This window comes from Strongylocentrotus purpuratus, unplaced genomic scaffold (assembly GCF_000002235.5).
Source record: "Strongylocentrotus purpuratus isolate Spur 01 unplaced genomic scaffold, Spur_5.0 spur5_scaffold_21, whole genome shotgun sequence".
In the NCBI taxonomy this organism is placed as follows: Eukaryota; Metazoa; Echinodermata; class Echinoidea; order Camarodonta; family Strongylocentrotidae; genus Strongylocentrotus; species Strongylocentrotus purpuratus.
In genome coordinates this window covers 40,437,015-40,508,555 of record NW_022145607.1, presented here as the reverse complement: position 1 = coordinate 40,508,555, position 71,541 = coordinate 40,437,015, and the positions used below count along the sequence as shown (strand labels likewise).

Sequence of the window (71,541 nt, the reverse complement as noted above, 5' to 3'; positions counted from 1 at the left end):
TGATGTTACATGCCATATTTAGAATATTGAGACATTAATCTTTTAAGAGCCATGCTTTCCAGGGAACCTTTTTGTATCTAATGTTCTTCCACACTTGCATAATACAATCAAAATGCTCACAAATTATTGTTCACCTCTTCCCAGAACTCAACCTTTTCTTTAATGTACCGAAACTTTAAACGTGCAGCGAGAAGGCGACTGTCTTGTTTAACTCGCCTTTGAAGACGTGAATGCTACTTGGTGAGCAGGGAAATCCAACCCCAAAAAGACAACCACTCTAAACGAAAGCAAAAAAAAATCAGAGAAGCAAACTGAAGTTTCTTTGAAATCTGACTAAATATGAGAAAGTTATGAATGTTTGAAAGTTGTAATCACCATAGGTGTGGGCACTTCAAATTGGCTGCATAAGCGGTAATAATATGATGTAATGACGGTCGGACTACTTCCCCATCTGTTCCAACATATAAAATGACTAAAATTAAGAATTTAAAAAAAAATTCATTGCTCAGGAGGGTCTATTCTGTTTAGAGGACCTATAATATCTATAATATATTTTGAGTAGTGTCCCAAGGTAGAAGGAACATGAATTAATGATATTTGTGTACACGGCATCAACGGATTACAAGGGTTGGATTGCCCTTTAACACTCCGCCTTCTCGTCTTGCTTGGCGAAATTTAACAAGTCGCCTTCTCGCTATACAAACTAGGTGCCGTGTCAGGTTTAACAACTCGCCAATATTGATCGTTGTCCCGGTTGAAATCGAGTCTAAAGTTATGAAATTATAAATAATAAACCCTTTATGTTGTATAGCTCCCTCTCCGCAAGGTCAAGATACCAATTTATTTATGAAACAATGTTTCTTGACTAAAATCGACCGATTAGCTATTCCCGTTTGGAAATTATATATCACAACTACATATTCTGAGATTTTCATGGTCGCAGCTACCATTGTACGGCCGTAGACGCTATTTGAAATTTATCAAAATTTACCGGGAGCACCGGTAAATTTTTATATTCAATTTTTCTCAAAAACAGAAGTGTTTTAGGGGTTGATTTTTTTAGTGCTTATAATACATCCACAGGGGCATCCAAATATATCAAAATTGTAAAGATTCAATATCCACCCAATTTCCAAAATTTCCCAAAACTTTGTATTACCTTTAATGCCATAAACAAGTTATCTTTGTTGCATTCTCGTCTTATACATGGAGCCATGGCGAATTTAAACATGGCTAGTAACTCCATGGTTTAAACAAGTCACCTTCTAACCTTCTTGGCCTTAACAAGGCACATTGTCGAGTCAATCAAGTCGCCTTCTCGCTACCCGTTTAAACAGTGGCGAAGCGTGGGCTCAGTCATGCTGGGGGGGGGGGGGGGGGGGAACCAGTCTTAGGTCTATAGATCAGTGTTAATCAAACATATTTTTTGTAGTCATCACACCCTTTAAGGAGTTAAAAAGTACTGCTTCGCCCCAATCCAAAAATCATAAAAGAGGATTTTGTTTCCTATCCCTCGTACACGTATGGGCTCATATTCGCATGAGGGAAATTATCCGGACCCCCCAAATGACACTTTTATTATCTCAGAATATCATTTAGTCATCAGTACACACTAGATTAACTGTGAAATTATATATTGGGTCATCTTGTTGCCAGGAATCATCCCAATTTACTAATTGAGCGAACGGTGAAACGAATGAGGGAGACAAACCCTTTGTTGTGGTCTAAATTTCATTTCGATACTAAAATACAACAAATAAGGTTATATTCCGGTGCCATGTTGCCCGAATAATGACGATATTGGGGCGCTATCAAATGAAATAATAGTTCAAGTAATAATGATAGTGATGATGATGTTAATCATAATAGAGAATGCCCCTTCCTCGTTTGGGAATCTCATTGTTTTACATGTCTTGTCTCATCAAATAAAATCTTTCATTAAAGACATATCACGTTGTCATGCGGTACCGAATTACATTATTTGAAAAGCATTTTCGATCAATCTATCTCCTTATATCTTCTCACGTTCTTTTTCCCCTTTTCTTTATCTCTACTTTCGTTGTCACCTCTTATTTGTTGTTTTGCCATTCGATTAGGGGGGGGGGGCACGTGTCCTGTGCCCCACCCCGAAACTCCGTAGATGTCTGTATGTGAGAGTAATACTATAAAGGTGTAAAACTTTAAAGGAGCTGAGTAAGTTCTTGATATTGCAGTAGGGTGTCCTGAGAGATGTTTTTGTTGAGATAGCAACGGGGCACAAGTACACCATGGTAATGTCCATGCGTGTAAACAATGTTCATATGTTCTATTAGTCGACTGATTTAATATTCTTCGAACTACACCATCCAGAAGATGCCAGCGTTGCAACTGATGGAAGACACATTCAACTGGAAAGCGCCCGAAATTATAAAAACATTCATCGATGGAGAGGGAGAGACAGGGAGAAAGAGAGAGAGAGAGAGAGAGAGGGTGGGGAGGTGGTGGTAGTAACCAAGATGGGGAGGGAGAGAGAAAAGGTGAGTTGGTTTGTATGTGGAAGTGTGTTAGGGGGAGAGAGAGAGAGAAGAAAGAAAGAAAGAAAATGAAAGAGTCGAGAGAGATAGATAGAGAGAGAGAGAGAGAGAGAGGGGGGCATGTGCGTGGTTGTGTGTGCGTGGTAGGAGAGAGATGGAGAGAGAGAGAGAGAGAGAGAGAGATTGAGTGCAAGTTCAAATGAGGAAATGTCCCAAGCCGATAAATTGCATGGCTACATGAAATCACATTCACGAAGAATTTAGTTTAAGCCACGGTTTAAAGTCTTTCTGCACTAGTTTGGCCAAGGAATTAGACCAACCCTGTGTGGTCACTGATATATGATTATCTCATCAATCAGCTCTCAATTAACATAAGAAAAAGGGGACCATGGTGGATCAACGGGTACCGCTAATAGGTATTGTTGGCTATATAGAGGGCGCAAGTAGCTGCAAGTAGTGCAGTCCCGCTTAAAACATGGATTAAACCTACATCGTCTTAATTTCAGCGAGTTATAAACCATTAGCTAAACTAAATTTCCTTTGTAAAAGAGGAGGATTGAGGCCTCTAAGTTTTTCTACAAAAAATAATTACAAATAAATATTTCATTTTCGTACTTGTAATTTTAGCAATCGAACAAAACAACAATTGCAGATAATATTACAAATGTATCCGGTTTGGACACGGTATTGCAGTTTCCCTTCCAATCGGTTTAATGTCCAGTATTTCAACGTCCATGTGTATGTTGGTAAGCCTATCCCTTTGAGAATAGTACATAGCAATAAATTACAAACAACGACAACACAAACGACGACGACAACGAAAAAAACAATCAAACAAATACAATATAAAAACAAACAAACAAACACAAATTTTCAATCCCAATATCATGTTTTCTGTCGAAGTGGAGACAAAAAAATTGTGAAACATTTGTTTTTTTTCTATTCCCCTTCAAAATATTAACAACATTTACTCGATTTTCATTCAACTTTAGAACATGATTACAATTTGATACTTTAAACTTGCGACCAATGTCAGAAAAAGAAGAATGTTCAACGTCTCCAATTTTCCATTTTCAAAACCCTCTCTTTTCTCCAATGACAGAATCCCCCTCCTGCCAGCCATGAAAGGAAATTCGACTGTATGAAGCTTATTACCTTGGAAACGCAGTTATCGGCGATGGAAAGGTCGTGTATTTCAGATGGCAAGGCGCTGCAAATTGATTTTTAGAATTAAAGTTCAATTTGTTCGTAGGCGCAGAGCATTAAATTCTGTTACTCCTTTCTGTTCCCAAACTGAGCTTGCTTTTCATTGTATTGGGTTAATACAGAAATATAATCCACTTTTAAGGGGAGAATAACTTAAACCCTAGAAAGGCCAATTCTTCTTTTTCAAACAAAGATATTCTGATGTTTGGTAATCCTACACACACAAAAACTGAATAACATGCAATTATCTTTCTCGTCCTTTCTATGTAACTATATCCCTCAAAAAAGTTTGGAAACTCAACTTTGATCGGCCATTATATTTTCCTTGTCATGGCATAATCATGGCTGTATTTAGTTTTACTAGAGATTGTCCTTTGGCAACATGTTAACCTGCACTTGCTACTCTCCATCCAGGTGTTAAATGGGTACCCGGTAGGATGCGAACGTCATTGTTGGTCAAACAGTTTTTGAGCGTCAAGTAATGCCTGGCTGGAATGCTCCCCAGGGAGTGGATATTGTGCACAGTGTGTGCGGGCAAACACTGAATCCAATGATCGGGGTAATAGTATATTTGTAAAGCGCTTAGAGACATTTGTATTAAGCGCTGTATAAAAGCTAAATAGTATTATTATTATTGTGTTTAATAATAATAATAATAATAATTACATTTATAGGGCGCTTTATACAGACGTTTCTAAATGATACCATATTTGGTATTATTCACAGGCACGGAATGAGCAGTAGCTCAGAATAAAGAGCAGGGTCAAAAGCGAAAAGTTGCAAAATGCACTGGAAAGGACTGGTATTGTTATGCATAGCTTTATTCTTTCTTTAATATAGGCCTAAAAGAGTGTGACTTTTGTAAATGACTGATGGGCTATTGTTCCTAATTATTTATCAACTCATGCACTGTGGTCAGGGGCGGCGATCCCAGAGGGACGGGGGGACACATCCCCCTTAATTTCTTTAGGGGGATCGAACCCCCCCCCCCCCTCCCCCGGAAAATTAGAAAGAGTGAAGAAAAAAATGTGTAGCAAATACTGACTAAAGGCTGCCACACACTTTTAGGCTCTGGAGGGCCCTAGAGTGCAGCGTTAAGACTAATAAAAATGCAAAAATCTTCTCGCTCGGTCTATACGCTCCCTCGCATAACATCCATATTGCTCCGTTTAGTCTCATTTCACAACAATATCAATGATAGTTTAAAGATAAGGAAAATGTTCTTGTATTTTATATTTAGCAAAGCAATCTCACATACAAATTCACTACCAAGTGTCGTCTAATCCACCGATTGTCGTCTGCTATAAACGTCCAGCGAGCGAAAATGAGACAACCGGAGCAATATGCTTCAAAATGCACAAGTAAATATTGTAGTAAAACATTTCGTCCCCCCGGTCATGAAAATAAATCGCCGCCTCTGTTTGGGTAACATATCGGGCAAGATTCGCTTATGTTTGGTCATCACCTTTCCGAAGCATCATGCCTAGGTTAAAAAAAATTAATGTTGAATAGGCCCGGACAATTTGGGAACTCGAAGCTGAAGTTTCCCCAAACGCGTTTCTTTTTTGAAGGGACTTAGTAATATTATTCAGATAAGAGAAAATTGCGCAAGGTAGTAACTTCAATGCTAAATGTACAATTAAAGATAATCCGAAAGTTTGAATGAAAACGGACCATTATTAGTGATAAAAATTGGGAAAAACTAATCTGATCGCTTCGTTAATTCTCCCAACTATATTGTTACAATCTAATTACATTTTAGGTGAATTTAGATCGTCACAAAGCAATGAATTGGCTCCATATAACATTCCAGACATTCAAGTGTTGAAAGATTTTTAAAAGTCTGTTTTATGTCTTAGTTTCATGGGGAAACGGTTGGAAAAATTCAAAATGGTTGGGAGAATTTACTGTTAATCACTGTTATAGGGTATTGCATATGCACAGTGACTTTCAAAGAAAACCATAGACATCTTTGTGGTTTGAGAAGTTTTCCAGGATGTTTTGCATTGTAGAGGGTTAGTACATTTAATACAAGGAATATAATAAGTAACATTTCATACACAAATTACACAGTTGTTTCATCAACCTATAACAATGTCACCGAGTCACTTTAAGAAAGATGAATTCATGTGGAATGAGGTGAATTGCATGTTTGTTTGATTGATTAATGATTGATTTAATAGCGCAGTGGGTATATGTTGCTCCTGCATGGAAGATCATCTGAAAACACAGAAGCCCTACATACTTCAAAGGAAGAAGAATGCACAGCCAAACAAGGGCACTGCATTTTGTTACTTTAATGTTTGATCTTGCCCCTTATTTTGATGTACTGAACATTCCATGACTGAAAAACATTACAAATGGTGTATTTCAAAGAGGAGTAAAGACATTTTCTAATGATACTATGAAACATAGCGACCGTTTTGCCACGATAAGAGAGATACAATCGATCATACTTGAGTCTCCTAACCTTTTATGAGGGATTTATGTATCTTATGATATCTTTAGCGCCTTGAGCACTCTGTGTCAGGGATAGTGGTGGTAATATATTATTTTCAATATCAAATCATTATATTATTATTAGTAGTAGTAGTAGTAGCAGTAGTAATAGTAGTAGTAGCATTAATGTTATTGTTTACATTCTATTTATCATTAATGTGATTATTGTTATTCTTTATTATCATTAATAAGCTTAAACTATTAGCTTAAAATAAGAAAGATTGTCACTCAATTAATCTTGTAGGCGAGGCAATACTTCATACCACATATTAATTACCATATACAAAAAGGGATATCGGGAAAAAATAATGGCTGCTATACTCAAAGAAATAGGAATCAATAGAAGAACTATGAGATAATGACAGGATGAGATGGTAAATAGAGTGTGCTGAGGCGGGTGTCATAAAAAAAATGTATTCTTTCTATTTTGGTTTTGATGAAAATCAATGAAACTGATACTGATACTATAAAAAAAAAATACTTTATCACCGTTATGAAAAGCCGCCCACGGGTATCGTCATGCGCCCAAAAGTCATTATCAGAAACATTAAGTACCCGTAGCTTTTGCTACAGTGCAAACATGCAAACATAGACAAGGTAACGTAATAAATTTATAGTTTCATCTTGAATTATATACATTTTCAGGGTCAAACATGTAGATCTATTTCCTTCTCGGACAAAATCAAATGCAAGTGAATGTCAATATGATTTACGAGGCAAAATTCATTAGAAGCAGAGGCTTGTAGTAGGACAATAGTTGCACAATTCATCAATTTTTTAACATCTATTTGAATTTATACTTCCGTTGTGCATTGAAAATTCCGATTACCTTTCGCAGTCCAGTGTAATAAATAATTTATGACTATCGGTCAAACAAGGTGTTCTAAAATTTCAGCTGTTACATTATGCATAATAGTATTGTTGTGTTCTCAATTAATTGTTGGTACAAAGATTTTTGTAGCCTTGAAGAAACCAGTTTACTAAAATACCAAATTGTTATGCATAACTTTTAAACACATGTAATACCGGTGACACGACATTTGCTCCTGCGACAATTGCTCCGGGCTTTATTTCGTCTAAGATGTAGGGTTAGGGTTAGGGTTTCAATAAGGTTTTATGTTAGGTTTAGGGTTAGGTTTAGGGTAGGGTATAGTGTTGAATCCAGGGTTGAAGTTAGCCATTCGATTAGTGTATGAAATTTACAGCGGAGCAATTGTCGCCGGAGCAAATGTCATGGAATCGTAATACCAGGTTTGCGTTCAAATTGATGTTACACAGTGATACAAGATTTAAAGCAGACTTATTTTATATACCCCTATAACTGGGTATGTACAATGATAAGTATAGTTCACACAATAATAGGAATGAATAAATGCGATACAAATTATTTGAATTTATGGGCCCACTACATTAATGATACAATCTAGAGTTAAAAGCCGGTTATTAAATTACATAAGTATTCACGAAAAGAAGTCTACATGGTCTCCACACTCCAAATTGTGGCTAAAACAAAGGACGTAAGAAATAAACATAAGAAATATGTAATGGGCATATAATAAAATATATTAGAAATGAACCACGTATAGACTGAACTGGACGGAGCATACCCTTCACGACACTGTCGTAGTTTGCAGGCACAAACCCTGGTCAGTCGTAAAAGAGAGTCTGCAATATAAGACTACCATAGGCCACTTATATCACATCAACTGAATAAACACACCGACAGCCCAACACACAAGCAAGGTAAAACACTTGCATAATCATTTCTAAGTTTATTCCGAAAGTATTTCTCGTACTAATTTTTGCTATGTTCATGATGCTTGACTAGTTTGTATGCCATGTATATTTGTTCATACAATGTATTTGTTTTTGTGTGTGTTTGCACTTCAGAACCTGAAGAAGGCCTCACAAGCCGAAAGCTCGTAATAAAATTGGAAAGTACAGCTACGTCTCACGTTCCTAGACCATTTTCTTCACGCCTATATATAATAGGTAATGATAACTAGATCATTAAAAGAAAACACAATTGATTTTACTTACATGATAAACAAATGAGATGCTGAAGGACCTCCACTAGCTGTCTAATTCCTCTATCCTATCCACATGATGTTTCGTGTATTAGCCAAGAATGGTTCATAGTCATATAGCATCTATCTTGACGTTATATGACATGTCACAATGACACCCTTGCCACAGAGGAAATGAAAAGGAACGAATAGAAGTGATTCTGGTCTTTTAAAGCGGGATTGCACTACGTGTAGCTACTTGCGCCCTATTATAGCCAACAATGTCTAAGCGGCATCCGTGGTCCCCCATCGTCCTCTTTTAATTGAGAGCTGATTTGATGAGATAACCACCTGCCAGTGACCACGCAGGGAGGTATATTCCCTCATGACCAAACCCGTTTAAAGACAAGGTGTAAAGGGGCAGAATTGGTAGTTAAGTAATTAGACTGATAGAACAAAGACTATTGAGCATGGGTGTCGATCTGTAACTGATACCTTTTCATCAGGGGGATGATCTATTCATTCACCCCCCCCCCCCCTGATAAATAGGTATTACGTAAGGATCGACACCCATACTATTGAGGGAGAGAGAGAGAGAGAGAGAGAGAGAGAGAGAGAGAGAGAATGAGTGGAGAAAGAGAGAAAGAATGAGAGTGATGTTGAATATGAATGATTTAATTATTTGCTGGTTAAATGCGATCTGAATGAGACAATAATATAAATAAAATTGATTCCCTGGCATTTCGAGAAACTAGATAGGTACAAAATAAAAAACAACACCGCTATCATTACTACTACAATTTATTTACTTCGTATTCTCTAGCCAGGGCACCTCTATCAGAAATGTTAAACATGTTATAGTAAGGGGTTCTGTAAGCTTAAGTACGATCTAAAGCTCTCTTGCTAACACAATTTGAGTTGAAAATCTTTTCGAGTGTATGTACCTTCCTAGTTGTTTAAACAAAATATGAATTCAGGAGGTTGAAAGACCATGTCAATTTCTCGTCATGCGATTTCATTGTGAAGAAACTGTGTGGATATACCTGGGTAAGGTTGATTATGCAAAATGCAAATGCAAACGTTGAGCGAAATATTGGCCGGCACGATTTTCAAATTTCAGCACACTAAATTTCAACTGATTTCAAATTTGGCCCCCCCCCCCTCAAGAAATCCTTGATACGCGCCTGGTTTATGACACCATGTGACCTCCTATGTCTGAGTTAGATTATGCAGGCAGTTTTATTGCAAGTGATAGGATGTGATCAAATTATATGATCCCATGCAATTGGCTGACACTAAATGGAGATATTATCACTCAGGTAAAAAAATAAAAATAAGCCTTTTTTTTTTTCAATTGGTAACATGTCTCATTCGCCGTTTTTCTTCCATTTCGTTCCACCTCAGGCTTTTTATTAGTTACATATTTTAATTCTCAATAACTCCTACTAGAGGAATTTTTAATAGTATTGTCATTTATATTATTATTATATATTTACATTATTATTATACATGGTAACGCGATTTACTACTGTGAGCTTTTCAGAAGCTGGTTTAGGGATTATAATCTAGGTACAATTAAAACACACATGCTGCAACTACTTCTCATCACACTTCGAATATGACGTCATTTAAAGAGCAATTCTTTTCAGGAGACACTACTACTGCCATATTCTTCCAAATTGGCATAAAAAAGTGAGAAATCTCACAAAACATTTGTTTCACCTCTACCAGAAAAAAATCCTTCTCTTTAAATTGATGAATGTTACAACTTTCCGGAAATGATAAACAATATCCTCTATACATAGATATTAGTTCCATCGTACTACCCGCACATTTACTCGTACATAATATGTACCGGTAAATGACCATGATGTTTTGCAACTTTCCATTGTACCAGTCCAGTATCATTAAAGTGAAGGTTGCAAAGATTATTAGTAATATATTTTATTTTTGCATACTCATGTGAAAGAAAACATCATATGATTTGAGTAGGTTTGATTTTCAAAACTCTCATATTTGAACTATAATTACAAACAGTGATCGCTTAAACCTGGTAATTCTTGTCCCATTGGAAAAGTCCCATGTGAAATAAACATTTCATAGATAAAAGAATGCGGTAGTAATATCATTTAGCAAGATATTTACCTGCACTTGCTACTCTCCACCCAGGTGTTAAATGGGTACCCGGTAGGATGCGAAAGTTCATGTGGTTGGATGAGCAAGTGTGCGCTTGTAAAATGGCGACTGGCTGGAATGCTCCCCAGGGAGTGGAAAATATGCATGCATTGTGTGCGGGTGAGCCTGAATCCGATGACCGGGGTAACACTATATCTGTAAAACGCTTTGGTACATCGTTGTATCGATGTATTGGGCGCTATTTAAAAGCGGAATATTATTATTAAGAAGGTCAGAGATAAAATATCAAAAAAATAAGATTGCCAGAGGTAATTTTTTTTATCTGTGATAATTGTACCTTTGACATTATTATTAGGGTGATCACACTGCCTGTGTACACAGTCTGCCCCACGAACACACACACACACACACACACACACAACAGCAGTCAGTTGGCAGAAATAGCAATTTTTGTAAATTTATTTAAAACAAAACTAAACAATATTTTTAAATTTTTATTTCACATATATTTCAAGCATACCTTTAACTACAATTCTGTGTAGTTTCATTGTTATAGGCATGTGGGATATATGTTAAATTATTTAATTAGAATATTGTCTTTTCAGCAATGTCTGACATGGCCCGCTGATCGCCCATTGACTCGCGCTGCTATTCTGCGTGGTGAAAATGCACCTCAATGTATAAAATTTCCCTACAAAAATGCAATATCCTCATGTGTTTCACTCATTAAATCAATTTGTTATTTACACTCTTGGTAGCCACAACTGTACTGGGATCACCAAACTTTTTGTTACTCTAAAATTCAGTCCCTGTGTAATGTTATGGCATGTTGAATGGTTTCTCGGAAAATCGTCATAAATCCTCAAATCTGACATCTTTTAAATAGCCAAATATACTGTGATGTAGCTGAAAGTCGACAAATTCTTATCATATGATCGGTTTTTCTGAATAATTTGTGAAACATATGAGGAAATAGCTGTGACGGTGATTAATTATTTTCACAACTTTTTCATATCTGCAGATTCGCAAAAATGGCAAAAATGACTTATGTTGTTGGCTTCAGAATCCGTTTTTTAAACGGTAATAGATATATGAATTTTTCTTTTTTGTATTTTTTACCACAAAGATGATATTTTAGTGTCTGATAATTTAATGTATTATTTGTTTTCAAGAAAGTGATGAATTAAGTTGTCAACTTTGTCGAATTTTGCCATTTTTGCCAATTTGACCATTTCTGGCAGGTTTTTCGGTAATTTTGCGATATAAAAAAAAATGGTATAAAATCACAACGCATTGACCGATTTCAATTCCGTTTTTTGTTTTTTGAAGCATTCATAAAGCTTGATCATTTGCAACCATCAAATAACATGTGTTTGTTGTAATTATTTTTGGTGTGCTATACCTATTAATTATTTCTCACTTCTTAAAGATAACATTGAGTTCTGGTCATGCGATTGCATTGTAAAAGAAAAGGTGTGGAATGGATCAGAAAAAGTTGATCATGTAGCATGTAAGTATTGGTGTGTACTGCAAGGTTCTGGAGTCATCAAAATCATAATAAATTTGGCCGAGTCTTGGTAAAGTAACAAGCACTGTACACAGAAAGATGTATATGGAACTTCACAAATGGTGTCGGTGCTACTTACCTTGCTTTCCTTATCTTTCTATACTCATTACTCAGCCAGTATACATTTTCTTCCAAAATTGTTTGGCAAATGACATTTATTTGTAATCTTTAACATTCAGTGTAAGTTTCGTTTGATTCTATGAGAATTCATTTTCTTTTTTTACCATGCAGAACTCAAGTTTATCTTTAATATACACAAAACAAAGATAAATGTACTATTGTATTTTCATTTCTCAATATCATGCCGATACTAAATCAGTTGTTTTTATTACGATAACTTCGTATAATATTCTCTAAATCATTGTTAATGTTATGAAGCTATGTTAAGAAATTAAGGTTGTATGTTACATCCTGTTTGAATTAGTTCACAGAAACACTTAACTAAAACTGTACCTTAGAACAGCGAGATCATATTGAATTTTGTCCCCGGGCTTTTGAAATATATTCTGTGAATGTCTAATGTGGCAGTTAGTGAACATAGGTCACGCTGACAATTCGATTCGATTCGGTGTACATGTAGTTTCATACTTGCAAATTCAATTAACACAAAACAATGAAAACGAAAATAAACAAAAGTAACGTAAGAACAGGCTAGTAATTAATGGATTAGTGCATCCATGGGCATAGAGCATTGAGTGTCATACCCATTAAAGTGACTCGATAACATTGCCTCAGATTCTGAAACAAAATCCTGGATTTAGCTCATGCTGCAATCATAATTATAAACCTTTAGGTCAGTCAGGAACCCCATCACTTTTACAAGCCGATCGCCTAGCTGTTGGAAATTGAAATCAAATTTTGCGTTTTCCTAACGGTTTTTATAACACTACAGTCTATTGGGGGAAATGAATATGGTACAACCGGTCACTCTAAGATTGTTTTACTTCTTAGCGGCACTTCATGATCATTTTGAAGCACAAGTTTTATTAGGGTTCAATATTACACCATATCACAGACACTGATAACACGTAGGGCCATGCATCTCGGATGTAGCATTGTTAAACGATACTAGCATCAATAGGGGGGGGGGGGGGGAGGGGTCACTTCTTTACAAAGTGCATGACCACTGATTACGGGATCTTTATAACTCTTAAAACCAGATACACATAAACACAACTCCTTATTAATCTATAACAATAATAAAGGAAAGCAGCTATAATACTCCAATGGTTTAGTGTACAAATTCAGCTGTTAAGGCCCGGTCACACAGCCTTTCGCGTCTGTATCGCGGGTAAAATTTCGCGATTTTTTTTTACCCAAGGTTGCCCGTGGTGGAAAATGTGCAAAATTGGCTTACCCGCGGTTTACCCGTGGTATGCCCGCGGAACAGACGCCGGCGACTGTTCCGCGTCCTTATCGCGGGTGAAGCGCGGCGGTACCGCGGCCTACCACGCTTACACGCGGTACACACGCTAATGCACGTGATAACAACGCGGTACAGACGCGGAACAAACGTGCTATGACCGTGCTCCACCCGCGATTACCCGCTAAAATTTCGCGTCCAATTCCGCGTGTAACCACGTCTTAACCGCGGCCGTAGCACGTCCTAGCACGTTCGTTCCGCGTCTGTACCGCGTCTTTACCGCGTGTGTACCACGTGTACCACGTGTACCGCCCGCGATTACCCGCGGTTTAAATTTTTGGGCAGCCCAAAACTTTTTCGCGAGGTCAACCGCGTGTGAATTTCTTACCGCGTGTAACGACGGGTAAAGTACGGCTGTATCGCGTCTTTATCGCGACCTCAAAGCGTCCAACAGCGTCTGCTTCACGGGCAGAAATTTTTGGCCGTGATTCGGCCGCGATACGCCCGTGGAGGGCTGTGTGACCGGGCCTTTAGGCCATACAGAGATGCAAACCATTGTAGACAGGCGAAATATATTGTGACTTAAAATACCTCTATTAAAAAGTAAATAAATCGATCTTCAAAAAGTGTCACAGCCTGAGAAATTGCGATATTTACTGCATTATGTACACTTTATCAAATAACTAGTATAATAATGTATATTTGTTTATATGTCGATAGTATCGAGGAATTATATATAGTGGTCGGCGCTATCTTTTCTACCCATAAGTCGGCGCCGGTTTAGTCTACCTAATCCAGGGTCAAGGGTACGTATCATCGATACCATCTAGCTATAATCGGCTTGACGACACCATGCATGAACTGTTGTTTACCCATAATGTCCTCAGCAATGTATTTTACCCATGAGTCGATCCAGATTTGGGCCTGGACGGGTTTAACGATACATAATTAGTATGCAGATTGTCACCCATGTCATGTATGCATCGTCAGCAATGTTATCTATACATCACTGGGCAATCACAGAGTATAGTTCCATTGATGGACTTGTTTTAGTGGATAAACGGGAGGGCATTGCCCCTTGTGCCCCGTAATTTACTACTTTAGAATAGTCGAATACGAATTGACTCTTTTAATATAGTCCAACTCTTTTCTCTGAACGATTTCTTCATGGACATGTAAACAATAGTATTCCAAAAGCTGTTCAAAGATGCCATGATAACACACTAAGTGCCTACCCAGGGAGGGTAAGGTATTCCCGTTAAGGCAACGTAGCATACGGAAATTGAATGATGGAGCCCAGGAAAGGAAAAATGCAAAAGTGATTATGAAAGGCATCTTGAGTGACCTCAGAAGACTGAAGATGATTTGAATCGTTGAACCTCCGGGTTCCAGTGCGTTGTTCACAGGGTGTGCATGTTGGGCACATCTGGGATGTCCTTCCGGAGTCATTGCAGCTGCAACAGGTGCAACCTTGGCACGGCGTATTTGGCCACTCGCCTTCAACGATATACAGATGATTCTGCAATACATTAAGAAGACAATATTAGCAGGTAGCCATACCCCTAAGATCATAATCACCAAAACGTACGGAGCAAAATCGATATTTGAGAAGTCAGCCATACAGAAGGCTATGGTACCGGGCGAATAGATGATATCCCACGAGGATGGTGAAACACCGATGCCGATTACAATAATTCCCGTTAACGAAACACAGGCGATTAGAATCTGAACTTGGGCTTTTCGAGGGATGATCCAGGCGGGATACCGGAGCAGTTTGGTGATGGACAAGAACCGATCAACATGGAGGAGGACGAGGATGCAGACAGAACTGGTCGGAGCCACAATGTTCAGTATGCCCGTGGTGATACATAGAGGACGAACGAACTCCGTTTCGTCAACGACATCGAATACGACGGTGATTAATGTAATAATGCCTACTACAAGGTCAATTAGACTCAGTGCTAAGTGGAAGATCTTGCTAACTTCGTTGATATCTGACAGTTTTGGTAGGACCATCAGGTTCAGAGTGTTCCCAAGAATTATAAGCAAAGAAATCGCGACTTTTAGAAGGATTGCCAAAATGCTGATCGAATGTTCCCTCCGCGAATCCTCCGTGGTGTTTATTCTATTCAGTCCTTCCATCCTACTCCATGTGTGCTAGAGCTGTTCCAATGAATATCAAAGATGAATTCAACAATAAATTCATTTTGTCAAAGTGAAAACCAGGAGCAGCGTCGTTCACGTAATCACTCTCTTCCAACCAATTTTACTCATTCAACTGGACATCTCCGGTTCACCCTCTGTCATTCTGAGACCAAGAGCGAATTGACAGAACTAAACAAATGATTCCCTCAATCAAATATGAGCTTTTGCGCAGATCTGGGTCATTTCCAATTAATAAACAATACCCATCACGTGTATCATTTTTTGAAGTTTCATTTCATTCCAGAATTATCCATTTTTTTCATCCCGTATACTTTTAACGCCGTGGAAAAGAAAGAACACGATTCGATTCATTCGAAAAGATACGACCGGACATAATACGGGTCAATTACTCTGCAAATTTTAATATCTAAAGACTTTCAAACAGTGAATTCATGGCAACCAGATCGCTTGATTGTAATTAAATGAAATGTCTGTCACGCCAGGACGCTAGAACGATCAAATTATAACGTTTAGGGGAGATTAATGCAAACAAATAACAATCGGTGAGCTGCCTTTAACCATGGTGACACATGACACCTTTTCTTGCTTCCAATCTTGGGATTTCTGGAGGAAGCTCTTCTTCCAGTCTTATATCGGAAATGTATAAAATATTGACACCGACTTGGTCTGAACTGTCATAGCAGCTTGAATATTTATTTATTTTATTTAATTATTTATGTATGTTCACAATTTCACAATTCATTGAAGTTAAAATCACATGAAAAATTAATATAATATAACAAATCATTTTCAATTTTACAATCCTTTTGAATTAACTTCACGTGAAAAAGAATATAACATTGTTTTATCAAAGACAAGTTGCAATTAATATACAGTTTGAAGAATGAACACACAAAGGTGATGAAACATAAGCAAATAGAGCTTGAATCGTTACAACACCTTTCAAATATATGATATATGACAAATAAAATTCCTAAAGTTTTGTAGTGAACTATTTACACTATTTACAAAGTTAAAAAAAGAAAGGAAAAAAGAATTCCGTTAAGCCTAGTAACAAAATTATGTTAGATTTATTTAGAACTGATATATAGATTATAATGTAAGTAATATCTTACATCTGTGAAATGATAATACATTTGAGTGCTCTTTTAAAGCAGTTTGTTGATTTTATATTTCGAATATCATTAGGTAAAGAATTCCACACATCTGGACCTCTGTGTCTGACTGATTTCTGGGCTAACGTAGTGTGAGGATTGACCACATGTAAATTTGATGACTGCCTTGTTGAATACGAATGTGCCATGTTATTAGGTTGGAACATTGAAGATAATGACGTAGGTAATAATTAGATATTAAAACGGAACATAAATATGGCAATTTGGAGGAAGTTAATATCATCAACCCTTAAAGCATTTCAGTTTAACAAATAGTGGGGTAGCATGGTCACGATAACCAGCTCGGGTACATATGCGTACAGCTTTCTTTTGCAGAAGAAGAATATTATTAGTCACACACTTGGATGTTGCCCACAAAATATTACATTAAGAGATGTGTGGTAAAATTAGACTATTATAAAGCATAAGTAATATTCTATCAGAAACAAAACATTTTATTCTATACAGTACGCCAATATTTCTGGAGATTGGTGTAACAATGTGTTTTACATGGTCGCTCCAGTCAAGTTTTTCATTGATATAGGCACCAAGAAATTTCGTACATGTCTTTCTCTCTAAAGAAATATCATCTAGTTTAACATTAAGAGCAAGGTTGTCATTATATTTTCTACCTCTAAAATGAATATAATTTGTTTTAAGACCATTGATATAAATATATTTGGAGGAAATAACTCTGTCGTAGCAGAAGTTCATTAAAAAAAAAAATCACAAATTTGTTAACAAACGTAGCCCCAAACATGAGAACCTCTATAGTACAAGAGCCGGGGCACTCTGCCCCCACTTTTTCAAGTACCCCAAAGGTGCTTTTATATGTACTGACGAAATCTGCTCTCTTTTACTTCAGATAAGTGCCACTTTTACTTTCTAATAAGTCCCCCTTCTCCCTTCTTATAAGTGCCCCTTTTCACCTTTGATAAGTGCCCCTAATAAAACATGATAAGGTTAAACTTTTTACTTGGACAAGTGCCCCTTAGACTTTGTAATAACTGCCCCTTTCCCCCCCCTTTTCACCTCTGATAAGTGCCCCTTGTCCTTTTTAATAAGTGCCCGTTCCATTCTCATAAGGACCCATTTTCTTTTTGTAATAAGTTTCCCTTTCTCTGTCTTATAAATGCCCATTTTCACCTCTGATAAGTGCCCCAATCGAAATCTGACTAAGAACGAATTGTGTCCCTTTGCGAAAATAATCGTGCTCGTTTTCAACGCTACTAAATGTCCCTTCTCTAGATAAGTAATTTTGATATAAGAGGTGTGCCCCCATCACACAAAAAGTTTGCCCATTTAAACTACCATGACATATTCTACTCAATTACGTAAAGAGACCTTCATCCAGCCTGTCATCTCTTAACCTCTAGAATACCAAGCTAAACAATTGCCCTTTGTTTAAAGCCCCTCTAAAGTGTTGGGAGCTCAAAATTAGCCAAAAATTTGATGGCAAAATTTCACTAAAATTGTGTTACAATGTGACAGAGGATATAATTGAAAACACACTTCTGCAAAGATTTCCCCTTAGACATGTGTTTGAAGACAAATATTGATAAACGTATACTTAATTCGGGTTGTTTGTTGTACGCAAAAAACCTACATTAATAATAATAATAATAATAATAGTACATTTATAAAGCGCAGAAACTATCCAACATTAGGTATATATTCTACTGCGCTACAAGAGTATAGTTCCGTTGATGGACTTGTTTTAGTGGATAAACGGGAGGGCATTGTCCCCTTGTGCCCCGTGATTTACTACTTTAGAATAGTCGAATACGAATGGACTCTTTTAATATAGTCCAACTCTTTTCTCTGAACGATTTCTTCATGGACATGTAAACAATAGTATTCCAAAAGCTGTTCAAAGATGCCATGATGACACACAAAGTGCCTACCCAGGGAGGGTAAGGTATACCCGTTAAGGCAACGTAGCATACGGAAATTGAAAAAGGAGCCCAGGAAAGGAAAAATGCAAAATAGATTATGAGAGGCATCTTGAGTGACCTCAAAAGACTGAAGATGATTTGAATCGTTGAACCTCCGGGTTCCAGTGCGTTGTTCACAGGGTAGTTCTCAGGGTGTGCATGTTGGGCACATCTGGGATGGCCTTCCGGAGCCGTTGCAACTGCAACAGGTGCAACCTTGGCACGGCGTATTTGGCCACTCGCCTTCAACGATATACAGATGATTCTGCAATACATTACGAAGACAATATCAGCAGGCAGCCATACCACCAAGAGCATTATCGCCGCAAAGTACGGAGCAAAATCGACATTTGAGAAGTCAGCCATACAGATGGCTATGGTACCAGGCGAATAGATGATATCCCATGAGGATGGTGAAACACCGATGCCGATTACAACAATTCCCGTTAACGAAACACAGGCGATTAGAATCTGAGCTTGTGCTTTTCGATGGGTGATCCAGGCGGGATACCGGAGCGGTTTGGTGATGGACAGGAATCGATCAATATGGAGGAGAACGAGGATGCAGACAGAACTGGTCGGAGCCACAATGTTCAGTATACCCGTGGTGATACATAGAGGACGAACGAACTCCATTCCGTCAACGACATCGAAGACGACGGTGATTAATGAAACAATGCCTACTACAAGGTCCATTAGACTCAGTGACAAGTGGAAGATTTTGCTAACTTCGTTGATATCTGACAGTTTTGGTAGGACCATCAGGTTCAGAGTGTTCCCAAGAATGATAAGCAAAGAAATCGCGACTTTTAGAAGGATTGCCAAAATGCTGATCGAATGTTCCTCCCGCGAATCCTCCGTGGTGTTTATTGTATTCAGTCCTTCCATCCTACTCCATGTGTGCTAGAGCTGTACCAATGAATATCAAAGATGTATTCAACACTAAATTCATTTTGTTAAAGTGACAACCAGGAGCGGACTCGTTCACGTAATCACTCTCTTCCAAACCAATTTTACTCAGTCAACTGGCCACCTCCGGTTCACCCTCTGTCATTCTGAGACCAAGAGCGAATTGACAAAACTAAACAAATGATTCCCTCAATCACATATGAGCTTTTGCGCAGATCTGGGTCATTTCCAATTAATAAACATTACCCATCACGTGTATCATTGTTTGCAGTTCCATTTAATTCTAGAATTATCCATTTTTTTCATCCCGTATACTTTTAATGCCGTGGAAAAGAAAGAGCACGATTCTATTCATTCGAAAAGATACGACCGGACATAATACGGGTCAATTACTCTGCAAACTTTAATATCTAAAGACTTTCAAACAGTGAATTCATGGCAACCAGATCGCTTGATTGTAATTAGATGAAATGTCTGTCACGAAAGGGTGCTAGAACGATCAAATTATAACGTTTAGGGGAGATTAATGCAAACAAATAACAATCGGTGAGCTGCCTTTAACCATGGTGACACATGACATCTTTTATTGCCTCCACTCTTGGGTTTTCTGGAGGAAGCTCTTCTCCCAGTCTTAATTTGGAATGTATAAAATAATGACACCGACTTGGTTTGAACTGTCATAGCAGCTTGAACATATTTTGAGGAAGTAAGTCTGTCGTAGCAGGAGTTCATTAAAAAAAAAATCAATCACGGATTTGTTAACAAACGTTGCCCCAAACATGAGAACCTTTATAGTACAAGAGCCGGGGCACTCTGCCTCCACTTTTTCAAATAGCCCCAAGGTGCTTTATATGTACTGACGAAATCTGCTCTGTTTTACTTCAGATAAGTGTACATTTCACTTTTTGATAATTCCTCCTTCTCCCTTCTTATAAGTGCCCCTTTATTACCGCTGATAAGTGCCCCTAATAAAACCTGATAAGGTTCACCTTTTTTTACTTGGACATGTGCCCCTTAGAATTTGTAATAACTGCCCCTTTCCACCTCTTATTAGTGCTCCATTTTACCTTTGATGGGTGCCCTTTGTCACCTCTGATAAGTGCCCCTTTTCCTTTTTAATAAGTGCCTGTTCCCTTCTCATAAGGACCCATTTTCTTTTTGTAATAAGTTTCCCTTTCCTTGTCTTATAAATGCCCATTTTCACCTCTGATAAATGCCCCAATCAAAATCTGATATTTCATGAGAACGAATTGTGTCCCTTTTCGAATACAATCGTGCTCGATTTCAACGCCACTAAATGTCCCTCCTCTAGACAAGTAATTTTTATATAAGAAGTGTGCCCCAATCACAGAAAAAGTTTGCCCCTTTAAACTACCATGACATATTCTACTCAATTACGTAAAGAGAATTTCTTCCAACCTGTCATCTTTTAACCTCTATGCCCGTATGAACTTTATAGAATACCAAGCTAAACAATTGCCCTTAGTTTAAAGCCCCTCTAAAGTGTTGGGAGCCCAATATTTGCCCCCAAAACGATGGCAAAATTTCACTTAAATTGTATCACAATGTGAAAGAGGATGTAATTGAAAACACGCTTCTGTAAAGAGTTCCCCCTAAGAAATGTGTTTGAAGACAAATGTTGATGAACGTATACTTAATTCGGGTTTTCTGTTTTGTACGCAGAAACAGGCACGTAGCCACGGGGGGGGGGGGGGGCACGTGCTCCCCACAAATTTCCAAGATCGGTTGAACTTTTTAGACCCCTCCCCAGGACGTCGATCGTTAACATGAATGTGCCCCCCCCCCCCAAAAAAAAAAAAAAAAAAATACCCCAAAGGTGCTTTATATGTACTGACGAAATCTGCTTTCTTTTACTTCAGATAAGTGCCACTTTTACTTTCTAATAAGTCCCCCTTCTCCCTTCTTCACCTCTGATAAGTGCCCCTAATAAAACCTGATAAGGTTCACCTTTTTTTAGTTGTACAGGTGCCCCTTAGACTTTGTTATAACTGCCCCTTCTGCCCCTTTTAACCTCTGATAAGTGCCCCTAATAAAACCTGATGAGGTTCACCTTATTTACTTGGACATGTGCCCCTTAGACTTTGCAATAACTGCCACTTTCACCTCTTAATAGTGCTCCATTTTACATTTGATGGGTGCTCTTTGTCACCTCTGATAAGTGCCCCTTTTTCTTTTTAATAAGTGCCCGTTCACTTCTCATAAGGACCCATTTTCTTTTTGTAATAAGTTTCCCTTTCTCTGTCTTATAAATGCCCATTTTCACCTCTGATAAGTGCCCCTTTTCCTTTTTAATAAGTGCCGTTCACTTCTCATAAGGACCCATTTTCTTTTTGTAATAAGTTTCCCTTTCTCTGTCTTATAAATGCCCATTTTCACCTCTGATAAGTGCCCCAATCGAAATCTGATATTTCAGAACCAATTGTGTCCCTTTTCGAATACAATCGTGCTCGATTTCAAAGCTACTCAACGACCCTTCTCTAGATAAGTAATTTTAAAATAGGAAATGTGCCCCCATCACAAAAAAGTTTGCCCCTTTAAACTACCATGACATATTCTACTCAATTACGTAAAGTGACTTTCATCCAACCTGTCATCTCTTAACTTCTATGAATTTTATAGAATGCCAAGCTAAACAATTGCCCTTTGTTTAAAGCCCCTCTAAAGTGTTGGGAGCCCAAAATTCGCCCAAAATTTGACGGCAAAATTTCACTTAAATTGTATCACAATGCGAAGGAGGATACAATTGAAAACACACTTCTGCAAAGATTTCCCCTAAAAAATGTGTTTGTAGACAAATATTGATGAAAGTATACTTAATTCGGGTTTTCTGTTGTACGCAGAAAACCTACATTCACAGAGTATAGTTCCATTGATGGACTTGTTTTAGTGGATAAACGGGAGGGCATTGTCCCCTTGTGCCCCGTGATTTACTACTTTAGAATAGTCGAATACGAATGGACTCTTTTAATAAGGTCCAACTCTTTTCTCTGAACGATTTCTTCATGGACATGTAAACAATAGTATTCCAAAAGCTGTTCAAAGATGCCATGATGACACACAAAGTGCCTACCCAGGGAGGGTAAGGTATACCCGTTAAGGCAACGTAGCATACGGAAATTGAAGATGGAGCCCAGGAAAGGAAAAATGCAAAAGTGATTATGAAAGGCATCTTGAGTGACCTCAGAAGACTGAAGATGATTTGAATCGTTGAACCTCCGGGTTCCAGTGCGTTGTTCACAGGGTGTGCATGTTGGGCACATCTGGGATGTCCTTCCGGAGCCATTGCAGCTGCAACAGGTGCAACCTTGGCACGGCGTATTTGGCCACTCGCCTTCAACGATATACAGATGATTCTGCAATACATTACGAAGATGATACCAGCAGGCAGCCATACCCCCAAGAGCATTATCGCCGCAAAGTACGGAGCAAAATCGATATTTGTGAAGTCAGCCATACAGACGGCTATGGTACCTGGTGAATAAATGATATCCCACGAGGATGGTGAAACACCGATGCCGATTACAACAATTCCCGTTAACGAAACACAGGCGATAAGAATCTGAACTTGGGCTTTTCGAGGGGTGATCCAGGCGGGATACCGGAGCGGTTTGGTGATGGACAGGAATCGATCAACATGGAGGAGAACGAGGATGCAGACAGAACTGGTCGGAGCCACAATGTTCAGTATGCCCGTGGTGATGCATAGAGGACGAACGAACTCCATTCCGTCAACGACATCGAAGACGACGGTGATTAATGTAACAATGCCTACTACAAGGTCCATGAGACTCAGAGCCAAGTGGAAGATTTTGCTAACTTCGTTGATATCTGACAGCTTTGGTAGGACCATCAGGTTCAGAGTGTTCCCAAGAATGATAAGCAAAGAAATCGCGACTTTTAGAAGGATTGCCAAAATGCTGATCGAATGTTCCTCCCGCGAATCCTCCGTGGTGTTTATTGTATTCAGTCCTTCCATCCTACTCCATGTGTGCTAGAGCTGTTCCAATGAATATCAAAGATGTATTCAACACTAAATTCATTTTGTTAAAGTGACAACCAGGAGCGGACTCGTTCACGTAATCACTCTCTTCCATACCAATTTTACTCAGTCAACTGGACATCTCCGGTTGACCCTCTGTCATTCTGAGACCAAGAGCGATTTGACAGAACCAAACAAATGATTTCCTCGATCACATATGAGCTTTTGAGCAGATCTGGGTCATTTCCAATTAATAAACAATAGCCATCACGTGTATCATTGTTTGCAGTTTCATTTCATTCCAGAATTATCCATTCTTTTTTTCATCCCGTATACTTTTAACATCGTGGAAAAAAACACGATTCGATTCATTCGAAAAGATACGACCGGACATAATACGGGTCAATTACTCTGCAAACTTTACTATCTAAAGCCTTTTAAGCATTGATGCAACCAGATCGCTTGATTGTAATTAGATGAAATGTCTGTCACGCCAGGGTGCTAGAACGGTCAAATTATAACGTTTAGGGGAGATTAATGCAAACAAAGAACAATCGGTGAGCTGCCTATAACCATGGCGACACATGCCATCTTTTATTGCCTCCACTCTTGGGTTTCTGGACTTCCAGTCTATATTCGGAATGTATAAAATAATGACACCGACTTGGTCTGAACTGTCATAGCAGCTTGAATATATTCGGAGGAAGTAACTCTGTCGTAGGAGAAGTTCATTATTATTTTTTTTTTTTAATTAAAAAAAAAAAAAATCACGAATTTGTCAACAAACGTAGCCCCAAACATGAGAACCTCTAAAGTACAAGAGCCGGGGCACTCTGCCCCCACTTTTTCAAGTACCCCAAAGGTGCTTTTATATGTACTGACGAAATCTGCTCTCTTTTACTTCTCATAAGTCCCCCTACTCCCTTCTTATAAGTGCACCTTTTCACCTCTGATAAGTGCCCCTAATAAAACCTGAAAAGGTTCACCTTATTTACTTGGACATGTGCCCCTTAGACTTTGCAATAACTGCCCCTTTCCACCTCTTAATAGTGCTCCATTTTACATTTGATGGGTGCTCTTTGTCACCTCTGATAAGTGCCCCTTTTTCTTTTTAATAAGTGCCCGTTCACTTCTCATAAGGACCCATTTTCTTTTTGTAATAAGTTTCCCTTTCTCTGTCTTATAAATGCCCCTTTTCACCTCTGATAAGTGCCCCAATCGAAATCTGATAGTTCAGAACGAATTGTGTCCCTTTTCGAATATAATCGTGCTCGATTTCAACGCTACTAAATGTCCCTTCTCTAGATAAGTAATTTTAATATAAGAAGTATGCCCCCATCACAAAAAATTTGCCCCTTTAAACTACCATGACATATTCTACTCAATTACGTAAAGAGACCTTCATCCAACCTGTCATCTCTTAACCTCTAAGAACTTTATAGAATACAAAGCTAAACATTTGCCCTTTGTCTAAAGCCCCTCTAAAGTGTTGGGAGCCCAAAATTCGCCAAAAAAATTAGGCAAAATTTCACTTAAATTGTATCACAATGTGAAAGAGGATGTAATTGAAGACACACTTCTGCAAAGATTTCCCCCTAAGAAATGTGTTTGAAGACAAATATTGATGAACGTATACTTAATTCGGGTTTTCTGTTGTACGCAAAAAACCTACATTTTGTATTCTTTCATGAATATTTGACTTCAAACGCATTTGTTTCGAAAATCCTTACAGAAATGTGTATTAAATAAACAGTTGGGTTCTTGTTTAACACCCACTATGCCTTCAAAAATCATGGTTATTGCTCTAGCTTATTCTTATTTATGACATTTATAGTGCCCTTTAGAGACATAAAAGATAATTTTAGGCCCAAAAATAAAGTCCGATTATACCAATTCAGCTCCACTTTTACAAAAATACGTTGGCCGGTAATAACAATACACGATCCGGCCGTTTGTTTGCGTATTATTACCGACACGAAAAAGCAAATAAAAAGCGAGCATTGGCTGAAATAAAACGTATGAGGCGTTATCTCGTTTTTTCATCGGCTGGTTCAAAGCTATCGAATTTTTGTGGGGCTCCACCAATATTAGAAATGGTTAAATTAATGGTTATTTCAGCCATCTCTTAACCGATTTTGATCAAACACAGATGATTTTGTTATTTAAATTGCATGCTCTTTCAAATTTGACACTCAGTTTACCATTATCTCACATCAAAATTATTGTGTGTAGTGCCTTTATGCCAAAACTCAACTATTCTCAACTAGTGAAATTTTGCAATCGATTTGTTGGGGCTCCCAACACTTTAGAGGGGCTTTAGGAATATAAAGGTTCAAACAATGAATGGGTTTTCAAAATCAAGGCAAGACAATGGTTTGTGCCTGCAAACTGGATAGATAAAGCCTCTTACAGTTGTGATACTGGGAATGATTGTGTAAGCTATCACTGACATAACACAACGACAATTATAGAAATGGAGATTGTACTGGATAATGATGATGATACCACTCCCTTCATTTACCTAGTAAGACCAGTACCCCCTATAACACCAGTGCTCCCTCCTCCTCTCTTCATGCATGGCTGGATCCATGCTACACCATTGTTATATATATTATTCGACCACCCCCTTTTTATAATAATGACAATTACAATTATAATAATAATGGTAATAATAATTTTAAAAGGTAATAATTATGTTTTTTTTTTATAGCGCACATGTCCACCACGAAAAGAGCTCAATGTATCAATATCAGCCCGGTTCCGCTAGGTTCGCAGCATTCAATGAATTCTTTGCTACCGGTACCCATATATAATTTCCCCTGGGTGGAGTGTGGCAAATATAGAGTAATGTCTTGCCAAAGGAAGTATGTAAAGTTCCATGAACCGCGAACCACGTAAGGCACAGTCTGAAGACGTATCCACTGCACCGGCCACGACACCTTTACACACCCTCTCATGTTCAGAGAGCAGCGGTAAGTTCCATTATATTTGGACCGAAGATATTGTATGTTGCAGGTAACGCGGGAGGAAACGGCGTCATGATGTCAAATGTTTGAGTAGAAATGTCAAATTGAAGTGATTGGAATTAACGAAAGGATGTAAGGCACGATCTTGTCATAGCAAAGTGGTTCAACAATTAACCTAAATATAGATTCGACGGTGGAGAGGAGAAATCCTGAAATGATCGAGTGCAATATTTGGATTGTATATGTAATGGTGTATTCAGAACTTAGGAATAAAAGAAAGGGAGAGAGAGAGAGAGAGAGAGAGAGAGAGAGAGATGAAACGAGAACATCATATCCATTTATGGTAGCAACTTGTGCATTCTGCCAAACGGAAACGCCTAAATGTGAAAAGCATCTTTTGTTCCATTTTAAGAGATTGGTTTAGTTTCGATCAAAAAGCGTTTTTCATCTTTAGCTGTCAGTGGATCGTTTGCTTTGAACTCGTTATCAAACGATTATGTCAATTCGAATTATTCTTTTTCAGCACAGCGAATACAGGAGATACGGTTACAAAAGGTGGAAACTGAATGAGGTTTAAACTTGGGCACGCTGATCATACCGAGTCTGCATGTTGCATTGGTTAGAAGGAAAGGGATTTGTGTTCAGTATCAGGAAAACTTTATTGACGACGGTTGAATTGTTGTTCATCAACAGGAGTTATCAACTGAATTTAAACCGCCATAAACTGATTTGAGAGATATTCAAATTGACGACATGAAGAAACCAACCGTACGTAGAAGAATGAATGGAGTTGACAAAAGTAATGCGATCTTTGGTTTCTCGTCTTCTCGTGGGGAAAGTTCTTACCCCGAAAGGATGGAATTGTCGAATGTAATTACGAACGGCACGGGACATTCGAAGTTACGCCATATTTGTATACCTGAAGTTGCGGTATTTCTCCTCATTATCCTAGCATCTAGCGAACATTCTGAACTTGGTTGTCCTACCAAAGCTGTCAGTAATCAAAGAAGTTAGCAAGTTCTTTCACTTGGCACCTAGTATAACGGATCTTAAAGTGGACATCACTCTAGTAATCACAGCAATCCACAATGTCTGTCGCGGAAACTCACTCATATTATAATCAATTAGGACACATAATCAAATAAGAATAAGTAGTCAAATATTATGATATAGTGAAATTCAAATGTTTATTATGGGATTAGAATATACCCTATTCTCACTCACTTTGCAGGTTTGGGTTATAAGCACATTCTCATAACGGACAACTTGATAGGTAACAGGATTTTATCCTCTACAAATGCGAGTGAGTGTAACGAGCGGCCTTAGGGGGATATTGCTCTTAGTAGCTATAAATTAGCGGCACGTTGAATGATGAGAGGAAAACGGACACTTATCGAAAGGTATAAGACACCTTTTAGAAAAGAAAAGAAGCACTTTTCATAGTTCAAGAGGGTTATTATCAGAGATAACAACGGGGCGCTTCTTATACCTGAAAAGAGGCACTCACCAGGGATGAAAAAGGCACTTATGAGAATAGTAAAAGGGCATTTGTCGACGGAAATGGGGCACATGTGAAAATAAAAGCTGCGCTTATTGGAGTTAAAAAGGGGTAGTTATTAAAAGGGGGAAGGGCATCAGAGGTGAAAAAGGGCATTTTTGAAATGGGGATAGGTCCCTTATCAAAAAGGAAGAGGGGCACTTATCATTGTTAAAAAGGAAATCATCAGAGGTGAAAAGGGGCACTTATCGCACATGAAAAGGGATACTTATGAGAATAAAAAAGGGGAACTTGTTAGAAAGGAAAAAGGGCACATGTGAAAATAAAAGCTGCGCTTATTAGAGTTAAAAAGGGGTAGTTATTAAAAGGGGAATGGGCACTTCTTACAAAGCAAAAGGAGCACTTGTTAGAGTAAAAGGGGCACCTCTAAAACTTAAATAGGGTAATTATCAGAGGTGAAGGGGGCACTTGTCAAAAGTGAAAAAGAAACACTTTTCGTACCAGAAAAGGGCCACTTACTAGAAATAAGGGCACTTATGAGAATGAAAGATGGACACTTATTGCAAAGGAAAATGGGAACTTGTAGAAGGAAAAGTGGTACGTGTCGAAATAAAAGGGGCACTTATCATAGGTGAAAATTAATAGACGCTCTTTTCCCATTGTAAAAAGGGGCACTTTTGGGGTACTTGAAAAAGTGTGGGGGCACTGTGCCCCCCCCCCCAGAGCGCCGCCTCTGACAGAGAGTCCTAGTATATCGTCTTCCTATGGCGATACATACTATCATAAAGTTTAAAGTTCATATCTCACGTGGTTCTTGAGAAATCGCGTTAACGAGAAAAGCGGTGGGGGCGTACGGACAACCAAAAATTATGATGCTTCCCAGGACCACCTTCGTTGGGCAGAGGCATAATAAAAAGAAACTAGATTTGTAATACTTGTTTGGAACAAGTATAGGCGGGCTGGTCCAACTAAAATTTGAGACAAAACAAAGGGCACATTTGACATAGCTTGTTGTCTCAGCTACAACATACTCGAAGTTCAGCGTAAACGAAGCTTAAACGACAGAGATATTGCTCGCGAAAGACGGGAATGTAGAATCGAGTTTTGAAAAAAAAAATCATGTCCCATAGAGAATACACGCAAAATGTGAAAAATTGACATTCCTCCTTTAATCGCAAAAATACGCCATGATGCTTTTGTCGAAATGAAAAATTGTGAATCAAAATTTGTAGAGAATTGTCTTAGCTACACCATATCGAAATTTGGAAGAAAATCGAGCAATATTTACAGAGATACAATCGATTTTCCATATATATGCTGACGCCATAATATGCAAATTCGTATTTTGAGTTCGAAGGCCATTATGATGATGTCACGATACACTTAATGGCCATATGAGACATGAAATCATATCTCTGATTCATACTCAATCAAAATATGAAAAAAAATTAGGGTCACCTTGCATCCTAAAGAGCTACAAGGGATTTTGCATAGGCATGTTTTTGCCCATATATGCTATGTATTACAAGAGCTCGCGCGCACGGAAATTTATGTTTAACGGTCGATCATTCCGTCATTAATAGTCATAAAGAGATAAACATGCTATCAATTTTTTTGTAAAAATATGTGGAATATCATGAAAGAAAAAAATGGCGATTCTATGTTGTGCAATAGTTTTACGCGCGAAAACGCGCACGCATGCTTGTGTGCGCGATTTTTTTATAAAATGCTTAGAATGGCCTAAAACGTATGCAAAATGATTTTGAGACGATTTTGAGCATTTCAAAATTTTGCGCGCGCATTGAAGCGCGGACGTACGCGCACGCGCGCGTTATTTGACCTGCAATTGACCGGACGGATATTGACCTTGATCATGATAAATATGAATGAGAAATAACCTTTGGTTATGAAGATATGATCATGTGTTGATTTTCGTAAAATGTTTACAAAATGGCGCCTAGATGACGTCATGAGTAAAGGTCAATGTTGAAAACGTTATTATGCTTTGTACATATGCCTATACATATGTGTGCCAAATTTGAAAGCATTTGATTGAGCCATTTTAAAGTAATCGTGCTTACAAAAAAGTGGTTCGAAATAAGAAAAATAAAGAATAATAAATAAATAAATAAATAAAGGCAATTCTAACGAAATTATAAGGTGGTCTGTACGTTATACAGCCCACCTGATAATAAATAAAGGCAATTCTAACGAAATTATAAGGTAGTCTGTACGTTATACAGCCCACCTGATTATATTTGCATTGTGTGAAACAAAATCAAATTCTGGTCAGCAATTGAAACGCTGCAATATGGATCATGAAAAGGCCTACAAAATAAGATGTTGTATTGCCCTTTGCGACCGACCCAAAAATCTTGAAATCTACGATCGGCGTTTTAATTTTTTTTTTTTTAACCGCTTTTTAGAGAAAAATATAAATTTAAAAAAAAATTGTATTAAAGCAAAAAATTGAGAATTATCAGCCCAAAAAGGGGAAAAAAGAAGAAGATTTTCGACTGACCCATGTTTTGGCACCTAAAGGGAAATACAACATCTTCTTTCAAAGGCCCAATGGGTCAGTTTTAACAGTCGGATGGGGGTTAGATATTTGAAGAAAAAAAAAATGTTCATTCCGTAGCAGGCAATTCCTAAATTACTAGGACCAAATACTACTCCCACTTTTATTTCATTTTGTAAACTTCATCAGGGGCTGTGTAATTCAAATATGCCAAATTGTGTTTAATGAGGTAGGGGGGGGGGGGAGGGGCAGTCTCCGGTGCCCCCTATATCAACTTGTTATCTCTCGCTCTTTTTTTCTCTCGTTTCTCCGTTACATCTCAATTAATCTCTCTATCATATTTTGCACTGTGCACCTTTTGTTTCTTCAACTTACAGCACCAATCAATTATGCTAAAATCATGCATTAACATTTCAAAGCAATATGCCCCTACGTAACGAAGAAAGAAACATTTCTACCCTAGAATAAATGGATTTCTAAATGATTGTAAGAATTAAATTGCATTCTGATGGAAATCTTCTGATAAAATCAGGGGTGATAGTGAGCACTGACAAAAAAAATGGTTGTTTTCTTCCTCAACCATCCCCACCCCCACCCTTAAGTAGAACAAATATTTTTTTTTAAAAGGATTTCGGGGAAAAAAATCGGGGGGGGGGGGGGATCGGGAAAAGTGAAGAAAAACAATAATCAGGAAACCGATTTAAATCGGGCAATTATCAGGCCTGTCAAATTATTCTGTTTCCTTTTGAATCTCAACCTCATTATATATGGACAGCAATCTTGATGAAATTTAGTGAATATTTTGTATAAAAAGAAATGAAAATTATCATCATTCAAGGACAGGAAATAGGAAGAATAGGGAAAGGCAACATCAAAAGGATTACTACTACATTATGACTAATGACATCAAATATTCATATGTAGTTTTGTAGCTGATAACAACTTATTTAATATTTACAATTGGTTTATATCTTACAATGATAAGCAATATGTCTCATCTTTTTGTTTTCAGTAGCTATATTGCACCTTCATTAATTACACACTAGACAAGAGGTTTCTTTAAAAATACAAACACAAACTGAATAAATGTTATCGAGATGATTTATGATCATCTCCCCCCAAATTCCACTCAAACGCTACTTTACCCAGTCCTAAAAAAATAGATATATATATATCTTCGTTTGCTTTGGTTACACCCATTCTATTTTGAAATGTTATTCATACAACAATGCACTTGGTGTTTCTGCCTCCTGCAAAACTAAATCGATCCACTCTAGATTAGGATTATCTTATTGAGGCCTGAAGATTAGGATTACCTTGTTGAGGCCCGACCCCATCTTTCCATAGACTTAACCCATGAATCATGATCATCTATTATGTTCAAATCAGTCACCTATAATTTGTGGTATTGGCATTGGAACTGTCCTTCTTTGTCCAAACACACATATATTGATAATATTTACTCGCTACAGGCCAGGAGACCGACAATACTGGTTGGTGTCATGAGAAAATGTTCACAAGGTTCACAAAACCTGACATCCAATTCATTGATCCAATTTGTGCACCACTTCAAAGCAAAACAAGACGAAACAAAGGATGATCAAAATGATGAACACATTGCTATCATGACTGTAATACTTCTTAGTTGTAAACTGGTTAACTGAATGCTGCATCAACTTCTCCAGAACAGCTTTAATAAAAAGAATTGAGCTCCATCCATCAATTTAAGTACACCACTTGCCTTCAAATGTTTGGTTGAAATAAAAGCTGTAGACCGTTTAATAATAAAATAAAGCTTATATACATACACTGAAATGTATTTGGCACTGATAATTCTGTCTCCATAATTTGAACAATCATTACAGCAACTGTACAGGGAATTCATCTCAAGCAGGTTGACAACAAATTAAAGGATAGATCATATGTTGTCTATTTGACTGGCAAAGTGAGTGAAAAAGATACAACATGTGTCCATGGCCTTTATTCTATAACATGCCTAGGTTAGTCAGCATACAGATCTATATTGAAGCAATATGCCTTCCTTGTCACCTTCCTGTAATAAAGCAATGCACACTACCACTTTCCAAAACCACAATCTCAAAACCTTTTCATTTCTGGGCAATGAGGGGGACATACCTGAAAATAGAAAGGCTGAATATTGATGAACCCATGTGATGATATTATTTTGGATGTGTGCCTCGGTAGAGAAAAAGTAACACAAAAGGATCTTAGCCAAACACATTGTTGTGTAATGTTATCAAACTCAATGCAAACATCGTTGTCATGTACTTGTGACAAATTACTACGTTCACTTGTTATGTTTATGAATAATTGTATTTCAACAGTCAGAATAGGAATCACATACATTATGTGCCGCCATGTCTGCTGACCTAGCAACAACAAATATGTTCGATTCTAGCTATTAAAATTGAATGTACTAAATGGTTTATTTGCTGAAATTTCTTGTTTAAGCTCACATTAAAAAAAGAAAAAACCTGATTTCCTTATCTACATGACTCCTTTGATTAAATTCATATACAAAAGTGCTGGTAAATACCCTAAATATTGAAGATTTGAGAACCTATAGAAATAGAAGAAAAAAAAGAGGTAGAAAATTGTTGTCATGGAGTTTGCGTAGAGTTTTTGATGTACATAAGTACTTGTATTTGGACAAGAAAAAAGAAAAAATAGTTAAGACAGTTTGCAGTACATGGATCATCTTTGTTCAAATATTTTCTGGTTTGTGTTCAATATTTTGGCAAAAGATAAGACATTTTGAAATCTTTCCTCTCTTTAAGGTACAGGTGAATAATTTAATACCTTTTTACATACATGTACATATTACTTTGAATAGGCCAACCTTAGGATTGTCGTAATGAAAATCAACAAGGAATCTTACACCAGTTTGCTTCTTTAAGATGCAAAGCAGTGACCATTTAAGCATCCTCATTTTACCCTTTTGACAGCACCAAATGTTTGAACTTGTACCACTGAGAAAAATTCATAAGAAGAGTTCTTACTTATGGTGACTCTTTTCACTGAAAATGATAAAATATTCAGTTCTTGTATAGCGCACATCACATTATATAACTTCCAAAGAGCTTTGGAAATTATTACCCTAGCTTTAGCTCCGGCAGCCGTTATCAGCGCACAGTGCATTTCAAGGAATAATCCTACCAGAAACCCATTTACCATGAGATCTAACTTTACAATTCATAAACTTGTTTGGAGTCTTCAACAGAAAGACCAGCTTTTCTTGGTCAAAGGATATACAGTTTTGGGCACTCATTAACAGGTATGGTAGTCAAAGGGTGACTCATCCTTTGTCCGATAAAGGCCATTTAGAGGAACAGTCTTTCAATCCTTCTAAACAAAGACATTGCCTTTTTGAACATCCCCTGGCGTGTCAGTCCGATACAACATTGTAGCCTATTCCTTCTTGATAATATAACACATTGTCTATCTGAACACTCTGTGGCATGTTCAGGGTCTCTACCACACAGATCTTGGAATGTGAAGGTCCGAAGCGGTCGAGACCTGGTCCGAAGTAGTCGGGACCTGGTCCTTCAGCTCATTGCTCATGCTTTCTCTTGGTCTTCTTGGGGTTCCTGGACCTGCTCTTGGCCTTGCAAAGGGGACAGATCGGAGCGTTTCTGTGGATCTGCTGGTGACATGACAGACAGTTCTGTAAAGAAAAGAATAGAAAATAAGATAGGCAACGAGCATTATTTCACCTGTGAAATCATTGTACATATCATATTCTAATCTCTGGTTCTCTTGCTTTTATCATATCCATTTCATTTACTGGTCCTACATAAATCTACCAATTTGAGAAGGGGAATGGTCCATTTTCTTTTTGAATGTGCAATTATCCTAAACTTATCCATCTTTAGTTTTTCATTTCGAATGGGTAGCTCTAGTGCAATATAAACCCCCCCCCCCCCCCCCCCCACATTCTCATGACATTGTGGTTATCTGTGGATTATCATATACATGTTGATAGATCCTGGACAACCAACATCCTGTCTTCAAACAATAACTGCTTCATAGAATGACTTCATACAAATAGTAGAATTAAAGTACCGTAAGCTGATTTGAAAAGAAATTTAGACAAAGAGGGTACAACAAAGTTATGAACTTTGTAGACTTGAGATAATATTGGAATGTTACTGTGTGTGTGACATAAAAAAGAATAAGGTTATTTTTTATGGTATATGAAATATCAAATTACGATTTCTTTTTAAAAAAATATAAAAAATCCAAAGATTGTACTCAAAGATGTGTACTCCTGATATACCTGTCAGGAGTGTCATATGTGACCCGGCACCACAAAACCACCAAAAAGTCGCAAAAATTATTTTCCTGATTTCATCTGATTATGAAAGAAGAAGTTCTCCTCATTAAAATGGTATATTACTTGTCCAAATTGAAGCTTCCTAACCCTTTCAATTTAGTGAATGAAAAGAGCTGGTGAGGGAGGTTACTGGTATTAAATTGTGAGAAAGAGAGCTTTAAAGTTTGGGGCTATTCAAGCATGCGGAGCAAGCAAACCACAGGGAAATCAATAGAAGGGTGAATCAAAAGGCCATAGCAACCACTATGAAGAGATTTTCAGATTAGGCTGAAATTTGGCCTGATGGTCAAACATAGTCTGTTCATTATGTTTCTGAGGTTTCAATGTGTGGACTTAATTCTTTCAAAAGTTATTATGTTGTAAATGTATAGAGTTGTAATTGGACAGATTAAGTGAACTGCAACATAGTGCCGAGACACCTGCACTAGACAATGCCTATTCATGGTGGACCCGGAGTCTTTTTGTTCCCCCTTACATAACACTGCTTGTCACCTATCTTGTTTTGTATACATCTGGGCAATTATTTGTAACCACATTATCAGGAATTCTCTCGTCGCTGTCTTGCCCGAAGTGTTCAGTAAGCAAAGCTGTAAGGTTGGCCTGATCCCCCGCAGCTAGCCCCCGCATCATCGCTTCGTTGACCGCCCGAGCTACCCGGGCATCTGCGTTGGTGCACCCCGGTACCATCCCACGGCTCTGCTCACGTACAAAACCTGGCATTGTAACGACGTTGTAGACTTTTTCGCAACTTGTCACTCTCAAATGTATAACATATAATAATGTTCTTAGGTCTACTCTTGATCAACACATTCTGGATATGTGATGTACAATCAAGCTACTCGAAGTCGTTAACGGAGAATATAAGACGAACGCAAATCTGGAACTCGGATGTGAAAGCGGATACAAACAAAATGGCGCGCCGCACTGATTGCTATAACGGACCAATCACAGCCCGCGTAGCACGACCCGTTAGCAACGACCGACCATTTCCGGACTACGATAATTTCGCTCGGGAAAAGTGATCAAATTTTGGAAGAGACCGAAGGCTGTGCGAAAAAAACTGGTCTAGAAAAACCGTTTAAAACACATCTTCTACTATGTTTTAGACTTCCAAATTTTGACACTAGGTACAGAAAAGACCACTCTTTCAGAAAATGCAAAAAAACAAAAATCTATTTTTTTCACCTAAATTGACATTTTAGCTGATTACGGAGAATCGCTGGTTGCGACTTTTTGTTGGTTTTGTGGTGCCGGGTCACATATTTGAGTATTTTGTTGGTATAAAACAAAAAGGATAATTGTCCTGTTTAACCTAAGTCCTATTCAGACAGGACACAGAAAAATTTGCTTTTTTAAACAACCCCTCTTAAAACCACCACAGCTAAAAAAACAGAATGAAAGGGAAAAAAAACTAAAATATACAAAGGCCCCATTGTAAATGTTACTGTATGTGCATTACAATATACATGTACATAGTTTTGATGAGTTTTATGTACAAACTAAATTATTCATACCCCTTGTATATTTGATTGTTTTTGTATCTCAAGAATGAAAGGTGGACAGGTTTAAATGGAAAGTCCACCCCCAAAATAAGTTTGTTTCGATAGAGGCAGAATAATAAGAAAATCAGGTGAGTGAAAGTTTGAGCAAATTCTGAATGAAAATAAGAAAGTTATGAATTATTGAAGTTGTGATCAATCAAATACAAATTGGCAACTCTGTGACTTATTATACGAGCTCTCCTTCATTTGCTTTGTGCATAATATTCCATAAAATCATGTTTTCTTTGTTATTGATGACGGAATATATATTTGTTCCTTGCAGGGGGAGTATAGAAACATATTTGCAATTATTATATTTAGGGTGCATGTATGGTTGAAATTTTTCTTGAGGGAAAATGAAAATTTTAGATTTTTTTTAGTACTGAGCAAATGGAAGTTGAGCTCGCATGATACGTCATAGAGTTGCCAATTTGTGTTTGATTGATCACAACTTCAAAAATCCCAACTTCCTTATTTTTAATCGGAATTTGCTCAAACTTTCACTGACTTGTTTCTCTCATTTTTCTACTCCTATTAAAACTAACTTAATTTCAGGGTGGACTTCCCCTTTAATTAAGGCTTTTGTTGAATACTTTTAGATGTAAGCTTTAAAATCACACACTCTAATGAAACATAAATCATGAAAAATACATTTTTTCACATACTTTAAAAATGACAAAACATGGTATTAAAGGGTATGAATAATTTTGTTGTTAACTCCATGTTATTTACGTGGAGGGAGCGTACAGCATCCTGTCTGAACAAGGTGAACCACTCTTCATTGTTGATTGTTACCGGGCATGGTGGCTCAGTGGTTAGGGCGCCCGCCTCATGAACTGGAGGTCGTGGGTTCGAACCCCGGCCAAGTCATACCAAAGATTTATAAAAATGGGACCTTCTGCCTTCTAGCTAGGCGCTCAGCATGCTAGATTGGAGAAGAGTAGTAATAACATATTATGTTATGCAGGGCCCGCTGGAAGAGCAGTTTCATAACAGAAGTGGCTACCCTGGGTAAATAAAACGTTATTTTTATTACTATTATAAGCCACACCTACCTTCATAGGTGGTGGTTGTTGTTTGAAGGGCGGAGGAGGAGGAGGACCATTCATCTCCTTACTGTGACTGGTACCAGGCATCTGGAAGGGTGGGGGAGGTTCCAGTGGGAGGGGCAGGGTGCATGTAGGGATCAGGGGCGAGGGAGGGTCCCTCTTCTCTATATCATGCCATTCCGCTCTTCTCTTCCTCAGAAGGCTGCAATTGAACAACAAAAGTGAAATTTCATAGAATTAAATCTACTTTAGAAACCACCTATACATGGAGAGTTCTTAGGGAGATATGTACATGTAATTGTCAGTGATGTTTACATACTTTTTTGTGTCTCAAGAAGTATTTCCCAATGTAACCTACATTACAAAAGGAACCTATTCATTTATATATTACATACATTAAAAAAAAATGGCTATTAACTCAACTCTTCTTGTTTTCCTCCAAAGAGCTTTATATACTTTTGAAATAAATATCTGGTGAGGCAGAATAATCCATATTGATCCTTTCTATAGGCTTACAAAATGTACTATGTAAAAAAGAATAAAAGGTTCTTTCATTGATCAACTAAACCTGTTGAATTCTAAGATATAACCCAATCAAAATGCATGTTAAATGAAAAAGAATCTGTCTACAATTACAAAAAAAACCTAATAAGGACATGGGAAAAAACAATGAAGGTTATAACAGTTTCCTGGTGCTTTTTGTAGTCTATAATTTATGATGGGGAGGGGGATGTGCCCCCATCCCCCTCAATGATCATCTCATATCCACTTACTCTGGATCGAGCCTCCTGTCTTCCTCAGTGAGCTCCGGGATGCGATCCAATCCAATGGACATCCTCTGAGCATTGATCTGCTCCTTGAGACACACATACTCCTGGTACATCTTCCACGCTGCTTCAAACGCTTTGTTCCTATCTCCTTCTGTATTCTTGATCACACTCTCAATCTGTCAACAAAAACATACAGAAATCATCATACAGGGGGGCGTTTCACAAAACTTGTCATCAGTGACAAATGACGTTTTTGTTATAAGCTACTGAAATCCTCGCTTCTGATTGATTATCAGCAGATTTGTCACTGAATTTTGTCATTTGTCATTGAAAAGAGGCTTTGTGAAACACCCCCCCAGAAATCAATATATGACAAGAGGTTTGCAGATCTTACGCTCACCTGAGCCAATGAAAGTAGGGGCTTTGCAAGAAGGGACCTAGCTTCCATCCCCTTTGCACAGGGAACATAGGATTTATTGGACGAGTAGGGCAATTTAGGGGTGCTGCTCCCAGGTCCCCTGCAGCTAGAAGCAGGTATCCCATTCAAACAAATTTAGGTCTTCTCCACATGTTTGGCCAGAATCCATCCCAATATTTTGGTATGAAATCATATCTACACTTCATGATCAATCAGAATAAGAAACAAGTGAAACGCTCTCGGCGGTCTCGTCTGCATAACCCAATTCCGTAGGTTGAAAAATTGAGGTTGGGACATCGTTTACAGGCAGGGTGGCCCATTAGCAGGCCCCCCCCCCCCCAAAATGAAATCCACTTAATATAATCAGCATTTTAAGGTGAATATTGACAAAGAATCATCAGAAGAATTATTTACTTTAATTTGCACCAAGATTGATAACTTAAATGAAATATGAGCAAATAACAAAAATTGATTTTATTAATTCTCATATTAAAGGTAATACAAAGTTTTGGGAAATTTTGAAAATTGGATGGATAATTCTTCTTTCTAATTTTGATATATTTGGATGCCTTTGTGGATGTATTATAAGCACTAGAAAATGTAGCCCCTAAAACACTTATGCTTTCAACAAAAATTGAATACAAACATTTACTGGTGCTCCTAGTATATTTTGATAAATTTCAAATATCGCCTACGGCCGTACAATGGAAGCTGCGACCATGAAAATCTCAGAATATGTAGTTGTGATATATAATTTCCAAACGGGAATAGCTAATCGGTCGATTGTAGTCAAGAAATATTGTTTTATAGCTTAATTAATATCTTGACCTTGAGAGGGAGGTATACAACATAAAGAGTTTATTATTTACAATTAAATAACTTTAGACTCGATTTCAACTGTGACAACAATCACTAAATATTGTAGGATCGAATGTGCTTCCAATATATGTTCATTTTTACCAAATAAATAACCCCATACCAAAATTTTGTAGTACCTTTAAGTTGTGTAAACATAATTCAAGTCTACTGTAAAGTTATGCTTGACTTTACAAATGACTTGAATATGAAGAGCTAAATGGGATTCTCACATCCTTTTAATTGCATAAGCTAAAGTTGAAATATGCAGATGTAGATTAACCTTATCATTATTAACATAACATTGTAATGCAAAGTGTATTTTTGGCTACAATTTAATTGAGAGTCACACTTTGTTAAAATGTCAGGAAAAACTTTGGGCATCCCAATTGGCTCTTCCTATTCAAATCATTTGTAAAGTCATTTGTAACTTTACGCACAGCTTTATGAAAGACCCCCTGGTTTTAAAAAAATATGGAAAAGAGAGAGAGAAAAAAAAAACTTTAAAAAAATGCTGCAAGTAAGTGGAATTCCTCATTTTCCCAGAGAAAAGAAAAAAAAGCTCTTATAAAGAGTGAACAGGACAATCCTCCTCCATTAAAACAAAATATTTTTACTTTTACCCTGTGGTTCAATGGGACGTCCCTCTAGACCGACAGCCCACAAGGCCATTAATGTCAGCATTATAAAACCCTTCGGACAGGGAAATATAATGTTGGTATCATGGGTTGTCGGTTTTGTGGACTCACACAGTGCGTTACTCACCGTGTTGATGTCTGAATGTATCTGCCTTAGCTCCTCCACATGTGCCAAGCGCTCCTGGTTGAGCAGCTCCATCTCATGTCGGTACTCTTTCAGTCGATCCTCCTCCTTCTCAGCCTCCTGCATGTCAACCAGGAGCCGTCCCTTCATCTTCTCCAGGTGAACCGTCTGAGACCTGGAGACCAAGAGATTAACAGATATAAAAACAATCATTATTAAGTCAATCCTCCTCCTTCTTAGCCTCCTGCATGTCAACCAGGAGCCGACCCTTCATCTTCTCCAGGTGAACCTTCTGAGACCTGGAGACCAAGAGATTAACAGATATAAAAACAATCATTATTAAGTCAATCCTCCTCCTTCTCAGCCTCCTGCATGTCAACCAGGAGCCGACCCTTCATCTTCTCCAGGTGAACCGTCTGAGACCTGGAGACCAAGAGATTAACAGATATAAAAACAATCATCATTAAGTCAATCCTCCTTCTTCTCAGCCTCCTGCATGTCAACCAGGAGCTGACACTTCATCTTCTCCAGGTGAACCGTCTGAGACCTGGAGACCAAGAGATTAACAGATATACAAACAATCATTATTAAGTCAATCCTCCTCCTTCTCAGCCTCCTGCATGTCAACCAGGAGCCGACCTTTCATTTTCTCCAGGTGAACCGTCTGAGACCTGGAGAACAAGTTTGTTCTTCTTTTTTATTACTCTTGATCAATAAAATACTTTTTTATCAATATAAAAGAATAAGTAAATTATATACCGGTAATGAAATGAGAACTCTATGTTACCATATTTAATAGTAACAGTACATTGTATATGGTTCATTTATTGAAAATTTGTATCTCAGCCAAAAGGCTGATTGTAAAAGAATTTTTTCACTAATGTTTTTACATGTTCATGATGAATTAATACACTAAATAATATGACAGTACAGAAAACATGAATTAACATACCTTTAAAAAAAATGTATATATACATGTATGTTACCCATTTACATAGATCAATGCCTAATCTATGCCTAACCTTTTATGTTTGAATTGAATTGATTAAACTTGCATATATTCTAACATTGAAATCGTACCGATAGGAGGAAACTCTGAAATGAGTTTTATCAATCTACATTGATGAGCTATTGTTTTTGTACTTTTATAGTATAAGTTTCTTATCATAAAATTCTAGCATAAAATATCTATGTACAAGTCAATGATGTTCATGAACTCAATTCAAAATAGTTTTTAAAGATAATAACCTACTGTTCAAATCAAGTTTAAGTTCAAGTTCGACTTTATTTAATTCCAGAAATACAAATCAGAAATAAGGCACGGATGCAAATCATTAAACATGGTATCAAGGGTACCATAAAAGATTACTGAAATGCAGTCTTGTCAAGTCCCTTTATGAACAAAATTAAAAGTGCTAGAAAGCATGAAAGGAGTAAACTATATTTAAACATTTACCGTACTTACCTGAAGATGCCCCCCCCCCCCCCAAAAAAAAAAAAAACTAGATGGAATTTTGACTGCGCGCAGTCGAAAATGATGCCTCCGCCATAGAGCAATTTAAACAAGTTTGGAGTTTAAATCTCCAGTGGTTCTTGAGATATCATGATAACAATCTCAATGTATGGAATTTCATGTTGACCTCTGTGACCCTTGACCTTTGACCTACGTGCTCCAAAATCTAATCAGATTGTCTTCCTATGGTGATACACACTATCATTAAATTTGAAGTTTAAATCTCCAGTGGTTCTTGAGATATTATGATAACAATCTCAATGTATGGAATTTCATAAGTTGACCTCTGTGACCCTTGACCTTTGACCTACGTGCTCCAAAATCTAGTCAGATCGTCTTCCTATGGTGATACATACTATCCTTAATTTTGAAGTTTTTACATCTCCAGTGGTTCTTGAGATATCATGATAACAATCTCAATGTATGGAATTTCATAAGTTGACCTCTATGACCCTTGACCTTTGACCTACATGCTCCAAAATGTAATCAGATTGTTTTCCTATAGTGATACACCCTATCACTAAGTTTGAAGTTTAAATCTCCAGTGGTTCTTGAGATATCATGATAACAATCTCAATGTATGGAATTTCATAAGTTGACCTCTGTGACCCTTGACCTTTGACATACGTGCTCCAAAATCTAATCAGATCGTCTTCCTATGGTGATACATACTATCCTTAAGTTTGAAGTTTAAATCTCAAATGGTTCTTGAGATATCGCGCTAACAAACTCAATACAAGGAATTTCATAAGTTGACCTCTGTGACCTGTGACCTTTGACCTACGTACTCCAAAATCTAATCAGATCGTCTTCCTATGGTGATAAATACTATTCCCGAGTCTTAAGTTTAAATCTTAAATGGTTCTTGAGATATTGTGATAACGGTCAAACGGGACGGACGGACGGACGGACGGACGGACGGACGGACGTACGGACGGACGGACGTACGGACGGACGGACGGACGTACGGACGGACAACCCGAAAACATGATGCCTCCGGCACCACCTTCGGTGGCGGAGGCATAAAAAAAAGAACAATCAATAAATTAATAATTAAAAGATGTAATAACACATCTAATAATTTTTTTTTAAAGAGAGACCAGACAACCCTTAGCAAATTTTGGAAACAAACATTACAGCTTTAGACTAAAATCAGAAAAAGGAAGAATTTCTTTGATTTTCTCTTAAAACTATATTATAAAAAACAATTTGTGTGTTTCCATTTTGAAGAAATTCCATATAACTGGTACTTTGTGTATAAAAGTGAAAGAGACAAAAATTTGATTAACAAGTTACAAACCATAAATGAATTTTTTTTTTTGCATTTCTGGTGTTTTAATGATGCACCGAACTACTCAAAGTGAGCATATTTGAGGTTTAATAAAACATTTTTTATGTTTGAAGAGCATATTATTTTTTACTAATTTGACTTAGTATATATTCTTACTATCTATTTTGAAGGAAAATATAAGGGAAGTAATTAAGTTGGAAAATGTTAAGAAAGTTCAGTTCTTGAAATAATGGTTAAAAGTGCACAAGGTAATTTGACTTAGTACAAATTCTTACTATCTTTTTGAAGTGAATATAAGGGCGTAATTTGGTTCTCAAGAAAAGGCCTTCTGACTAGTTGATTGGGCTTGAAAACTTAAAAGGCCCAGTCCAACATATTGCTTCCCATACTTTACTGGCAACAAGAAATACTGGTACATATGTATTTAACATGTATACCCGATGATAAGATGATATTGATAACACTATTCCTTTAGCTTGGAAGTTGGAGTAGATGATACTCCCATGTTATGTTCCTAATTCTAAGATACAATGTACATATACAACAAATATGTAATATATGTAACATACAGGATACAAAATGGGATACAAAATAAGCAAATAACTTGCTGATTTCAGAATAATGTATTATGTATTCAATTCAAATGACTGCTGAATTTATGGACAATTTCTTATATCAGTTCAATGACAAACAACCCTTCTTGTGAATTAGAATATGCTATACCGGTAATTACAGTGTCTATACAATTTAAACATTCATACAGTGAATATTTTTTTTAAATTTGAACTGGAAAATTAGTGAATCAATGAAGGTTAAATTTCACTATACAAACATGTATTTTGATGAAAATATCTTCAGATCAACAGATCCTATTAGAGAAGTACATTTTATGTGTAGCGATTGCACACATCATGATGCACATGTTGATATCTTTTATGGGAAAAATAGAATTACAGAGCTATTAATTCATTTGAAATAGAGAAGGTAAAAACACACCAAACTTTGGCCAAAGCCTGTTCATTATCAAAGGAGGTGTAGCATGGCAAATACTGGTTATTCAAACGCCATCTATGACTTCTTTAGGACAACTGTACGTGAACGAATGGACTTGATTAACGGTCAGCATGCGCTAGCATTCGCGAAACAGACCGAAGTTCTCCCCATGCTTCGGTTTTGCGTATGCTGCACACACATGAATACTGCGGTCGCATCGTCCGTAGTCATATTATACCTGATTGGCCCCCGAGTCAGGCCATGGGAAAGACACAGTCTCTTTCACATAGTCCCTTTAAGAGAAAACCTGTTGACTACATAATAGGACCCTTTCAACAACGACAACAAAGCACCCCCCCCCCCCCCCCCCCAAAAAAAAAAAAAAAAAATAGAACAAAAGAAAGTTCAATAAGGAAGAAGGCATAATGGAAATTGCTACAATATGTGTATCTTAAAGAGATGATTTATACAATTATAGGATGAATTAAGGAACACAAAACTTTACAACATCAAGAGCAAATAAGTTGAAATGACTTTAGCTATTTTTCGTTGTTGCAACTTTAAGATGTTTGCTCATTTTGAAATGTCATCCAAACCAGATTAATTCTTACTTTTCAAACACTCACACCTCTCTAACCATGCATTTCATATGAAAAATCAACATGTCTATTAAAAAGAATAAGGAAATCTATCCTTTCTCAGTAGTACCAAACCTTTCAATTTTACTTGATTTTATGAGAAAAAAAGTAATTTATTCTTACTCATGGTTAGTTAACATTTGTTTTAAAAAAATTGTTTGATGTCAAAGTGAGAAAAGATCCTGTACAAAATTTCAAATTTTCTCAAAAGATATGATGGTACATGTACAAACTACAATATTCTGTTTGTAATATATTTAGAATGCTTGTTACCGTACATCATCAAAACATCAATACCAATTAAAGAGATCTTATGGTTTTAGATTCCTTGGTGGAATAATATGGGGATAAATGTAAGCTTTTAGTAGTCCTATATGGCATGTCACATCAGAACACAACACTGAGCCCAAGCAACAAATAAAGTCATCCTACCTGAGAACATTTTCCAATAAATGAATGCTCATTCTGCTTTCTTCCACACAGTCACTCAACGAAGCAAGAATATTATCTCCCAAACTCCTTTCTCACAAAAATTTCAAAGAGCTGGGCAACGAGGACCCAAAGCTCCACATAAAAGTAGTTGGATGATGGAGCGAGACGATGCCCAGTCACTGTGCCGATAAGCTAGGGATGATGAGGAGGAGGAGGGAGACAGAGGGATGCGGTTCTCCAGATCCCAATTGTAAGATACCATCCAAGGTGTTTAAGCTCTGTGCTTCTTGTTCAAGAGCGACGGCTTAAAATGAGCAGCCTGGGTCGATGTGATCACTTAAGTCTAATCGAAGCTATTGAGTGGAGCTAGCTGAGATGGCCGGACTGAGATGGCCTGATTGTTGACTAAGTGGTGGAGTCTTTTGTGTGCACGTGTCCTGTCTGCCAGACCGTGAACATGGCAGTGGCTGGCTGGCTCAGACACACATAGGGGAGGGGCCTATCAAAGGAAACAAATTTGGCTGGCTGGCTGGCTGGCTGGCTAGATGGAGGCCAAGTACTGTACATAAACTTCGTTTTTTGCTCTCCCTTTCCCAATCTCCCCATCTCTCTCTATCTCTGTCCCTCCTCTCTCTATCTCTCCCTCCTCTCTCTATCTCTCGCTCCTCTCTCTATTACTCCCTCCTCTCTCTATCTCTCCCCATCTCTCTCTATCTCTCCCTCCTCTCTCTTTTCCTCTCTTGTCCTGGCTCTTCTCTCTCTCTCTCTCTCTCTCTGGTGGTAATTTCTTCACAGAGAGTTTTGTCGTGAAGTAATTACATGTACATTAACTACTTATAGAGATTTGGTATTTGGTAAACAAATTACAGTCACTCAAATACAACTGTGGCAAGAAAGCGAGTTTGTACGTATATCTGTGTAAATGTTAAAGACAGAAACAACTTATATGGTCATATTCTAAGTTATCAAAATGGAAATAAATGCATTTCAATCTGAAATCTACTCTTCAAACCATTAAAAATAAACATCAAGACCTGTACTTTAACCCTTAGCAACTAACCCGCCCATCCATTTCCGTCCGTTTTCAACGCCCTGTAGTATACTTCTATGGGGTCTACCGTGATATTTGTTACACATGTACATGCATAATCCTTACAATGTCTACATGTTTCATATTGTTCAAAACAATGCCAAAATGAGAGCAGTATTTCAACATCTTCCAGTGAGTACATGTAATAGGCCATTTTTACAAAATCTCTAGTTGCTAATGGGTTTAAACCTATATATATACCACAGAGCTTTGTTTAAACAAGAGAGTAGCATATCAAACGGATAGAAACACAATTGCACTTGCAAACTGAAAAAAAATATGATAGTCTGATGCAATGTCAATCAGATGAAAGAGAACTATCAGTGTAAAGCCTACTAAAAACTATCTAATAGGTATTGAGACTGAGAGAACGGAGATCAGAGTAGAGAGTTTTAGGCCTACCGGTATGCATTTTTTAAAAAATTAGCAGAATATAAAAAAAATGAATAGGGTAAACAATCAACAAATGTAAATGGGCCAAGAGACATTGAGAGAAAAAACAACATGTAACCATGCATGAGAATGAGAGGTCAGACAAAAATCGATTCTTTAGAACCTGTGGCATACCAATATTTCAACTAAACATATTTCAGCTACGTTGGTTAAAAATACCATGCATCGGTCCAGGAGAATAATGAAATAAGTTAAATATACAAAGAATGAGAGAGAAAGAGACAGAGATTCAGAAAGAAATAAAAAATAAAAAGGAGAGGAAGCAAAGGCTACTAAAGCCCCCCCCCCCCCCCCCATACATATGCAACACTGCTACCCTGGATTTTTTCCAAAGGAATAAATAAAAACAAATAACAGTTCTTCACCTTCTGACACCACTACCCTGGTTGAAAATAACAATAAAATAAGAAAAACCATAAAAACAGATAGACAAATGAGAGAGAGAGAGAGATAGAGAGAGAAAAAGAGAGAAAGAAAGAGTATTGGAGCAGAGGACACCAAAGAATGACAGAGTGTGGGGATTTGTTGCACAGCTAGATAATGCTTGGTGGTGGGTAGCTAGCCGCAGGCCTGAATAATTGATGGAGGTGTTAACTGCTTGATTTGGGGCATTTAATCCATCCCAGCTCAGTGATTTGGGAACCGAACCTCCTGTTGCCCTGCATTAACCTGTTGGCTACCGGGTAGTATCAGGTTCTCACAAGATGGATCAAGCTATCTTTCACATCGTTCAATGCTTTCACTCTTTTGTCTTTGTTTTAAATTCCTCAGAACAGTTCTGGTTTACCTATCATCATGCTTCAATATATTTCTTATAATGTCATTTTATTTTCAATTTATAATCGTTATAATTATCATTTGTCATACCATGCTTCAAATTTCAAAATATTTGTAACGCTTCAATAATTTGTTATGATTTTGACATATTTGTCATATTTTGTATCTGTTTTCAAAACAAAGTATTCATATACTATTGCTAGCACGTTCATTATGCCTTGTCTGAGAGCCATAATGGCATTAACTCATATGTAACTCATTTTACATCGAGAAGTAACATGGAGAGAGAGAGAGAGAGAGAGAAAGAGAGGGGAGGGCGAGACAAAGACGAAAATAGGGACAGATCAAGAGAGAGAAAGAGAAAGAGAGAGAGAGAGAGAGAGAGGGGGGGGGGAGAGTGGGGAAGAGGAAGCAAAAGAAATGAAAAGGTATAGATAGAGATAGAAAAAGAGAAAAAATAGTAATAACATAGAGATGACTTTGAAAGTGGTGTTTATGATATAGCATACATGATGTAACCAATCTTGACTGTCCTACTTGAGAAGGGGAAGGAGAGTAGAGACCCCTATTTGATGAACAAGTCAGACATTGAAATCAAGCTATTAATTAGGTTGTCTAATAATCATGCTAGACTCTGGTGAGAAAATCAAACAGATGAAAAGGAAGGATTAACACTTGGATGAAAGAGGGATGAAAGAGGGGATCAATTAATAGGGGTGCAGGTGTGATAATCTACTTGACTCCCAAACAAAGAGGGGTAAAAAGAAGGGTTCTATATCCCCTTTCAGGATCTATTTGTTGTATTGAGGATAATCAGGATTTGGGGTGATGAAATACTAGTACAAACTCACACATGTACAGTTATGCCTGTATGATTGCCAATGTATTTTTGAACATTTTTTTATGACAAATAGCTTCCTGGCCTGGTCAATTAAGATTGTTTAGGACATGTTCATGCAGATACAATTGATGCAATTTGACAAATAAACTTACATGTACATAAAAGTAATAGATGTTATCCTTTGTTGTTATCCTATCCTCTTCTTTTTTAACCTTCATTATGTTATTCCTTGTTTTTCTTTCTATCATTTTCTCTTTCTGTCTTTCCTTACTTTATTCTTTGTTTTTTCTTCTTTCATCTCTCTGTCTATCTTTCTATCTATCTGTCTGTTCTTTGTGTTTTTCTTATATAATCTTATCTCATGTTATTCTTTGTTTTTATCATTCTATCATGTTCTCTTTCTATCTTTCCTTAAGTTATTCCTTGTTTTTCCTCCTATCATTTCCTAGCTTTCCTCATGTTATTCCTTGTTTTTCTTTCTATCATCTCCTCATCTATCTTTCCCTTTACTATTCATTCTGTTTATGCTCAGCCTATCTTCTTCCTACTTATCGCTCCGTTTGTTATTCTTTGTTTTCTGTCTATCATCTTCTTGTTCTATATTTCCTTATGATATTCTTTATCTTTACCTTTCTATCATCTTCGCTTTCTATCTTTCCTTGTATCATTCTTTGTTTTATCCTATTGTGTTGCTCTTTCTGTCTTTCCTCATGTTGTTCTTTGTGTTTATCATTCTATCATTTTTTTTCTCTATCTTTCCTTATATCATTCTTTGTTTTCAATTGTTATTATTTGTCCTTTCTCTGTTTCATAAATTTCCTGCCAAAACACATTTACATCCAGTTGACAAACACTTCCTGGCACGGTTTGCTTTCACATTGCACATTAGAGAGGTCTAGAAGACCACATTACAAAGTGGTCTTCTGGATCGGTCCAGAGGTACGTTTCTTGGCACGCTTGTGCTTTCACACTCACCTTTAGACAGCTTTGTATATCTTTTCCTTTTCTTTTGCTTTCCGCGTATCTCCCCTGGAGATACGCTCTTCTAACGCTCCCTATATTTCTAATTTTCTCCTATTTTCTCACGTCACAATGGTCCAACTTTTGAGCTTTGTGACGTTTCTCTATCTCTTTTTCTCTTCCTTCGCGTACTCTCACGCGCCTTTGCATCTTGACTACCAAGCGTCGCCTATATATTTTTGATTTTGTATATTGTTGTTCATGCATGAATCACTTCGATAAAGGGCTATCCCCGAAACGTCAGTGGAATACTCACTTCTCCGGTGTTTTTATTTATCTACCTTGTGTCCTATATATATATATATATATATATATATATATTACTCGTCTTGATTAAAACAAAAGATGATTTTTTTTTTTTTTACCAAGTAAAGGGAAAGAAAAATATTACTGGTAATTTAATTCAAATTTTGTACTGTTTGTGCCTTTATCTGTAAACTGATTCAAGATACTGCATTATTGTAATCCATTTGGCATTAATTTCACATTAAGTGGATAATAATATGTTGCAAATACTATAATAGTCTCAGATGGTATCATGACTTGATAATTAAAGTTCTCTTGTTCAACTAGCGAGTGACAGGTGCAATGAGCATTCAGGCATGGGGTAGATTAGGCTCACTGAAGCAAGGTACTTTCCCTTGCAGCGGGAAGCCATACTCTCTCAATCAAAACACTCCTATGGTTACAAAAATACAACACAGAGAAGGGGGAAAATACCCGATTACAAACTGAATTAAAACACTTTTTCGATCCCCTTCTCCTCTTTAGAGTTACTCATAGCACTTCACTGACTATGATTATAATGGAAGCGCATAGAACCCTGACTCCCCTGGGAGCGGCTACGTTATACGCTACCGATTAGAGACCGGCACTGATTTGTAGTCTTCCGGTTCTCGCCCCTCGTTTTCGATTACACAAGATGCCGTTGTGGGAATTGGACAAGTGTTAAGTGGGCCTTTCGCATGGAGGGTGTTTTTGTAACACTGGGTAGTCGGTTGATAGAGTCAATATAACTCTTGAACATGTACCCTACACATGTAAGTGTCTCCTGTTATGAAATTAATCTTCACATACATGTATTCTTTTTCCATCATCAATCATTTTCATCCTCCGTTTTTCTTTCTACCCTTTAGTAGTTTTTATATTTATATTATTCTATTGTTCTTCTTGGTCATCTCTATTGCATTTCCCCTCCTTAAAAGCATGATACAATGAAACATGTTGAACGTGGGAGGGAATTGTTAGAGTATTTTGACATCATTTTCATCCCCAAGAATGCTGCAGATCCTCAAAAAAACCACTAAAACTGTATCATTACTAGGGAAAACAAATGTAAAAATTGAAACCCTTGTCGAACCCTGGCCGCGTCATACCAAAAGATGTTAAAAGATGGGAGTTGTTGCTACCTTGTTTCAACAATAAGGGATAGAGCAACGTCGATCTGGCGCTGCTCAGTGGCTGCCGGGCTCACGATCAATTGGGCAAAACAAATTTCTGTTTCGGTTTAATAAAATTTGGAGTGGACCATTAAAGTTTATTATTATAATTATTATTATTAAAACTAATTTGCATGGAATCACCCTTTTTATCATTCAGTGCAAAGTAAAAACAAAACTTAAGAAAATGAGGACTTTTATCGATGGCGAATATTGGGCTGTCACTTTCTTATCACTGTGTGTACATCGTCTCTGTATTTTGTGGAATAGGTCGTTTAGAGGCTTTGTTGTTTCCTTCAAAATACAAAGATTATCCTGCCTGAAAAATTGTGTCATAGAGGAACTAGGTGCCAGGCTTAGGTCCCAGGAGTGTCATGGATACAATCCCATTTCATGCATCTCTATCTTCCTGCTTCCGCGCAGCCTCTCCCAGCGGGGCCACACCAAAATGGCAAACCAGAATGCCAACGGCAAAAGTGCAGTTTGGTGGTGCTCTTCTCTTGCCTCACTTCTTGTCATGTGGTGGGTGTACTGTAGAGATGATGTTAAATGGAGAGGAGTTGATGCCCTGTAATCGAAAAGAAATAATTGCCTCACCACTCCTATTACATCCTCCAACAATTTAGCATTGGGCAGAGGGGTAACGGAAAACCATCCCTCGACAGATCGTGTTCAACTCGTAGAACTAAACTTGTTTGGTTATTCAAAAGGCATTCAGCGATGTTGATGCTCCCGCTAGGAGAGCCATTTATTTTTCTGCATCCAGGCAAGGCAACTCTACGAGGGAGTAATTTAAGACATTTGCACAGAAATGCCAGATAATTAACATCTTGATTGAAAATGTGTATCTGGGGAAGGCGAGATGTTATCTTGTCGATGGCGGAACGATTTCATTTACGCAGTGTTGTTCCTTGTCGGTTTGTGTGGTTGTGGCAGGCCATTAGATCTTAATGCCGAAGGCAAGAATACAATGGGCGAGCAAGTGAACTATTCCATCAAATGGCCCGTGTTTGTCCAAAAACGGTGCGAAGAAATGTCCCAAGGGAACGATCATATGCAAAATGGAAGACATAAAAGAAACGTTTGAGAAGGAGATAAAGAAGAGAAGTAGTACCCTTGATGGATGGGTCTCATTTGCCAGTAAAAATGAAATATATCAAATATACATCTTAGAGACTTGAAGGGAGAGTGAGCGAAGAAGATCTGGTTAAATACCAGAACAAAGTGGATAAGGGGAAAACGAGAGTTACTTGTGGCCGGGAAGTGTCGGTCGTTTGCATCTAGGTTAACAGGATCTGTAAGACAATGCGTAAGAAGTTAATTTCTTCCTCGGGCAAAGCGGATTTCGAAAACAAGACTTTGGTTTGATGCGCTGAAACTGACACTAAAGAGACAAGCAGCGACAGTGTTTGAGGTGGATCCAAAAGAGCTTGGCGGAAAAGACAGGTAACGAGAGAAAAACAAGAAGAAAGTTTTGATCGGCAAAAAGGAAAAAAATACAGAGTATCAAGATTACTTGGAAAAGAAAAATAAGGGAGAGAAAGGTTTCATCCCGACTTAAAAGGAATGAACAATATCTTAGTTGGAGGTCACACAAGAATAGGGTTAGGTCATTGGTCTCTCTAGGAACTGAACAAAAGAATCACACAACAGGACAATCAAGAATGAGGAGATTTGGATGACACAGAGATGTGTTTTTAGGGTGTATAACAGCAGAGGAGCAACATGAAAGCAGTTGTGAGCATGCAGTTTTTTCATTACAAGATGAAAGAATTTTTTGAGAAGTTAAATCCATATGACAATTCTTAAAAGTATAGCCTTGTTCAGATATATTACGGTAAACTGCTGGATTATTTTTTTCATCTTCTCTTCTATCTTTCCGTTATCTATTCTTAATCATTTTCTCTTTCTGTCTGTCCTTATGTTGTTCTTTTTTCTTCTTTTATCGTCTCTTATGTTGTTGTTTGTTTTTCCTTCTATCACCTTCTCTTGTGTTATTCAATGTTTTTATTATTCTATTATTTTTGCTTCCTATCTTTCCTTATAGGCTATCCTACGTTTCGTCCTTCTATATCACCTTCTCTAATGTTATTGTTTCATTCTATCACTTTCTCTTCTTGTCTTTCCTTTTGTTACTCTTTGTTTTCCCTTCTGTTACTTCTTACGTTATTCTTTGTTTATTATTCTATCTTTTGTGAAGTTATTCTTTGTTTTCCTTCTATGATTTTTTTCTTTCAGTTTTTTGTATGTCAATCATTTTTTTCTCCATCTTTCATCTTCTCTTCTATCTTTCCATTATCTATTCTTTATCATTTTCTCTTTCTGTCTTTCCTTATGTTATTCTTTGTTTTCTTCTATGATCTCTTATGTTATGTTTTTTTGTTATCATTCTATCTTTCTTTGTTATTCTTTGTTTCTTCCTTTTATCACCTTTTTCTTATGTTATTCTTTGTTTCTTTCTTATATCACCTTCTCTTATGTTATATTTTGCTTTTATCATTCTATCATTTTCTCTCCATCTTTCCTTATATTATTCTCTGTGTTTATTCTTGTACTGTAATCTCTTTCTCTCTTTCATTACTTTCCAGCCACTCACAGGTTTATACACAAGTACACAGTCCGTTTTTGCAACTTTCAAGGAAAAAATTTCAATCAAAGTCATAGTAATAGCTAAGGCTGTGCACAATAGTGTAATGAGGTACCCGAGTACACTCCTATGCTTACAAGCGAATACTCGAGTATTCGGACGCCATGTTTTTTTTGGATTTTTTTTTTGATTTTTTTTGTTGAATTTTTTTGATTTTTTTGATTTTTTTTTTTGATTTTTTTTTGTTGCCACCACCATACATACCATTGGAGCAGTATCCCAGTTCTGTCGCCGAAAACGCATGCAATTTTACTTCGAGTTGCAGTTGAAGGCGCCGATTTAATAATAATAATAACAGTGAACAATGCTGTTTTAAAAACCAAAGATGGCAGAATAATCCATTTTCCTCCAAGTCCAAGCAGAAATCCAGACATTTGGTCCCAGTTTCTGAGTGGTGAGTTTGACAGTGCTTGAGTTGGGAAACATTTTTACCGACGGCACCATGCCAGCGGCCGCCGCTCACCCAGGCACGGGTAAGCGTCGGCCTGGACATTTTTTTTTTTTTTTTTGTGGCCGAATAATCGGGTACGAGAAATCGTACCCGAGTAGGTGTCAACCGTGCGGGTACTCGAGCATTCGACTACCCTTCACAGCCTTAGTAATAGCTAGTAAAATTATTTATTATGACCAAAGAGATGAAATATATTGATAAGAAGAAATATGCAGCAATATTTTTTCTGAAACAGATTTGTAGTCTTGTCCGTTCGCGGGTTGAGCACGCCAATCACAGTTGACAGAGTATTCTACAAGTGTATGTACAAATGACCTGACCAAGAAGTTGTTATCTGAGATTTTCGCAAGCGCAGACGCCATCTGTAAACTCCTTTATTGGACAACATCATAATTCATATTAATTATCTTTCTTTTTTATTTAATGGAGAAAAACAAACAATTGGTACTAATTTTAGTAATAAGGGGCAGATCTAAAATTCTAAAATGGGGGGGGGGGGAACAATGATGGAAAAAAGGGAAGTAGGGAGGGGGCACAGGCTATTTGTAACTCCCTCCCACCCCCTCATATGTAAAACTACCAGTGCTGCACACTGGTAGAACACTGATCTAACATTTTAGGAAAACATTATTTTTTGATAAAACTATAGAGAGATCCCTAAATGTACTACATAGAATTAAATATATCCCTAATTTATGCAGAAAAATATGCACAATCCACAAGGAAATAAAACTAGATGGAACTTTGACTGCGCGCAGTCAAAAATGATGCCTCCGCCATAGAGCAATTTTACAAACCAAAACAGAAACAATTTTTAAATTCAAGTTTGATTGTAATCCATCTGTGGGTAATTTTAATGATAATGCATGCACAAGCTATTTTCGGCATACATAATGAGCCATGTGACCTTTGACCTTCGACCTGGTGACCCCAAAATCTAATCAGTTCATTCGCTCTGCAAGATACATACATGACTTGAGTTTGATAGTAATCTGTCTATTTGATCTCATGATAATGCGATCACAAGCTATTGTTGGATACATAAAGACCCCTGTGACCTTTGACCTGGTGACCCCAAAATCGAATCATTTCATTGGCTCTGCAAGATACATACATGACCTGAGTTTGGCAGGAATCCATCAATCGGTTCTTGAGATAATGCGATCACAAGCTATTTTGCATACATAATGAGCCCTGTGACCTTTGACCTTCGACCTTGTGACCCCAAAATCTAATCAGTTCATTGGCTCTGCAAGATACATCTATGACTTAAGTTTGGCAGGAATCCATCCATCAGTTCTTGAGATAACGCGATCACGAGCCATTTTCGCATACATAATGAGCCCTGTGACCTTTGACCTTGGATCTCGTGACCCCAAAATCTAATCAGTTCATTGGCTCTGTGAGATACATACATGATTCAAGTTTGGCAGGAATCCATAAATCGGTTCTTGAGATAACGTGATCACGAGTCATTTTCGCATAAATAATGAGCCCTGTGACCTTTGACCTTGGATCTCGTGACCCCAAAATCTAATCAGTTCATTGGCTCTGTGAGATACATACCTGACCCAAGTTTGGCGGGAATCAACCAATCGGTTCTTGAGATAACGCGATCACGAGAACGGGACGTACGGACGTACGGACGGACGGACAACCCAAAAACATAATGCCTCCGGCTACTTTGTAGCGGAGGCATAAAAACTCAGATAATTGCCCCCTCAGGAAAGTACACATCCTGATATCGTGACTGATTATTGCTATCTCATGCCAGTAATAACAGATAGATCAGAGGAGATCTGTGCAAATATGAATATAAAACATTGTTGCAAAAGTAAAGTCTGCTCATCTATTTTTAACAGCTGTTCAAATGGGCAAATAGAGAGAGTGAGTGAGAGACAGGGAGGAGAGAGAGAGAGACTACAGTGCTAATATAAATTGGTCAATATTTGTTGATTGTACTTTGATTAATGTTCATCAATATTTAGTGTCCTACCAACAGTGGTATGGTTGAAGATCATAAGAACAAAGTGCAGATTAAAGGTAATAACGTCTATTTTTTTATAAATTATGCTTGCAAACAAAAGTGAGATTGTCTTCAACATGAATCAAATATGTTACAGTGACTGCATCATGGTAGGAGAATGCTTTGCTCTGTAGGATTCGGAGCAAAATACTGTTTGTTCTAATGTTATCGTATGTGAGCCAAGCTGGTTACGAATACATGAATTGTGATTGAAAGCTGTGAGCTTCACACAAACATATCAAAATGACGTCATTTTGTAGGTCGACTCTCTGTACTTTTTAGAAGTGAACACGTTCTTTCATACATGTACATGCGAACAAGTTAATGCTTTTTGTAATTCACAACTGGGATGTGTAATAAAAACATTGTGCATCAAACCTGCGTTGAAAGGTGATTTTTCCGGATTTGTCAAAAATTCTTGCTGCAGCGTCACAACTGACATGGCGCTTGCTTGTCAAACTCATTGAGTGTTGCGAGAAGTGCAGTCTAAACTCAATGAATGACCAACTAACTTTAAATTCTTCCATCTGCTCATTTATCACAAAGGTATTCTAAAGCAGTTCATTCGTTTTCAACAAATTTTGATCTACAGAAATAATGTAAAAGTGCTTTACAAGCATTTCCAGGACTGTAAAGTCACAAATATAGCAAATCAAATGAATAATAAGGAAAGAAAACCAGCATATGATTACTTTAAATTGTCTATAGATATATACAAATTAGCCAAGTTGTATCATTCAGCACCTGTGCCTTTGCAATTATAAATTAATAACATTGCGCCTAAATGCACTGTTTGCACATAAATCAAAAGAAATCAATTGAATCTATAGAGCAAACCCCATCAGCAAATTCAAACATCTGTAAAAACTGTGTGTTTCCCCCTTTCTATTTGCTAAATGAGTACAGAAAAGTGAGAAAACTATTGCCCCAGTTTCCATACACCATAAGGTTAAAGCACTTTTAATGAAAAGTCAGTTAATACTTTAGGTAGTGAGAAAAACAAATCTTTCTGCTGTAGTATCAAAAGAGTACTTAACACAGCACAATCTTTAAAAAAAAAAAAAAATTAAATACCAATTCACGTCTTTTGCCATATTTTAAGCAGAATTCATTTCAACCCTTTTGTCTAAATTCAAATTGTGCACCTTCAATAAAAAAATTAAAAATGTCAGTACATTAAGTTCATGGAAAATTATACTTTGCTAATTTTCTTGCACATAAAACATAACAGTAAAGGAAATTTAAAAATTTGAATCAACAACTTAATCTGTTTGGAGCCAGAAGGGCATTAACACAGCGATCAGACATAGACGAAAGACTTCATGCATGGCTGATTGTCAATGAAACAGAGTTAAGTCTTTTGTCAATTCTGCTTGTTGCTACGGCAGGCAGCCAGTGAAAACTAATTTTTAAAATCAAATTATGGAAATGCAAGCATCACTTTAAACAAACAGAGTTTTGTTATTCCTTGCTCATTTTTCCTGATTGAGGTGTCATATGAAAGGGCAGAAAATGAACTTTCTAGAAATGTGAATTTTTCTTCGAAATTCAGATACCGCCTGCCAAATGACTTTTTGGTTTCCTTCCTTTAAATCGATTTTAATCACTCATGCCTGAAATATGCATCATATGAGTTGCATCAAATGAAAGAGGATCTAAGCTTTACAAATATGTGTCATTTATTAATTATAATTGTGATTAAGTTATGATAGAACATTGATAATTCTCTGTTTCGTTTTTTCTGGGTGGCACTGTATGTGGAACACAGGCCAGCTAGCTGACTACTTTTACTCCAACAGAGCATTGAACTGGGGAATGCATTAAATACCTGAAAATGCTACAAATCCTAAACAACCCGACCACCGGACAGCCCGACCTTGAACAACCCGACCACCGGACAGCCCGACCCTGAACAACCCAATCACCTGACAGCCCGACCTTGAACAACCCGACCAAATATCCTGGACACTGGTCGAGTTGTCAAGGGTGGGGTGGGGTAGGGTACTTCGGCGGACAGCTCGACCCAATTATGGAAAGACTTCCTTTTGGGACAGCCACCTAAACCTAACCCTATTTTGTCATGCTTTATATACATGTACATGTATATATCATATTATCATTAGATATATCATTCTAAGCTGTACCCATTTTTTTTTTGAGGGGAAAAAGTGGGTCGAGCCGTCTGCCGAAGCACCTCACCTTGGACAACTCCACCAGGTCAAGTTGTCCAGGGTGGGGCTTTCAATTGGTTGGGCTTTCTGGATCCCATGCTACGTGTGTGTGTGTGTGATTACAGTGGCTACAAACTACATTGTATCTTCAAGAGTAGATTGAGAGCATTTCCCTTTGCTTAGAAGAGTAGCTACGGATTCAACAAAAAGGATACCCCAAATGGCACTTAATGACTTATTGTGCTCATCATAAATATTTGACCTTTTTAATATCTTCTAATATTCATGAAAGTCTCAATTGAAGATTTATGAAATATTTAGTGTAAATTTCTTCAAATTACTTTTTACATCAACTGTCCCAGATAACCAATGTGTATAGACACGCAACACCAAATACATATAAATGTCCCACAAAGAGCCTAAATCTGCAGCCCAGATGGCCAGAAACAGAAATGTATGAACCAGTTTGCAAGAAAAATGTGTACAAAACACTAGTCAGGCTAGTAGGTTCGTCAGAACGGTGCCAATTTAGAACAGATTGGATTTACAACCTGGCATGTTAGATGTACTCTTGACAAACAGGAGGAAAGTAGAGGAATAATAATGAAAGACGTACTAAAAACTAATAATAATAAACAAAAACAAAATATGGACTCATGAAAAAAAAGGAGAGAGAAAGATGAAATAGATGTACATGTAAGTCTTTACTATATAATTAAAGTCAATGTGTGTATAGAATGAAACGTTTTGGTCCTAAAACAAGTAACACAAAATTTATTGATTTTCATGATTCCCAAGCCAAGGTAAAGGTAATCAGTAGGGCGCTGGTCCGAGAATGTTCTGCATAAACAAGGATTGTCTTCCTAAACGCAGACAAACGCGTCTGCATAAATAGGGATTGTCCGCATCTTCGCAGACGTTTCATATTTCCGATCCGCACGTTGGGGATGTGAAAAACGGCAGACAACTCATAAAAGCAGACCTTGAACTGGGTTATTTTCTTACACGGAATCGGTTTTTTCGCATCGCCAGCAAGCCGATGAAAAAAAATGTCCGCGAAAATGCGGATGCTCCTTATTTTTTAGGACGAAGTTGTCTGCATTTACGAGGATATCCTCGTTTATGCAGACGATCCTCATTATTGGATCAGAGCCCCTACTGGTAATCTTAACAATATACATGTTTGTCATGACATGAGATTAAGAATCATTGGAATTAAAATTTATTATTAGCAGACCAGATACAGATAAAAATCCTGAGAGGCTTTGACAGAGTGAATCCTTCAAAAATTCTACCAACTAGCCACTGGCTCAACAACAAGAGGCCATGATTTCAAGATTGTCAAACAACGTTTCAGTACAAGACTTAGGCAGTATAGTTTCTCAATAAGGAGTGTAAATAATTGGAATACCCTGCCTATAAAGAAAGTAGTCAATGCTGCCACCATTAACCAATTCAAGTCATCCCTAGAAAGGTATTGGAGAAACAATCCAATAAAGTTTGAACCATACTTGAGACGGGATGCAACGGTAAAGAGGGACAAGTACGCCCGGTATTCGCTCATACTATATTTTGAATTTGTACAATGTACCTCCTTTAATTGGCAATCTACACATCAAAAGAAAACTGATCCTCTAACAGGATTTTAAAGTCATTTAAAATATAGAATGATGCTAAGCAAAATATTTCTGAGAGAAGGAGCAGTTTTCTGTCCAGTATTCGGTCACACGAATTTTGCATGGTAAATCCGTTGACAAGGAGCAAAGTGTATTTGCGCACTATTTTCACACAATTGCGTGACAAAGCACTGAATGTCAGTGCGTTGACCTTATACTGGACGAGCGCTACCGCATGGCAAGGGTAATGTATAAATACCTCTTCCATATAATGCGCTGTAGACTATGAGTGTTATTCAGCGCATTATACGGAAGCAGCACATTTACGAAGTGCCAGTCAGAGGTCATCACCATTGTGTAGAGATCGTGAAAAGGGAGCTAAGCTGTTTCGGTCTGGTAAGAAAATTGTTTTTATTTCATTATTTTTACCTCTGATTATGATATTCTTGGTGCAATTACGATCACAAGTCCTATACAATTTATCAAAGCCACTGTCCAATATTGGTCAGGTGCGGGAAAGTGTGATTTTGGACACATTTTAGATGTTGTTTACCTACCTCCGGCATGGGACCCTATGCCTAGCCTAGGCTATGGGAGCAAATTAAGATTCCCTCGAATAATATCATAAAAAACATTTCGAGGGAGCCCTTAAGGCTAACCCACAACCCTATGCAAACAAAATACTGAACAGTTTCCAAAATTCTTGGAAATGTAAAAGTGTAATACGGGCAAGGTCTTGAATTATAAACTGTAGCAACTGCGTGCACACAAATCACAATGACAACAGCTGCATGCAGCTCGACAAAATCATACAAGATAGTAAACGCGTGGGACTATACAAGAAATAATAAACAGACAAGACAAGGACTAAGGTAAGCTACGTTGCTACATACCTAATATCCTTCAGGTATGTCATTTTGCCGAGGAGGACCTCACTGGAATTGACGTCAGATCCCATCTTTTACCGATGAAAGTATCACTCAGTCTCACAGAAAATCAACGTTTTCTGGAGGTCTTCTAGTTCACGATAGCGTTCTCCGCTTCTTCGCTACACATTCACTTCACACGCGCAAGTTGCGAGATAGAGGGTCTCACTCTCAGCTAGCTCCGCCAGGGAACACAAACCAAACGATGGGTGAGACTCCGGTGAGACTCGGCTCAGCTCAGCTCAATCAAGCCAGATTTATACAAGAGAGTAATATACGGTCTTTGAGCAACCTATCTAGACCCTAGCTAGCAATATGAATACTCAAATTTCAAATTATACTTTGATTGATTACAAGCCAAACAAATAGGATCTTACACAATTCGAATTCAAATTTTATTGAGTATAATCCAAACAAAAAGGATCATACTCAATTTGTGTTTAAATAACAATGGATACAAATTTAATAAAGATGATAGTGCAAAAGTCAAAATTAGAATAACCAGGACTGATAGCAAAAAATAAAGCTACCACTACATGTCTCTTCTGGAATATAATACAGAAATGAAAATAAATCACATTACTCGTAGGCCTAATGCTTTTTACCTTTCTTTTCTTTAAAAAAAGAAAAGAAATAAAAAAAGAAAATGTTACTGATAGTATATTGAATATAAATAAATATGTGTTCAAATTCAGATGTTGAATTACAATCACAATCACAAAAAGGCTCGTTACCCCCCCCCCCCCCCCACCTATCTCCACCAATTCACGGAATTCTATCGAAATTGAAGGAAAATCAATTCATGAAAGAAAAACATGAAGCATTTTGCAAAAGGATAGTTCATCAACATTTTATAGGCCTACATAATTAATAAGTTAGAATAGTAATATTTACAGACAGATAAGAAAAAGAACTTGTTAACGACAATAATGATGATAATAATAATAATAACAACATTAAGCTGATGATAGAAATGATAATAAGTACAAGGAAAAAAAGAGGAGGAGGAGGAGGGAGAGGAGGAAGAGGAAAATATAAGGAAGAATAATTATGTTGAATTTCTATAACGTACAAAAACATAAGTACATGTAATAATCATGTATATACATAATAAAAAGTATGAACCGGCAGAAGAAAACAAATTCTGTAGCCAGGCTATTTCAATCATATAACATGTCATTCGCTTCTATCCTCTTACTATCTATGTTAGGTATTCCTTTAATTTCCTCTTAAAATGAGCAAAGTTTTTTATTTTCTTTAGATCATTAGGAAAGGAAGATTAAGATTTCCATATCTAATGAAATTGCCATTTCTTCGAAAATCGGATCGCATGACGATCGTGAAGTGGTTATTATAAACCATCCCTTGAAATTTCCAATGCGCCCTTCTGGCCTTAGTGGTTTATTTCGCTCTCTCTCTCTCTCTCTCTCTCCCCCTAACTATTCTCCTGAGTACAGTTTTATAAAACAAATATTTGACTTGGGAACCACTTCTGTCTTTACATGTTCAGGGGTCCACTGTAGGGCCCCTATAGCGGGATGCAGAGCCTTTGCCGGCGGAGCCCCCGGAAGTTCTTGAGCTATTAAGAATTAAGAACCTTTAAGATGGCCGTCACGAGCGACAGAAATTCGTATTTTCTCCTTGAAATTCACATAGCCCCTATTATTTCGTTAGAAATCATATTTATTTCTCTCTGAAATACAATTTTAAAGAACGTATTTTTGTTGTTGGTCATATTGTTTCGCCGAAGTCTTTGTAAATTATTTGCACATAACTGTGGAGCCAACTCATCGGCAATACATAATCTGCCAGTGGCGGATCCAGGGGGGGGGGGGGCACGTGCCCCCCCCCCGGCAAAAATAAATGTTGAAATCAGCCCCAAATTTGCCAAAAATGTACTGGCAAACAGGGACGTGCCCCCCCCCCCCCCGGCCAAAAAAAAAAAAAAAATAGTGCGCACTCCCCCCCCCCCCCCCCCCCCCCCCCCCCGCTTCACTCTCTCGCATAATTCTGTTACTTTCTAAAAAAAAATTCAATATTCGACTTCAAACATATTATTTGGAGGGGGGGGGGGAATCTTTCCAGAAGTGTATCTTAAATGACATCCTCTTTCACATTATGATACAATTCAAATGGAATTTTGCAATAAAATTTCTGGCGAATTTTGGGCAGAGCAACGAGATATATAATAAAAACAAATAAAATGATCAATCTAGAATCACCGTCTGTAGACTATATTGGGTTTCGCAATTACGAGATCCTAGAGTAACAGAATTATGCGAGAGAGTGAAGCGACTGAGTTTTAGCAAAAGATTTCATTGTAAAAACCCACACAAAATGTTATTTCTGATGCAATTTACCTTACGGTATTGGGAGCGCAAGGCGCGTACGCAGGATTTTTTCAAGGGGGGGGGGGGGGTTTAACATTTATAAATCGGGCCGAAAGTTTCGCAACGACTCAGCCAGCCGTTAAATAAGCGGGGGGGGGGGGGGGGGGGGGGGGGGTAAGAGGTCACTTTTTTTTTTGGTCCCAAAAAAAAACGCAACGACTCAGCCGACCGCTGAATAAGCGGGGGGGGGGGGGGGTATGAGGATACTTTATTTATTTATTTTTTGGTCTCGAAATTTGACATTTTTCTCCGTTGGGGAGGGGGCGGGTAAGGTCAGCTTTTTTAGGTCAGCCAGGGGATTTTTTTTTTTTTTTTTATTGTTTTAATAAATTAATAATAAAAAACAAAAAAATACAAAGGGGGGGGGGGAGGTTAGGGGGGGTTATGGGGGATTAGGGGGGTTATGGAGGATTAGGGGGGTTATGGGGGAGGGGGGGTTACTATCAGAGAAATACCAAGGGGGGGGGGGGGTAATTAATATCGTGAGGTCATCGCGTGCATTCACTTCAACCTATAAGAAAAGCCCTCTCACACATTTACGCGCACTGACCTACGTGACCTACGTAATAATGTATACTCAGCACCAGTGCGTTCGAGTAGAAACTTTTGACCAATCAGGAACGCGTTACTAAAATCCTACTCCAAAAATCATACGTAACAATGAAATGCGCAAGTTTTGTGTTTACATTAGTAACGCATTACCTACAAGAGATTCATTCTTTATGAATTCTCCTTGCAATAAAGACGTTTGCTCTGCTCCTGTCTTTATATCACAAAGTGAAATGGCTCGCCGATCTTCTCGTAAGCGGCGATTTTTCGCCCGACTTCGAAAGAGAATGGGAAAGAGTATGAGGAGACTGTGTTGTCTCTTGTCAGGTAGGAATATGTTCCTAAAGCTCCCCCAATAGTCATATTACCCTATTAAACACATAAACACAGTATTCACAGTTGAATAGTGTCTTAATCTAAATCAGATTTATTGTTTCTGTAGTTACCAAACTCCAAAGCTTCGTCGAGCATGATCCGAAAATAGGGTAGTACTCGTTTGACCATCATTCACTGTTCAGCTTTGTTCTACATTATTTTCTATAGCAACTTTGAAAATTACGATTTTATTTTTTGGGTGGTATTTATTTAATTACAGCCACCGAGGATGACAGTACTGCCGACCGAAGTAATGTTTTGACAGCAGAAGCCCTCAAAATGGTAAGAATTCTATTCAAACCCAATTCTTCAATATTCTTAAAAGTTCTATTCAACCAAGATTTTTTTAACAATCATAGTTGGAATTAAATCATTCTTTTGCTCTCACACGCCTTTCGTTCTCCTGCTTTAATTAAATTTTCATTTTAATCTTCTCTCTCCGAATATACACTATTCTCTCTCCGTATTGGTTTGTCCGCCTCTCTCTGTATGCAGTTTTAAAGCTAACACACAATATTCAACTCTCATCTCATATAATTATTTTTCTTCGTTCAAACACAGTTCCACTCTACTACATGTCATATCAACGATACATTCAGTGACTCTACATCATTGTGGAGTTCGGAAGAGGGCTTCCCAAGCATCACGTATTACCCAATCATCGCTTCAAAGCAAAACGACAGCGATAACAACGACGTCGACGATGATAACGATGACGGAACAAGTATCTTATCCGACTGCTGTCAGCTCCATAACGAAGTCTTGATCGAGATTCATCATGAAGATGATAACGATTCATTATTATCTGACACTACTTCTAGTTTAATCAGATTCATGGACGAAATGGACGATGATAATTTCACAGACGTCTCCAGCATTACAATAGACAATGAAGACGATAACGACACGTTTACGACAGTCACCGATTTGACATACACTCATGATCTTTTCGATGACGACAGCAGTGACGTCATACTTGATATCTCCCTCACCAAAGACGAATACAAACTTATCAATGGTAGAGACCCAACAATCGAAAGTGATTTCATCATTGCAACAACTTTTCTAGATGAAATCATTTCTGAGGTCGCCTTCAAACTGGATTCTAACAATTGAACTTCCTATATATTTTTGTGTAAAAATGACAAATACTCAATTATATCCTTGTAAATAAATCTGGATATCCTATACTTAAATTAAAACGGCTTTTGTATGTTGTTGTTGCTGTTGTGTGTGTATGTATGAAAACTTGTGAAATAATAAGATTATTAAACAATTCAAACTCAACTAAAGTAGAAAGCGAACCAATAATATTAGATTACCCTTTCCCATGCGTCTGGACTACTTCACAGAGGATCCCTTTCTTTATGCAACTTGTATCTTTTTTTAATACAAATTTGTATTTTGCAATAAAAATGACATTTAACAATTAACAATACAGCAAATGTCCTACAATAGTCTTAACTGAAGATTATAAGAACACTGTACGTCTTTAAAGTTACTTGTATGTAAAGCAGTAAAATAAAATATCTGTACCATTTTATTTTTTTGATTTGACAATACAAATTAGAGCTATTAGAACTCCACCTAACAAACTCCACAAAATTAGTAATAATTGTTTACTGTTACAGTCGTTACTGTAAATGTCGACTAAAAAAATCATAATGAATAGTCAATGGTTTTTTGTAAAGTATTTTAAAGGGGAGAATAAATTATTTTATTTGATAAAAGTTGTTTAATTTGTATGCAGACAACGGCTCCCTGAACTCTACCCTTGACGAAAAAAGACCTCTGCCGCCTTCATTATGATAAGGAAGTTGACTAATTCTCTAGGGGAGGGGGGGGGCAGTTATCCCAGAATCATAATATGACAAATTGATATAACAAAGATTCGCCTTTGAGGTTACATATTATATTACATGCCTGCATAATTTGTCGAGGAAAAAGTGATTAAAACGTCGACGTTTACATTCGTTTATCAATAGTTATGTTCTTCTAGTGGATTCATTGATTTTCATAACTTTTAGAGATAGCAGAAAGGAGGTAGCAAAGCTACGTTAATGATACTATCATCTTTATCCGTTCATTGTCTCGAATCAGTGCACAGGTGCAGTCTCGTCGTGCAGGCGCGGGTCCAGGATTTCTAAGGGGGGGGGGGGGGCAAATTTGAAATTATGCTAGCCTAATATTGCTCCGTAATGGTGACCAGCAGTGGCGTAATGAGAAACAAATGTTCTTTTTTTTTGGGGGGGGAGACAAAAAAAAAAATCCGCATCACCCCCACTCTTACATGCACGCCCCTCTGAATGTTTTTCAAAGTGGGTGGGGGGGGGGGGAGGCTAAAGTATTTACTATCAGGTAGAGCGTAGCATAATTGGCGCGGGGTCCAGGGGCAAAGCCCCAGTGGGGGTCAAGGGGCGGAGCTCCGGAAGCTCAGGGGATATGGGCACTTAATTACGGTCAGATGGGCATATTTTGATACCTTATTCATGACACTGGCAGGTCACTAATTGGTGTGGGGACCAGGAGGCTGAGCCCCCTGAATCTCAAGGATTTGAGGCATTTTATAACGGTCAGATAAGCATTTAGGGGTCCGTCTTAGGCGCCCTGGTGGGGTCGAGGGGGTGGAGCCCCCGAATGCTCTTGAATTTTAGGCATTTAATTACCATATTAAATAACTGTCAAATAATTAGCATCTATACGGGCCCACATTATATGTGGGGTCCAGGGGGCAGAGCCCCGGAAGTTCAGAGGTTTTAGGCATTAAATAACCGTCAAATGAGCATCTAGGGGCCCACCTTAGTGCCCTTGGTGGGGTCCACGGGGCGGAGCCCCCGGAAGCTCAAGGGTTTTAGGCATTAAATTACGATCAGAAGAGTATACAGGTGCCCGCCTAGGGCCCTAGGTGTAATCCAGAGGACTGCGCCCCTGGAAGTTCAAGGGTTTTAGGCATTTAATCACTGTCAGATGTGCATATTCGCAACTCTTCTCCCCTACCTTTCTTCTTTCTCTTTCCCTTTCTTTCCTCTTTCCCTTTCCTTTCTTCTCTCTCTTTTAAGTTGCTGTTGCTGGGGGGGGGGGGGGGGGGAGGCAAGGGCCTTTCGGCCCCCCCCCCCCCGGTCGACACGTTGTTGCCGGGAAAATTGCAACTTTAATACCCCTTCTTTTCTTTTCCCTTCCTCTTATTTCCTTCCCTTTATCTCCTCTTTTCCTGTCTTCTTTCCCTTTGCTTCTTTTTCTCTTATTTGTTTTTGATGGAGGGGGGGGGGGGAGAGGCAAGGCCCTTTTGGCCCCTTCCCCGATCTCCTTCTTCCCCCTCTTTTTTCTTCTTCTTCCTTTCCCTTTCTCTCCTCTTTCCCTTTCTCTTCTTTTCCTTCTCTCTCTCTCTCTGTCTCTCTCTGTCCCTCTTTCTCTGTGTGTGTGTCTATCTCTGTCTCTCTTTTGTGGGGGGGGGGGGGGGGTGGGGGCCTGAATCCGCGCCTGTCGTGTGTTTTGCATCGCGGAGTCCACTAACAGTCGAGTGCAGGATAGCTCCTGTGCTGGTATCGAGGTGCCCCCTCTCAATCCAGATCTGCGGGGGAAGCCCCTGCCCTTCGAAGTGGGTGCCTCAAACATGGGGACAGGTATAGAAAAAAAGAAAAAAAAAATGTGTGCACTCCCCCCCCCCCCACTAAGCCAATTTCAAATATTCGGGACCCCACCCAAAAAAAAAATGTGCTCTTACCCCCCCCCCCCCCCCCCCGCTTATTCAGCGGCTGGCTGAGTCGTTTTTTTGGGACCACAACAAAAAAAATATATATATATATATATATATGTCCTTTTACCCCCCCCCCCCCGTGTGCCCCCCCCCCCCCCGGGAAGAAATTCCTGGATCCGCCCCTGTGTAAAATTTAATTTTCATGTTCTCTCTCTTCGCTCGCTCGCAGCAATTACAATTTAAAGCGCTTAGGAACGCTGTACAGTATCAAGCGCTATACAAAAACTATTATAATTTAGAAACAGGATAAATTCAGGCAGCGGAGTGCCTAAATAGCTCCATATTTTGGGCAACGAATATATTCTGCTTGACAGCGAGGTTTATATTTTGATACCGAAATCCCATTTTCAACACGCTCGTTCGCTTCAATCACTTGCAACATTTAGAAATAGGATGATTCTAGGCAATGAGATGCCCGATCATATTATCCTCATATTCGTATACCAAAGTGACGAGTTGATGCTTATATTTATGTATGCTCGGCGGCGGGGTGCCCGCATACAATCATTTCATATCTTATCAAGTGTGTTGATTACAAAATATATATTTGTATTGTAGATATATTGACTGCTATGAGAGGCATCACTGTTTCTATAGGCTCAAGGGAATGTTACATCCTGTCATGACCCGAGGCGCGCTGGGGGTAGTAGGCGCACCGAGGAAAAAGGGCACTTATTAGAAAGGTATAAAGGGGCGCGTGTCAAAATAAAAAGGGCAATCATCTAAGGTGAAAAGGGGCACTTATACAGTGGCGGATCCAGGGGGGGCCGAAACGGCCGCGGCCCCCCCTATTGGCGGCACAAAAAAAATGAAGAAAAAAAAAGAGGAAGAAAAGAAGAGAAAAAAAGAAAGGAGAAGAGAAAAGGAGAGGAGAAGAGAAAGGAAAAAAGAAGAAAAGAGAAGAGAAAAGATAAAGAAGAAAGCCCCCCCCCCCCCCCCCTCCCTCCCGTCGGAGGGACCGAAGTTGTGTTCCCAAAATTTCCGATAAAGAGTTACTTTTCACGCAACAAAGTCCGGCCCGTAATGCACAAAAATCCGGCCCGTACTGACTTTACACACCGGAGATAGAGGGGTGCTTTCAAAGAGAGGGAACCGTGAGCGTACCCTAGATAACACTGAGAGGGAGGGAGGGAGGGAGAAAAGTCGGGTGAGAAAGGGGGAAAGACAAGGAAATGGCGCTAAGTGACAGTAACGACGAATAAGGGAAAACTGGAATCGGGAGATTTGGGGTCATTCCAGAAGGCTTGGCAAACGTTATTGAATAGAGGGGGGCCGGGCCGGCCGCATAAAAATCTCGAGCCGCGGATTCAAAGTTAAACGTTAAGAACAGCCCCTGTAGCAAAGGTCATCACTCTTTAGTGAGAAATTTGAAAAGGGCACAATATTTTGGATGTCTTTTAAATAGAAGTTATATACTCGACAGTCAAATTATAAATTAACGGTAGGGCCGCTTCACAACTCTTATTTTGCCCTTCATGTCGATTCAGCTCATACCAACTCGCTTGTGCTTGTATTTGAACTCATGTTGGTAGTAATCATGGACAGGGGCGGCAATCCTGGGCCCGATAGGGGGACAAGCCCCCCAGGAAATTTAGAAATATAGCTAGAAAGAAATATAGCGGAAAGAACGTACATATTGGGCTAAGGGATTTTCTAGAATGCATAATTTCAGCATTCAACATTGCAAAATCTCGCTTGGTCCCTACGCCCCGGCCCTCGCCCGATAACTCAAAACTATATGACGCTCCCGGCCGTGATTTATACAGTCATGATTGGTGTAATAGATCTTTTTTCCCTTTCATTTCTACTAACCTAATATTGTGTGCTATCACAATCATGATTGTTTCATTTTCCCTTTAAAGCAGGCGCGTAGCCAGGGGCGGTAGGGGCGGTAAGAGGACATAGGACGAAAAAGGAGCAGAAAAAAAAATGAAAATTCTGACAAGTCGAGAACGGTACAACAATCGTTTTCTTTCTCTAATAATTTTATGAAATGTCAAAGCTTCCGCGCATCGCTCGGGAGGGGGCACCTGAATTCAGACAAGAATTGGGAGTCGAGAATGGTAAAACGAATCATCTTCTTTCTCTAATAGTTTAATTAAACGTCAGAAGTTTACGAGCTACGCGCGAGCCGGAGAAAACTGAATTCAGACAAGGATTTAGAGTCGAGAATAGAACAACGAATCATCTTCTTTCTCTAATAATTTAATGAAACGTCAAAATTTTCGCGCTTCGCGCGAGAGGAGGAAAACTGAATTCAAACGAGGATTAAGAGACGAGAATGGTACAACGATTCGTCTTCGTCCTCTAATAATTTAATGAACCGTCAAAGCCTCCGCGCTTCGCGCGGGAGGAGGAGGAGGAGGGGAGGGGGTAACTCAATACAGACAAGGATAAAGAGTCGATGGTGGTACAACGAATCGTCTTCTTTCTCTAATAATTTAATAAAATGTTAAGCTTCCGCGCAAAGCGCAGGAGGGGGGAACTGAATTCAGACAAGGATTAAGAGTCGAGAATGGAACAACGAATCATCTTCTTTCTTTAATAATTTCAACTATAAAAGGCCAAAGCTTCCGTGCTTCGCGCGGGAAGGGGGGGGGGGGCTGAATTTAGTCAAGTAGAGTCGAGAATGGTAAAACAAATCTTCTTTCTCTAATAATTAATGAAAGGTCAAAGCTTCAGCGCTTCAAGCGGGCGGAAGGAAACTGAATTCAGACAAGGATTAAGAGTCGAGAATGGTACAACGAATCGTCTTCTTTCTCTAATAATTAATGAAAGGTCAAAGCTTTCACGCTTCGCGTAGGAGGGGGGAAACTGGATTCAAACAAGGATTAAGAGTCGATAATGTTACAACGAATCGTCTTCTTTCTTTAATAATTTAATGAAACGTCAAAGCTTCCGCGCTTCGCGCGGGAGGGGGAAAACTGAATTCTGAGAAGGATTAAGAGTAAAAAATGGAAGAACGAATCATCTTTCTCTAATAATTTCATTAAACTTTAAAAGGTCAAAACTTCCGCGCTTTGCGCGGGAGGGGGAAAACTGAATTCAGACAAGGAATAGCCTACGAGTCGAGAATGGTTCAACAAATCGTCTTCTTTCTCTAATAATTTAATGAAACGTCAAAGTTTTCGCGCTTCGCGCGAGAGGGGGAAAACTGAATTCAAACAAGGATTAAGAGACGAGAATGTTACAACGATTCGTCTTCTTCCTCTAATAATTTAATGAACCGTCAAAGCTTCCGCGCTTCGCGCGGAGGGGGGGGGGGGGGGGAAACTCAATTCATAAAGAGTCGATGACGGTACAACGGATCGTCTTCTTTCTCTAATAATTTAATGAAACGTTAATTCTACTCTTAACCTATCATGCACTAAATGATCTAGCTCCAGAATATATTTCATCCCTTCTATCACCACACTCCGCAGGTCGTTCTGGTTTACGTTCATCACATAATATTAGACTTAAAGAAATACGTACCAAAAGAAATTGGGGAGATAGAGCATTTGCATCAGCAGCTCCTTCTTTGTGGAATAAGTTACCTTTCTCTATTCAGACGGCCAACACTCTCTCTACTTTCAAAACTGGGCTTAAAACTCACCTGATGCTCAATGCATATTGTTAAATTTCAATGTTCTTTTTATACAATGCATGCAAAACGAACAATAACATTGTGCCACATTGTATGTACCTTGGCACCATGAACTTGTATGATCTAATGCAGGTTAACATTTAATATTTTTAATCTTAAGTATGTTGAATATTAATTTAAATTATTTGTATGCGCCTTGAGCATCTCTAGAGATATATATGTTGCGCTTTATAATAATTATTATTATTATTATTAAGCTTCCGCGCAAAGCGTAGGAGGGGGAAACTGAATTCAGACAAGGATTAAGAGTCGAGAATGGAATAACGAATCATCTTCTTTCTCTAATAATTTCATTAAACTATGAAAGGCCAAATCT

The 71,541-nt window shown here is 38.1% G+C and overlaps 4 protein-coding genes across 7 annotated transcripts; 1 reads left to right on the top strand and 3 right to left on the bottom strand.

Moving 5' to 3' along the window:
* Nucleotides 1-14,186: 14,186 nt before the first annotated feature.
* LOC115927971 (alpha-1A adrenergic receptor-like) lies at nucleotides 14,187-19,306 on the bottom strand. The gene is made up of 3 exons (XM_030994398.1): nucleotides 18,624-19,306; nucleotides 14,636-14,809; nucleotides 14,187-14,214 (listed from the first exon to the last, which is right to left on the bottom strand). Exons 1-3 carry the CDS (start codon nucleotides 19,304-19,306, stop codon nucleotides 14,187-14,189), a joined length of 885 nt encoding a protein of 294 aa, XP_030850258.1.
* Nucleotides 19,307-19,565: 259 nt separating this feature from the next.
* On the bottom strand, nucleotides 19,566-23,324 carry LOC100888590 (alpha-1A adrenergic receptor-like). Its single transcript, XM_030994397.1, has 2 exons — nucleotides 22,654-23,324; nucleotides 19,566-19,599 (listed from the first exon to the last, which is right to left on the bottom strand). Exons 1-2 carry the CDS (start codon nucleotides 23,322-23,324, stop codon nucleotides 19,566-19,568), a joined length of 705 nt encoding a protein of 234 aa, XP_030850257.1.
* Nucleotides 23,325-31,348: 8,024 nt separating this feature from the next.
* LOC575413 (zinc finger C4H2 domain-containing protein) lies at nucleotides 31,349-60,653 on the bottom strand. 4 transcript variants are annotated; one of them, XM_030994798.1, is made up of 6 exons: nucleotides 60,476-60,568; nucleotides 40,426-40,607; nucleotides 40,188-40,301; nucleotides 38,153-38,325; nucleotides 37,386-37,581; nucleotides 31,349-34,120 (listed from the first exon to the last, which is right to left on the bottom strand). In XM_030994798.1, exons 2-6 carry the CDS (start codon nucleotides 40,519-40,521, stop codon nucleotides 34,007-34,009), a joined length of 693 nt encoding a protein of 230 aa, XP_030850658.1. In that variant the 5' UTR covers nucleotides 40,522-40,607; nucleotides 60,476-60,568; the 3' UTR covers nucleotides 31,349-34,006. The 4 variants fall into 4 exon arrangements, with proteins under 4 accessions (XP_030850658.1, XP_030850657.1, XP_011666232.2 ...); XM_030994797.1 differs by lacking the exon at nucleotides 60,476-60,568 and adding an exon at nucleotides 45,052-45,460; XM_011667930.2 differs by lacking the exon at nucleotides 40,426-40,607 and having other exon boundaries at nucleotides 40,188-40,359; nucleotides 60,476-60,653.
* Nucleotides 60,654-63,971: 3,318 nt separating this feature from the next.
* On the top strand, nucleotides 63,972-64,938 carry LOC105439206 (coiled-coil domain-containing protein 1-like). The gene is made up of 2 exons (XM_011667931.2): nucleotides 63,972-64,104; nucleotides 64,384-64,938. The coding sequence occupies exons 1-2, from the start codon at nucleotides 64,102-64,104 to the stop codon at nucleotides 64,936-64,938; spliced, it is 558 nt and encodes a 185-aa protein (XP_011666233.2). The 5' UTR covers nucleotides 63,972-64,101.
* Nucleotides 64,939-71,541: the final 6,603 nt, after the last annotated feature.

Bases quoted from the DNA above. Each gene is read 5' to 3' on its own strand.
- LOC115927971 (XM_030994398.1), bottom strand. From the start codon at position 19,306: ATGGTCCTACCAAAACTGTCAGATATCAACGAAGTTAGCAAAATCTTC. The intron at 14,810-18,623 runs GTCACTCAAGAT...AATGTATTGCAG, and splicing joins ATCATCTTCAGTCTTTTGAG to AATCATCTGTATATCGTTGA. The intron at 14,215-14,635 runs GTCACTCAAGAT...AAACCCGTCCAG, and splicing joins ATCATCTTCAGTCTTCTGAG to GCCCAAATCTGGATCGACTC.
- LOC100888590 (XM_030994397.1), bottom strand. From the start codon at position 23,324: ATGGTCCTACCAAAGCTGTCAGATATCAACGAAGTTAGCAAAATCTTC. The intron at 19,600-22,653 runs GTCACTCAAGAT...TCTTGGTCTCAG, and splicing joins ATCATCTTCAGTCTTCTGAG to AATGACAGAGGGTGAACCGG.
- LOC575413 (XM_011667930.2), bottom strand. From the start codon at position 60,540: ATGGGATCTGACGTCAATTCCAGTGAGGTCCTCCTCGGCAAAATGACA. The intron at 40,360-60,475 runs GTATGTAGCAAC...CTTGGTCTCCAG, and splicing joins ACATACCTGAAGGATATTAG to GTCTCAGACGGTTCACCTGG. The intron at 34,121-37,385 runs GTAGGTGTGGCT...TTTTCTTTACAG, and splicing joins AACAACCACCACCTATGAAG to AACTGTCTGTCATGTCACCA.